Source organism: Genypterus blacodes, unplaced genomic scaffold (genome assembly GCF_046128005.1).
Source record: "Genypterus blacodes isolate CSIRO-AG114 ecotype Tasmania unplaced genomic scaffold, CSIRO-AGI_Gbla_v1 ptg000137l_1, whole genome shotgun sequence".
Taxonomy (NCBI): domain Eukaryota; kingdom Metazoa; phylum Chordata; class Actinopteri; order Ophidiiformes; family Ophidiidae; genus Genypterus; species Genypterus blacodes.
In genome coordinates this window covers 612,639-670,000 of record NW_027466939.1, presented here as the reverse complement: position 1 = coordinate 670,000, position 57,362 = coordinate 612,639, and the positions used below count along the sequence as shown (strand labels likewise).

Here is a 57,362-nt window from a genome sequence, read left to right as displayed (position 1 = left end):
AGATTACAGCTCCGGCTCCCCTCACCCCTGCCTCACTCTCACTCTTACTCTCACTCTCCCTGATTCCACTCTCCTCTCCTCTTCTCTTATCATTCCACATTTAGTCTCTGTTCAGAAGAACATCGTCTCTCTTCCTGCAGTGATCAAAGCAACATTAAGGTCTTTGGAGCAGATGTAACTCAGCATTCATCTTTCAGACTGTAGGCGTGTATAAATGTTGTTGTTCAGCTGTGTGTTCCCTGCAGCTGAGCCTGACTGCGTCCTCGGGGTGTAATCACTTCATGTAAGCAGGTGAAATAGCTTCCATTTGTTACGGGGTTAAAGCCCTGTAAAATACTCCTCGGCCTCTGTGATGAATGATGAAGATGATTGGACGCTGTCGAGTAAAATGGATTTATTTACTCTCTCCTCTCACTGGTCAGTCACTACTGTTAAATACTCCAGTCCAAGTAGCAAATGAGCCGTAACCATGTAACCCAGCCTTTAGCATACCAGCTATAACCATAGTAACCATCCCTTATGTATCGCATGTACCGCCTCGCATCCATGTCAAACACAACATCCAGGCCCCTACGATGACAACATCCCGTAACCATAGCAACTGCCTGTATCCATGGCAACCAGGCCATAACCATAGGAACCAGTCGGTACCCATGAGGTGCCCATGATATCCGTCATTTAAAAAAAAGCTTTTAGGAACATTGACTGATGAACTGGACTTAGTAAGTGTTTTGCTTCACACTGATCTCAGATTCACTCATTCAAACACACACACACACACACACTCAGGCACTGGCAGGAGCATGTATGTGTGTATGTAGGGGTTCAGTGTCTTGGCACACACACACTGGCAGGCTCCCTAGGTGAAGCCTGGAATGGAACCAGGAGCCTTCCTCTCTCCTCCTCTCTCCACTCTGCTCTCCCTCTCTGAGACATGACTTCACTCCAGCAGTCACACCTTCCCTCTCTCGGGTCAGTGTTAAGATTTAAAGCCTCTTTAAAATCACGATAGTTAAGAAACATAACCTCCTCAGCTGTTATTGAGTTTGCACAGTCTTGAGCTAGATGATCAATAAAAAATGAAATCAATAACAACATAACACAGAATACTAATAAACAACTGTAATTATTATTGGATCAGAGGAGTCGCTGCTGCTGCTCGGCCGATCAGCTCTTATGGAGGATTTGTTCTCTAACATCAAAGCCGAGGTCAGGATGAGCCACACACACTCTCTCTCTCTCTCTCTCTCTCTGTGTGATTGATGATTCTCTTTGTTCAATTTCAATATAATAAATATAATAAGAAGCTTCCCTTTTCCAGAGACGGAAACCAGTCATCCTCCCAGTCTGATCTGACCTCAAAACAGCTCACACACACACACACACACACACACACACACACACACACACACAAGGAGATTTCAATGACATGATCACATTGTGAAAACACTCTTACTACAAGTTCTTATTTTCCCTCAGCTTTTGTTTATGCTTTCATACCTTTAAAGCGAAAGTCAGCCTTCAGCATGGGTGTGTGTGTGTGTGTGTGCGTGTGTGTGTTATATTCCTACTTCAGCACTCTGACTGCAGGATTGTTAAGCTGCCTGGCTCCTACCTTCAAATGAAATATGGCATATCAATAATTGCATCGCCCCAAACCGGCTGAGCAGGCAAACCGGCAGCTCGGCTCGTCTTACTCTGACCTCGCCTTGACTCTTTCATTAAAAAGTGCTATTTGTTCAATATAATCCTCACTTTTACGCTCAGAGTTGAAGAAACAAAGAGACACACTCCTGTGACGCCGGAGAGCCGAGAGGAAACTCACTAGTTGTTCCTTAGGAGACAGAAGCCTGCAGCTAATATGAATGAAAATCTCCGTGCAGCAGTAAACGATCCTCCTGTGTCTCCATTTGGACCTTAGAGGTGATTTATTACACCACAATCCATTCTAACAAAGTCCACCACTGACTCACATATTTGAGGATGAAATATTTGAGCTCAGCAAAGAAACAAGCAGAAGAATAAAGGTTATGATCTGCTGAGGTGATGTTTCTCATGTTAGGTATCAGGATATGTGTGTAAGAATGATGAGGGTGATGTCTATAATCATCATAAATGGAACCAAATGGCACCTATTGATCATTCAGATTGATGTATTATTAGAAATTAGCAGAAAATATAGAAGAACTTGATCACAAACTTATAAATGTCATTTAATCGGGACAAAAAAAACTCCTGGCTCTGCTCCAAACTCTTTCCAACGCTTGGTCAACCCTTGCTCTCTGTGACCTCTGTGTGAGAACGAGGAGTCCTGGACAGAACACGGATCAGCGCTCGGCTCCAGGAACAGGTTTGAGAAAATGCTCCATCATGAGGCCGGAGACTGTAAGCCAATGAACAGATTCGGGTCAATCTGCCTTCTAACAGAAGTCCTGCCAGCACGCTTAAGATCTTACATCCCTGTGACACACAACACACGGGAAACACACCCTCACAGCGGAAGTGCACAGTTTTTGTTTTGATGTTATTTAATCAATCATCTTTGTCAGCCAAGTGTGCCGATGCCCTCAAGGAACTCCACTTCAAAGCCTCTAACTGTGACATTGCGACAACTTTGGAGGCTAACAAAGTACAAATGATGAAATAGCTTCAAGCACCACACACACACACACACACACAACACAAGAGACGCATAACCTGAGATATTAGAACTCAATCATCATAATGAGATGATGTTTAGAGTCAGACACTGGAATGCTTTTACATTAACATAGAAATGAAACAGAATGAAACTAAATAACTGTCAGCAAATCCACATGAAAACAAATGTGCTTGTTGACATTAAAATAAAAATGAGACGGCTAAAAGTGAAGGATTTTGCACTTCCAGACTTCAAGAAGTGAGGCTGATATAGGAAAGTGTGTGTGTGTGTGTGTGTGTGTGTGTGTGTGTGTGTTAAACAGGCTATATGTGACCCCTCTGAACTTGTGACCTGGAGTTGAGCCATCAGACGGTCTGAGCTCTAACATGGTGCAGACATGTTATGTTGTGTTACTCTGTCATGTTGAGTATCGAGGCCCAACATGAGGTTGGAAATTCTGATTCTCCTACCACCTCTGGCCTGGTGGTAGGCTGATTGTTTTCACTCAGTGTGCACAGTGGGCCTTTAGTAAGGGAGAAATGTTACATTAAAACACGAGGATTCAAATCAGCTCCCTAAAGCCCAGAGCAGACTTAAACACAGACGGCTCTCTATTTGTTTAGCCTGTGACAGGAATCCCCAGCTGGAGTCCAGGTCTCAGCACGTTCACACCACCGACACTCACACACGTGTGCACACCTGGGAGACGTGTTCCAACTCAGACACACACACCTGTCAAAGATGCTAGGAGAAACGCCCAACTCTTTTGTAAAGTGCCTGACCAGCTGTGCCAACATCTGATGAGCTGCAGCAGCTCCACTAAACCTAACGCCTCATCCAGACGCACAAATAAGCACAGATCTGTCCTCCGCGTTGTTTGCTGACAAGAATCAGCCCCAAAGTGAGTCTGTGTGTGTGACTGTGTGTGAGAACGGAGTATCGCAATCCAAGCAACAGTCTGGGAGGAAATTGGTTTTGTAATTGGTTTTGTAATTGCACTGAGTTTGCTTGTTTAAAGTGAAGTGCAAGATGTCAACAAAGTTTAGCAGTTTGTGCCGGGCCTATATAGGAAAATAGAACATGATTTAATCAATATTTGGTTGGACTGATGGTCAAACCAAATATGCAGAGGGCTGAGTGGAAGCTAAGAGGACTTTGGTGCCAAATAGTGAACCCAAAAGCTAAATGATGCGTTTTCCTATTTTTAGGAAGACGACCAAGAGTGAAACTTAAACATTTAGGTTTTCACCTTGAACACAAAGCCTGAGTTCATCATGTGAGTCCACATTGACACTACAGACTGTGGTTCAGTCCCGTCTAGACTCCCTCTCATTAGAAATGTGTGTTTGTACATCCAGAAAAGGCACTTCGGGTCTTTTTGAGCTTTTTAGGGCCGGAAAACATACCAACATACATACCACAGGTCAGACAGTGCTGTATGTGCTGCTACACAGGGCACAGAGCTGCACATCAAAGCTCTCTCTCTCTCTCTCACACACACACACACACACACACACACACACACACACACACACACATTCTGAGGTTGATGAAAGAAGACATCTGTCTATTGAAGTTGTACTCAGCAAACGTTTACACAAGCTGTAAAATGTGAAGTGGATCGTATCACACACACACACACACACACACACACACAAAGTGTCTCCTAGATAGCAGGTTTTGCGTCAAACCAACCTCTAATCTAATTAGTGGGCCTTAACCTAGGCAGACTGCTGCTATAACAATAACTGACACACTGACCTACAATATAGTAAAGGCAACTCAAACACTGTGGGTCTTTGCTGCAGGGTTCAGGTTACGCTTGTGGTTAATAATTCACCTAGAGACGGTTAAATACTGAGAAATACTGAGAAAACAGTTTGCTTCTCTTCTGATTTGAACTTTGGCATCAAACTCCTTTAGCATCTCAACAAACAGTTCAGACATAACTTCAGACTGTTTCAAACCTTAAACAAACAGACTGACTGCTGACTGAGTGTAGGTTTGATGCAGTGGAGCTCTGATGTGGATCATTACAGAGGCCAGGACCTTAATATGTCCGGCCTACAGACTGAGCCACATCCTGTCCGCCTTTACAGACACACAGGCAGACTGACAGCTGCTCTTAAAGGCTTCAGGGATCAATACACAGTATAAATCCTGTCTGGGGCCATTCTGTCTGTTTCGGATGTAGATTAAGGAAAATACACAAGACACCATCACTCCATATCTGCATGCCTACAGTCATCTGGATATGAAACCATGTGTTTACTGTCAGGACCTGGAAATCTGACACATGATGCAAATCCACCTGGTCTCCTCCTCAGTCTGTAGGCATAGGATTCAAAGGATTCAGGGTTTATTCATAACGTGCTGACAAACAAACTAACAACCAACCACCATCCAAACACAGGACCTGACAACAGATCCTACTCATAGTGTGTAAAAATAACTTAAAATGATTTAAAGGTTGTTTAATCCAGTTGAATTGATTAGTGAGGTTTGAGATTAAAAGGTTCTTCAACTCCTATATATGTTTATTTGTAAGTAAATGAATCAATAGGTTACTTTGTTCTCCCTACATGACGATCGGGTCTCATCTGATATCTTTGGGATTTTCACTACAATCAAACCAAAGTTCTGTGGATTTGAACACATGGACACACAAAGCCTAACTGGAAGATGGAGCCATAGGTGTGTTTATCATGTATATGTAGAGATCATTGGGCTGATGAACGCTGGTCTACAGCTCCTTTGACATTTTATATCTGACAATAAAAGCGTGATACTTCCTGATGGCCCGGCTGCAGCTCGGCCTCAGCCAGCAGAAGCACGTGAGCTCAGAACAAAGTCAAGGATCCAATTACCTCTAATTGACGGGACATGCGTTTAAGAGCTTAAAGTAAAGATGTGATGCCTGCTTCTGTCTTCAGTTTGGATCCAAAAATGTGATGAAAGTCGGGTTAAATACATATTTCAAGACCCAACGAATATCAACACACATTTTTAAGCGAATACTGAACCTTCATCATATCCTCATATTGGATTTCTTCATATTTACAGATGTGTGTTATTTCTTAAAGAGGATTTTAGAGTTGATCATGCAGAAATGTAATAATTCAAACTTTACTTCTATTGAATAAAGCTCAGTTTCTCCTCACATGGCTCTGAAAGGAGACAGGCAGGTCGTCTCCTCTCTGCAGGCGTGCTGAAGGTTTAAGGGGATAAACCTGTTAAAGGTTTCCACCTTGACCTCCTCCTTCTGTGGCAGGGGAATGAGTGCAGCACAGACCGGACTGACCTTTACCGACGTGACAGAGAAGAGGAGGGTGTGGGGATTAGAGGTGAAGATATAAAAGCCACGGAGAGCCGCTGTCACAAAGTCCAGACCAGGAAGGAAGCAGATCAGAGTAGAGACGGACCGCAGGTGAGACAAACCCCTTTAATTTAGTCACTTAACTTAGCTCTGAATTTAAGGATGATTGTTGAGAAAAGGCTGGATGATGAAGAACAAATGTGATCTGTGCATTTACAATTGAAACTTTGATTGTTGGGGCGATCCTGGTTAAATCAGGTGTGTGTAGCCAGGATGAGTCCTTATTAGGATTGCCAAATGATGAAGACTTGCTGAGGTTATGATGCTGACAGAAGTGTGAGAAATGAGGTTGGGATCGAAACAAAATCTGATGATCTTAAAGCCAGAGTGCAAGGAGAGAGAGAGAGAAGGCTTAGAATGCATAGAAAGTGTAGAGGAGAACAGATGGAGGTATGTTCTAATGCTGAGCGTAAAGAGGATTGACCTGAGAGGCAAAGATCACAGCAACAGATGGACGACACCTCCACCAGGCGGCTTCACAGATCTGCAGACGGGACAGCAGAGATCCACAGGTCACCAGTGGGTTTACATGAGAGCCAGAGGACACTGAGGAGACTGGCAGATGTGCCGTTGCCGTGTTGTTGCCGTGTGGCCCAGGCAATCCTGAAGAATATTTAAATAACAATTAAGTTAAGGTGAACCAGATGGATCTAAAGACAGTGTAAGGATTTGGTTTTAATAGTGAATAATTAAGTCGTACGCACACAAGTGTGTAAAGTATCTAAACTGCTGAACTCTGAGCTGGGAGGAGTCGAGGAGTCAGGGAGTCAGGGAGTCAGGGAGTCTGTGCTGATGGAAACCTTTGAGACCTCAGACAGACGGAGGTTGACTTCCGCTCACACACTTAATCCCCGTTGTTCCACAGGGATTTGAGTGGGATTACTGCTAATCTGGCTGTTAAACCTAATCTGCGTAATTTGCTCTAATTAGCCCAGGATGCATTAACTGTGGATTAACAGAGGACAGGACGGAGGAGGACACATGTGACCTGGTTTCTTCTTCTTCTCCTCTCTTTGGTACAGAGCCCCACAGCAGAGATGAACTCCGCCCCCCCTGCAGGAAGCGCTCTGGGCCCCGGTGGATCGACCGGCCCCACCACGCCCAAAAAGGGCCCGCCCAAGTTCAAGCAGAGGCAGACCCGCACCTTCAAGAGCAAGGCCCCCAAACCAGGCCAGAAGGGGTAAAGACACACACTCACACACAGGGTTCAGATCCCTTCATGCAGCAGGACTTCCCCTCTCTAACCTTTCTGTTCCTGTTTGCCCCGTTCCAGTTTTGGTGACGACATCCCCGGCATGGAGGGTCTTGGCACAGACATCACTGTGGTTTGCCCATGGGAGGCCTTTGGCGACATGGAGCTCAGCGATCTGGCCAAATACGGCATCATCTAAAGCTGCTGCTGCCTCCAGCCTTCCTCACCTGACCCCCCTCCCCCTCCTCCTCTTCCTCATCAACCCTCCCCGGCCTTCTCACCTCGGCACGACTCGATGAAGCTGCCAGCGAGCCCCTATTGCCCCCTCGTCAGTCTACCTCACGCTGCACTCCACCAAGTGGATCAAAGGCATAATAATGGTCTTATTTTTGTATTATTATTATTATGATTGTTATTATTATTATTATTATTATATAATACTGATGACAGTATCTAATATGTACATGAAGAATGACAGGACGAGAACAGTCCCACCCCTCCCTCCCCTCTCCTTCATCCATGTACAAGTCTCCTCCTCCTCTTCACTTCCCTCCTCCTCCTCCTCTTCCTCCTCCTCCTCCTCCTCCTCCCTCTGCGGCGAGCAAAGCACCAGTGTTACTACGTCGTGTTTGCTTCTAGCTGTGCGTTAAATGTAAATATGAATTTGTTTTCAGAGTTAAACCCTCTCCCCTTTTTTACTTCCTGCTCATTTTGAGTCTGACCTCCTTTACTGATCCGTCCTACGATGCACTTTGAGATCAGACCTCCTCCTCTCTTCCCTTCATCTCTCTGTCTCTCTCTTTGTGCTTGCTGCAATCCAAACGCACAACATGACATTGTGCGTTTGTCAGTCCTGATAGCTGCAGTAAACTGTGTGTTCATTTTCACTTCTCTGGTCTCTTTCTTTGTTTTGGAGTCATATAAGGTCTCTGTGCTGTAATACAGGAAAGGAAAGCTCCGATGATCTGCTTGTTCCCTTTCTCCCTTGGTGATGTTAATAAAGAAATAAGAAGCTATTAATGTCAAAATTGTCCAGAAAGAAGTGACAAGTGTGTTAAGCCAAACACTGGAGGCCACTTCCTGTCACCGGCCATCAGAATCTCCCCGCAGTCATCATGTGAGTGGAAACTTTGATTGACAAGTAAGCTGCTGACGCTCTCACATCGGGACGAAGCGTCTCCTGTCAGAAACGTCACTTCATCTGTTTGGTTACACAACTCTGTCCCCTTCTCTCCTTTATGTGTTTGGACAGGAGGAGGAGAGAACGAAACAAGCAGGTCGACTCTCATTGCACTAAGATGAGAGGACTGATGTTAGAGTTCAGCTCCTGGGCCTTTGTGTGTCTTTACAATGTGTCAACAAACGGCAAAATGGCACCAGTTCCAAATGGAGTCTTCTTTTCTCCGACAATACGCCGACGACACTCTCCTCTCTACTCCTCTCCGTCTTTGTGAAGCTGCTTTCTGAGTCACTGGTTTCACTTCAGCTAAACAAAGTGTGTGTGTGTGTGAAACATCAAGCTCTCGTGTGACATCGTGCATCAGACACAACGTCTCACTGCGATGCAGCACAGCGCCACCTGCTGCCCTTCAGAGCAAAAGAAAAGGAGCGAGGTCATTTACTTCCAGACTTCTGCAGAGAAAAGTAGGAACAAAAGAAATTGCCTTGTCGTCCTTTGACGCAAACACTTCCATCCCAATAGCCCACTTGGGTTGCTATGGTTACCAAGAGTCACACAAATGCCTCAAATAATTTCCATTTGCAGTGACCATGACTGAGACACAACTTGAGTTCCCTTGGTGTCAGATTCTTGTTCGGCTCGTGAATGCAGCACACGACGCTTAAGAACACTTGGATGTGAGAGAATTTAAGCTTAAAGAAAGTCAAAGCTGCGTCTCCGTGCTTTGTTCTAAACCCCGGCTGACAGGAAGCAGCACTCGTCGGTTCATTCAGTACCGTGACGGCATATCACACACGTATTCTGGTCCAAACCGGTTGGTGCCTTGTAGATACTGAGTAACAGTCAGGAGGCAGATTTAGGTTTCAGTCCCCACACATACACACGCACATTTTTAGAAAGTGAACACACCCTTTAAAGTGAGTACTTGTACAGACACGAGCTGTGAAGTTACGTGTGGGCTTGTACAGTGGAAACTATTCTCTTTCTGTCAGACTTCACCACATGACGCTGTGGGTCCCTGTAACTGGTGACTACTGGTTCTGTGATCTAATCCCAGTGACTCACACACATTTAGATCCACTCCCAAACTCTGCTGCTCAATCCTTCTGTATGTATGAGAGTGTGTGTGTGTGTGTGTGTGTGTGTGTGTGTGTGTGTGTGTGTGTGTGTGTTACATGAGGAACAGGATCTCAATAACGTTAGATAACGTTAGTGTTGACATTATCTGGGGATGGCATTCAAATACTAACAGGAGGAAGTGTGTGAGTGTGTGTGTGTGTGTGTGTGTGTGTTTATCCTCCTCCTCTATCATCTCCAGGTGTGTGTGAGCCCCACCTATATTCTGACACAAACACAGGAGGGGTCTGACAGGAAAGTCTGAGTGGGAGTGTAATTTTCTCTCCTGTTGCCCAACCAGTCGATGAGAGAAGAAGAGACAAACTCCATCGCTGTCCTCCCTTCCTCTTTTCACGCTCTTCCTCTAAGCTCAGGATGACAGCTATGGGCTCATCATCGGCATAGGAGGTGAACGGACTGACACATCGACATATACACACTCGCACACACACACACTCACACAAACGCACTCAGCAGCACAGAGTTTGATATGAAAATCGGAGGACGAACATCCAGCAGAGCAGGAGGTAAGAGAACTCAGCAACTCTGAACTCTAACTTCTACCTGATGTTATGTTTTGGTTTCTAGTATCAGCTTCGCTCGACTTTACACACAATCTAGAACATTTCGGCATCTTTCTTTGTTAAATCTTCATTATTCCTCCGCTGAGAGGAAGCTCTGTGCTCTGTGTTGTGTTTGCTGAGTGATAAACCCACAAAAGGTCATCGCTCAATCAAACAAAGGCTGGAGGAAGTGACAATCAGCTATCGGGAGTGAAGATCTCTCTCTCTCTCTCTCTCTATCAGTCTCTCTCTCAGTCGCTCTTTCTCTCTTTCTCTCCCCTGGATCTGTATTATGCCCTCTCTCCACCTCTGTGTGTCTGCAGAGAGCTGAAGTTTGTGTTTCTGTCCCAGCTTCACCTCCATGTTCCTGGTGTTGTTCTTCCATGGCCTCTGCCTTGTCCTGGCATGTTTACGCTCTCCCTCCTCCTCCTCCTCCCCCTCCTGCTCTCTCTCTCTCTCTCTCTCTCTCTACCCCATGCCCTCTTGTTTTGCCCCGTCAGTCATTGACACGTCTACCTGCTTGTGGAGCGTCGGCGTGCTTGCGGCTCTGCTTTAAAGCTTGTTGATGAAGAAGAAGAATACACACGCTCTTCACTTTGTATACTGACGTGTGCTGATTGTTTCAGGAGGCCAGGACGCTCTACATCAAAGGGTCCGTGTCACAGGACGCTCAACAGGAAGCATGAGCTTTGCGTTCCACAATCCCAAATCCCTCCTCCTCCTCCTCCTCTTCCTCCTGTTAGACGTCCCTCACCTCTGTCAGTGCCAGACAACAGCGATCAACAGCAGCTCCACATCCAGCCCGAGCAGGAACTCCTCAGCCCTTCCCTCTGTAGTCCCGGGCTGTGGTGCCGGGCTGGACCCAACCTATACCAACCTGTGTGACCTGCAGTCCTTATGGGGCATCGTGTTGGAGGGTCTGGCCTCTCTGGGGTTCCTGGTCAGTGCTGGTCTCCTGGTGGGTCTGCTCATCTGGACCCTGTGGGCTTGTGTGTCGTCACGGCACCAGCACAGCAGCATCGGCGGGACGGTGGCGTCCACGTCCTTGTTCTTGCTCGCCACAGCCGGGATCTTTGGCCTCACCTTCTCCTTCATCATCGGGCTCACCCCTCAGATCTGCCCCACCAGGCTCTTCCTCTTCGGCGTGCTCTTCTCCCTGGCCGTGTCCTGCCTGCTGGCTCGATGCCTGGCCCTGCTGGGCTTCGCGGCGGCCCGGGGTTGGGGGGAGCCGGCTCTGGCTCTGGGACTCTTCACCGTGCAGGTCATCATTGCTACACAGTGGCTGATCCTCGTGCTGCTGCGTGACAACAAACCCTGCCAGTACAGCCAGGAGGAGTTCGTCATGCTGCTCATCTACGTGCTTTGCCTCCTGACTATCAGCTTGATCTTCTCCCTGCACTTACTGTGTCGCTCCTGCTTGACCTACAGCTACGGCTACAGTGGGAGCTGCCACCCCCAGGGTCAGGTGCAGGCCACCCTCCTCTGCCTCACACTGCTGCTCTCTGCCTGCATATGGGTGGCGTGGATCGTTCTCCTCATCATAGGAAACCGCAAACTGGGCCGTCGGCCTCAGTGGGACGACCCGGTGCTTAGCGTCGCCCTGGTGGCCAACGGCTGGGTGTTACTGCTGGGGCACGGACTGGCCCACGTCGCCTTCCTCTGCAGGGGGGAGTCCAAGTCCAAGGACAGCCCCCTTAGCTTTGCAGGATGGACCAGTCCCAGCACTGACATCCCTGGACTGAGCAGCCCCAAGGAAGGAAGAGAAAATGGAAGCTTTGAGAACGACGGAGGGAACGGGAAAGGTAAGAACGGAGATTTAGATCAGAGACAACAAACTGAGGTTCTGTGTGAAGGTTCTCACAGCATCCAGCTAAAATAAGTCTGACATACTTCATTCAGTACCGTGACAGCAAAGCACAGATGCATTCTGGTCAAAACCGGTTGGTGCCTTGTAGATACTGAGGAAGGCAGATTTAGGTTTCAGTCCACACACACACACACACACACACAGTTTGTCTCAAGCTGAACTGAAAGTCTGAATCTGCAGTGAGTAATTACAGTGGTCAGGTAAATCTACTGCAGTAAGGAGTGTTTACCTCTGAAACACACTGAAGAGGAAGAAGAAAGCACAGAACTGTAAACACACCAGTAAGAGAATCTCAAGATAACAACATTTGACTCTGGGGTTAGAGGAGAGGAGCTACATAAATATTCAAACTAAAAACCAACCAATAGCACCAGATCCAAATCCTGATCCTGATCTGAGTCCAGACCAAACTGCACCTATTGATCATCTACCATGGGATCAATATGACTCTATTCCAATGATGATAATCCTGGCTGAGGCTGGACAGCAGAAGGACACTGAGCCAGACAGACTGAGCCTCAGGGACATTACACACACACACACACACACATATATATCTATATCATGTTTAATTATAACTGCTTCCCAACATTCCATAATGGATGGTTCCATCCGTCAGCTCCGCTCCCACTGTGGGCATTTATGATGAACACTATGTAATGAGGCAATAATTAGCTAAGTGTATCATCGTCTCCCTGCAGGCAGGAGGACGGAGGTGGCGCTGCAGTCGCCCTACCAGTCGGAATTCTCCATGACAGTGAGTAACAAAGCCAATACAGCCAAGTCACACTGTAAGGTTAATGACAACACGGCTCACTGCCTAAGTGTGTGTGTGTGTGTGTGTAAATGATGTGATGGTATGTTTATGTGTTTCAGGAAATAGACCCTGACAGAGATTACACCATCCCTCGCCCGCAGACCACCAACACTCGGGAGCCTTATGATCGTTATTATCAGCATCATTAAAACCAAATCCATTTCTCCTTCACACACACACACACACACACAGCATGACACACACACTTACACTCTCCCCCACAGACAGCCCACACACTCTACCATGTGGAAATCATTTAATATGTAAGGAATGTATTTTGGGCTCAGATGGTCCTCGTTTGGGAAATCCACAAACTCTTAGTGTGTGTGAGTGTGTGTGTGAGTGATATGATATGAAATAACCCAGAGGTGATGTAGGAGGTGTGTTTGGAAGCACTGAAGGCGCCCAACTGCTGTGCAGAGGAAGAAGAACAGAGCGGAGGAGCTTGTGAGCATCTTCATATTCAATGTTAGGAGCTTTGTTAAGCCCCAAACAAATGAATGTATATTTTGTTTTTGTACATATGTGACCCCCGTTATCAATAAAGATGTGACTGATGAATGGACGTGTATTTGGAGACATTTCCAGATCTCAACCTCTCGTGCTCTCCCACACACACACACACACACACACACAAAATTCACAGACGCCAAAACAACACAGGCCGTCACTCTCAGCAGAGCCGTGATGCCTTCAGGCCCCAAATGCAGATCAGCGCCAGTAGTACCTCACAACAAACACCAGGGGGCAATGTTGAGGCGTAGCAGGGAAGGATTGGCTGCTCACAATGGAGACGGAGGGGCGGTGACAAAGAGAAGGTGTTGCTGCAGTCCTGGACTCTGATTGGCTTGTAACCTTTGAAGCAGGTAGAATCGGTTCAACTATTGGTTGTCGGGGAAAATCTGAGTCTTTGCATGAAGACTTTGAGCCATTTTAACAAAGCTGCAGCTTCTATTCATTTCAAAAACACTTTATCACAGCCTGCAGTTAAAAATCAAACAGATTTATAGTTTGTGGTGATTCTGTGTTTGATGGTTTTGTTCCCCATTTCCCCTCCCGGCGGCCTGCAGAGCCTCCGTCACCCACAAAGGTCAACTTCACTTCAACCAGATAAAATCTTCACAAGAGTCGGCTCTCAATCTATTCCTCCAATTACAGCGATTTCCAATTAGTCAGAGAAAGCGTGGCGTCAAATAGGCAATTGGCCTCCTGTGCATTGGAGCAATTAGCAGGGATATGAGGTTTTCCCGCCACATCCAACCCATTTAGAGCCATTAACTTCAGATGCAATTAAAGATCGTTCCAGATTGTTCCCTGCGGTAACGGTGGGAGATCTGGGAGGTCGGATCAGCATCGCACGCAGTAGATTTGGAGGGAGGGGAAGAGGGTGGAAGAGGGTTGAGGGACAAAAGTGAAGAGTTGACACTGATGCGACCCAGTCGAGCAGCAATAATGGCGAGCAATTGTTGCCTCCATCAATCATCTCAAACCTCGGAGAGAAGTGGCGACGCGACTGCAGAGTGAAAAGTTTGCAGCGGTCTGAAGTTGTAAGTAGTTTTGTCTTTTCGCCGCTTTGACTGAACTCTGATGAGAGGAAGCTGAAGTTTGGGCGTCTGTGATTTTGCTTTATCAAAAAGGTCGCCAGAGGCCGAGGCGTAAAAACCAAACAGTTTATTTATTATATACATTCAATAATAATGAGGGAATAAACAGAAGTCAGACACAATGATGGCAAAATAAAACATTGGGAGAAAAATACACATCACTTCATGGAGGGGAAAAAAGAAAAAAAAAGTCACTTGGATAAATGAGTTGTTTTTTGTGTTTCTATAGCAACGATGAGCATGTGACATTTAAAAAAAAAAAAGAAAAATTCCACATGCAATTTTGAAACCTATTTAAACAAATCCCTGTACAGACGCTCCTCCCACCGCCGGGCCGGACCTGTGCACGCCGCGAGGAGACAGGGGTCAGAGGTCAGGCGAAGCACGCGAGACATCAGCTGTAGTTTCTTCCCCCTCCCCCTAAACCCTGCCTCCTCTCCTCACACCTCCTCCCCCTCCTCACTGATCTTCCTCCTCCAGCACTACGATGTGAATTCATGCGCAAATCAAAAACGCCTCGCCTCACAAAAGCATGCATAGTGTGACACTCCTGGTTATACTCCAAAGGGAATAACAACCAAAAAAAACAACAAAGAGGTAATGCTTCCTTATGTTTTCATCAAAAATATCCACTGGACGTCCAGCAGCATCGTTCTCCATCACATTCATACGACGCTGCGCCTCCCTCTCCTCTCCTCCCCCCCCTCAGACAGCGGTGGACGCCGTTCTCCCGCCTCCCGTCTAGTGATTAATGGCTCAGCTTCTCACCTTCACCACCACAACCGCCCACGCGCTCGTCTCGTTGTTCAAACCGTGGCCTCTGCCGGGCCCCCGTGGGACGTTTATGTGGACGGTTTTACTCTCGTATCCTGCCCGAGCTCTAATTTGGGGAAGGGGGAGGGAGCAACGGTTTAACATCCTCTTTGTCTTTCTCAAAGTCCCTCAACTCAGAGGCCGTATCGCCTGGTCGTCCAGACCGAATCAATGAGACTTAAGGGTTTCCCGTTCCTCGCTGCGCTTTAAACAGACGTCTTCGCTCCTTTGAGTGCTGTTGAAGCACCTCGCCGTGTTAAACTGGGAAAATAACGGCTTTAACCCCCAACAAAATACAACAAGACAAAGTAAAAGGCGACCATGAAGTACGCAACAAAAACATCTTAAACCAAATGTGCTTATATCAGAGAATCTTTGGAACCGAAAAGACATAAAAGCATTAAGAACATAATGAGGGTATATGGTTATAATACACGTGACAAGAGCTCATACAAGGTCTGCTCCTCAGTCTGTTTGGACTGCAGAGAACATTCCAGAGGGCACGTGGGGGGCGGGGGGGTACAACTGGAACACCAGGCGGAAAAGCAGATGCATGTTGGGTAAGCAGAGTGTCCCGAGCTGGATTAGAAAAATGTAAAGACGTTTCTCCTTCCTTTGGCTCCGCGCTGCCTCCCGGCTCTGCTGGGTTCTGACCGGAGGCTCAGTTGGGCCTGTGCTGTTGTGCTGAGCAGAGATCAGTCGTGACAAACGCCTCTGCTGGCCAGGAGGGACTTTGGTTCCCTATGTGGCCGTCCGGCCGGTGACTCACTTCATATACGAGCCTCTTAACTCAAGTTCATTAAAGTTCATTAGTGTTCTACGGTCCCTGGTCCGGGCGAGTCGGGGCTGAAGGCCTGGACGGAAACGTACCCGGTCCTTTTTTTGTTCAGTTTTTGTTGTTTTTGGGAAGAAGCACTACGAGCAGATAAGAAACAAAGCCAACGTCGAGCCGGGTCGACTGATTCAGCGCTCCGTCTGGGAGATGGGGTTGGATATAAATGGAATACTTACACGTGAACATAATGGCTACATCACTGAAAGGAACGGACACATTAGATGTAATGACAGCTGAAAGCTAAATTATCTTCAAAAGACAAACTGAGGTAACGCAGAAAATCGAGTCTCTTGTTTCTTTTTCCTTGTCATTTCCAAAACGTTTGCATCATTTTCTTTGCTTCTTTTGATGTTTGGAGATAATGGAGAAGAAGGAACAGCGTTTCCTGTGACATGATCTGGCGTCACATGGACGGGGGGGGCGGGGAGGTGTGTGTAGGGGGGTAGGGCGGGGGGGGGGGGCTGTCTCTGTCAGTCAGGCGTCGCCCCTCCTAGTTGAGCCTCCCTCCCCTGGCTCCACTATTCCAGCTTGGTGGGAGCATGAATGTTCCCTCTGCCTCCTCTAGGTGGAGCTATGCCAGTCTTCTATCAAACTGCGAGCTGGAAGTCTCTGTGCGGTGGAGGGGCTTTGATCAACCATCGATATCAACGTAGTGTGTACAAAGAGAAAGGTACCATGATCTTCAGGCAAGTGACGCTGTGTTGTGGCAGTCATAATAATGTGAGCAGGCCAACAGTAAAGGGAAACGTAGAGGAAGGTGTATACAGGTTTGATAAAGCGTTACAGGGCAGTGGATGGGACCACAGAGACGTGTAGAAAGAAAGGTGTGTGTGTGTGTATGTGTGTGTGTGTAGTGTGCAGGATCACAGGGGAGCAGCAGTCTCGTCTCCTTCGGGTCCCGTAGTGATTCTAAACCTAAATAGTTCCCCGTAGCTCTAAACGTCTCCTCCGCCTGTGGCAGCGTCTCCATGACGCCGCCTTTGAGTCGATGTGGCAATGAACTCTCGCCAGGAAAAACAACTGAAGAAACAAAAAACTAAAAAACACACACATGAGTTGTCACTGTAGTCCACCCGCAGGAAAATGGAGGGGAGCTCCTGCCAAACACAGAGCTCGGAAAAAAGGGGGTTGTGAAATTCCTTGGGTGTGATTTGTGGTTTTAGTACGGAGCGAAGCGGCTGTATCCCGCCCGGTATAGACTCGCCTGGAAGAGACAAGAGAAGAAGAAGGAGGGATGAAGGGACAGATGTGCAGTGTGTGTGTGTGTGTGTGTGTGTGTGTGTGTCGTTGCTTTGGGGAAATTCAAGCCTGATCCCCATGAGGCACACTGAGTGAATACACACAGTCACAGGCTGAGACACTCAATCTGCTCCACAGTCGCACGTTGGCTGACTTGGGACTAGAATAAACTTGACTATGACATCACCTGCCAATCATTACATCAACTCATTAATATGTAGATAAAACTTATTTGTTTATTCTGCCATTATGGTTAATCTCTGAAATGATTTATGATGAATTTAATAAAAAAAAAAAAGAAAACATAATATAAATATGTGGTTAGTTAAGAATAAAATAAAATAAATTTAAATAAAATAAAATAAATACATATAATATAAATATGTGGTTAGTTAAGAATAACAAATAAAATAAAATAGAATAAATGCGTATAATATGAATATGTGGTAAGTTATGAATAAAAATAGAATAGAATAAAATACAATAATATCAAATAAAATATCAAATAAAATAAATACATATAATATAAATCTGTGGTTAATCATGGGGTGATTGTTGTGTAAAGAGTTAGTCAGTGTCCTCACCATGGCTCCCACTCCGTAAGCAGCAGCAGCGGGGGTTAAAGCGTGGTAGGGGTCTGTAGTGTACACTCGGCCATAACTGCACACACACACACACAAGACAAGCACAACTGCAATTACTCCTCTGTAGCTGACAAACCTACATCTGATTCACCACAAGACCCAATCTGCCACTGTTACAGATTTTAAGGCTGGGATTTAGTAAGCAAGTCAGTAAGCAGCAGAGTGAGACGTTTACATGGACAGAACTAATAGGATTACTTCATTTTCCACCTCCTTGCATAATGGGAGGATGGGGAGGGTCCAACGGTTGAAGAAATGTAGGCGGAGGTGTCTTACTCAGAGTAAACACACACTGGATTTAGGCCCATTTCTATGTTATTACACATTAAGCTTGGGGGGGGGAAACATAATCTATTTATTGGCTTCATCTGAGTTTATATTTGTGTGGACGCACCGACTGACTGAGGCTGATTCATTAGTGCGGTTATCCGAGGACGAGCTCTGCATCTCTGCCCTCAGAAGTGTCGGTGTGCTCGTGTGTGTGCCGGCACGGAGCGGAGTTATTGCTCATAAATCAGTGTTCAGCAGCGTCTGCCTGTCCAAGCACGGAGCTCCAACAGAAACCGTTTCAACGCGGCTGGATTAACAATCGATGACTGGAGGCCTTCAACTGTCCACTCCAATCTAGACTGTAGCTGTAGACTGTAGCTGTAGACTGTAGCTTTAGACTGTAGACTGTAGACTGTAGCTGTTGTTGCCTCCATGGCTCTTGAATTTGTAATGGGGAGGGTTTTTGATTCTGGAGATGTACATTTGTGAATATTTTCTGTCAGATTGTTTACTCTGTCAATTTTGCACAAGTAAGGTTTAGTGAATGAGGTCGCCTGTAATCATGACCTGATCATGTTCTATTAAAGATGTGGGCACTGCTTTTATCTTCATTCCTACATAAGATGCACAAGTTTGTAAAACAGTCAAAGCTAGAGGTCACAAGATTGAATCTGAAACAATACAGAACATCGCCATAACATCAGCACAGTAAACTACAGACAAAGTTACTACAAGGACTAGTGTGTGTGTGTGTGTGTGTACTGACCTGTCACTATAGGCGGCGGCGGCAGCGGTCGCTCCGGTTACGGCCGTAGGCTGAGCGTAGCGATACGCGGCAGCGGCAGCAGCAGCAGCGGGGTAACCTCCCTACACACACACACACACACACACATATTACAAGGCTAGCTCCCTCACAGGGGGAAGACACCTGACCTGAGCAGCGTACATGAGAGAGGGGGACAGGTGATTACAATGATAATGACCTAAATGCTAGCAAAGACAAAAACTAATATACTATTTCTACATGTTAATATATCTTTGTTTCTGTTTTAAAATATGAATAAACAGTATAAAGTACATGTATCTCCCTGTATTCTTATTTAATGACATTTCTGTATGGATGACAGATGAGGTGGGGGAGGGGAGGGTTGTGTGTGTGTGTGTTGATGCTGTGTCAGTGAGTTTGTGTTAGATTGTGTTATCGCTGGAGGAGACAGAGGGGAAGACAAAGTCTGGACTTTAGCTGGAGACCTCAGTGTCCTCAGACACGTATGGAGTCATAAAGGGGATAAGGGAAAATACACCATCCTTATTCCTGTTCCTTCATGTGAATACAAGAGACAGACTGGAGAGAATGATGAAGGGGGGGAAGTCTCTCACACACACCCACACACACACACACACACACTCAGGCCTGTGCCGACACTAATATCGTCTCCATTTCAGACGGCATGCAGAGCCCCATTACTAAACACCTGCTAGAGAGCACAACACCGCTGCATTAGAGCCCAACCAGAACACAGCAAACCCCACAGAGCACCCAGGGGTGCTACACACTGCAGAGGAGGAGTGGGAGGGTTATTTAGGAGAGAGCAGGGGGCATCTGGGTGAGTGGCAGAATAGCAGAGGAGGGAGAGAAGGAGGAATACAGTGTGTGTGCGTGCGTATGTGTGTGTATGTGTGCGTGTGCGTGTGTGCATGCAGCAGCTGATCAGCACATGCATGTAATCATGTGGGGGGGACAGGTAAGTGAGTGGTTGGGTGGGTGGTTCATTCAGGCAGAGACCATGTTCTCCCTGGGGGGCCGTCACCCTGGGCCAGTTTTCCTCGGTGGTGTGAATCCTGCCCGAGCCGCCGCAAACCAGCCTGTCTCTTACTTCCAGACAGCAGAGGAAGAGGAGGTGGACAGTTTGGGTCTCACCAACATCTCCTGCTTTGGTTGTGAACGACCCGCTAACACTAAAAACGGGAGGAGCGCCTGGATGGCGTCTGTGCAGTGTAGAGTTAGAGCTCAGCTGTCTGTCTGACGGAGCCTCTTCTCTTCTCTTTGCCCTCCTGTCGCTTGTAATGTTGACGCGTGTGTGAGCCCTGGGTGCCAGGGTGTCATCGTTACTCTGCTAAGTGTGAACACCAACACGCTTCAGCTTTGCTCAGGTATGTTGTGTGTGTGTGTGTGTGTGTGTGTGTGAGTGACAGAAAGGGAGCCAGGCTGTGGGCTCAGTGCGGCTCGGTGAGACTCAACCCCTTTGTGAAAAAAGTGCCACTGATTTTAGAAGAATGAAAGCAGAAACCTTCAGGTCGGTGTAAAGCAGCACAGCAGAGGTGTGACGCTGCTGATAAACGCAGCTTTAACAGGATTTCAGCCAGAAAAGGAACAGAATAAGGATTGATATGATCGTAACAAGAGACCAGGTTCTCCTTTGAGAAGTATCAGATGTAGTTGTTTAGTAGAACAAACCCACACTCCAGAAGTCTACGTTCAATAAGTGAGTTAGTAAGAGAGGAAGATTCAAAGCAGGAGCTCATTTCCCAACAACTAAAAGGTTCAGATGATCCAGATCAGAAGGGTCACAGGTCAGAGGAGGTAGTACAGTCAAACAATGCACACTGTGGGTTTGGTGTTGAGTTTGACCCTACCTGAGGCAATCTGGGACTAAGGACTGAGTCCTGAAACACTAGTCTATAGAGAGAACAGAAACAACCCATGTCAACCTGGATAAACACACACACTTGTTCACACACTCGTACACTGGAGCACACTGCCACATCCGCCCACAGAGCAGCTTTGGTGACGGTGTTGGAGAGCCTCCGCGCCTTCGTCACGGGGATTTTACCGCCCCGACTTGTGACTGTCAGGGACACAAACACCTTTTAGGAGCGACGGTGTGTTACTCCCATTGTTACAGAGTGTTTTGTGCTTCTCGGGCTCGCGGCGGGCTCGTTCACCTGTGCTGTGGGCAGCTCTGTGCAGCGCATGAGCGGACACACATGCAGAATCACCCCCAGAGGAAGAGAGAGGAGGAGGAGAGAGCCGTGAGGGAGGGAGGGAGGGAGGGGACGGGGTGTGTTGGCGGGAGGTGAATTTACTTACATACAAGTCTGCGGCTCCGTAAAACCCATCCTGATACACCACACTGAGAGAAGAAGACACAAGAAACGAAGGGGGGAAGTGGAAGAAGAGGAGGAGGAGGAGGGAGGGGACCCCAAAGGTGACCGAGTGCAAACAGAGAGGTGCGCAGTCCCACATCAGAGTGAGTCAAAGTCACAACACAGCAAAACAAAAGAAGAAGAAGAGAGTGGGGAAGGAGAGAGAGAGAGAGACAGATGTTATTTCACACCCATGCAGCATGCAGAGGATACACAGCTTCCATTTAGGCTCCACGGCTTCCACCACAAATAACATGGACCCATGAAGCCCACAGGTGAAGTTCATGACTTAAGAGTTGAATTGAACTGCAGCCATTAACCGGCTTCTGATCCAAACAGAGGAAACCAAAGGAGTCTAATCCACCTCTGATCAGTCTTTACTGTCATAAGGAGAGCGTTTGACCGCTAGAGCAGATATGAAAGAGCATTTCCCAATATCAACTTGTTCATCTTAATCTTGAACGTGGTCACAGTAAGCAGCCACAGGTTTATTAACCAATCAATTCTGCTCTGAATCTCACAGCAGGCGTAACCCCATTAGCTCGGCAACAAGGCATGCACAGTACCAACAAGAACACACATCACACAGGAGTACACGTGAGTCCTCTGCAGCTCGTGTGTGTGTGTGTGCGGCATGACTGCTTACGCATAATGCCTGAACGTCATTTATGTGTGTGTGTGTGTGTTTATGCAAAGCTACCAATGCGTGTTTATTCAAATGAACGGCGCGGCCCCAGCAGTGTGTTACACTCTGCTGAACGGCCTGCGTGCCAGTTGGACGGCTGAAGAGAGTGAAGTGTGAGTCATGTTTGATCAGGAGCGGCTGGATGAGCACAGCTGTCTTTAACACACACCTGCTTCAATAACAAACTGGGAAATTTATCTCAAAGTGGCATCCGTGAAATGCTCCTGAACGCATCACGTGGGTGTTTTTCCATACGTATGGCAGAGCGCAGAGGGTGGAGCGGGGGGTCTTACCCGGGGTAGGTGGGGATGGCCGGCTGAGGCACGGCGGCCCGCACGGTGCTGTAGACGGGTCGGCCTCGGCCCCTCAAGTGGGCCCCGCGGAACGCCGCCGCCGCCGCTGTGGTGGCTGCCGCCGCTGCTGACGGGTAGGGGAACCCAGGGACTGGAGGACAGACGAGGACGTGGGCGAGGGAGAGGACCAAGACGAAGAGAGGAGAAGGAAGAGAGGAGGGGAGAATGATTGAACAGATGGAGGCAGAAAGAGGAAATGTGATTATAAACATGGATGAACAGCAAAGGGAGAAAAGAAAAGCTCTTAGTGTGTGTGCGTGCGCGTGTGAGCGTGTGTGTGTGTGTGTGTGTGTGTGTGTGTGTGTGTGTATAGAGCACACGGAGACTGGCTTTACCTGCGTAGATCTCTGGTCCGTACACAGCGCCCATCATAGGACTCAACTTCCAACCCGCTGACGGTCACACAGACAGAAGGAGACGGGCAAATGATGATTAGAAACATGAACAATATGCTAATTAGTAAATATGCAAATGAATGGAGGCAATGCGGTGAAGCCAAATGTATTATTATTCTTATTGATGGTAGTTTGCATTGGGTTGAGTAAATCCTGCCCCTGGTCTCAGAGGCCTCAGACTGGCTGATATCAGACATGCAGTCCAACCACAAATCAGTATTCCTTTCAAAAAAAAGGGGGATGTAATTCCTTCCTTCCTTCCTTCCTTCTTGTTGGAGGACACAGTACACTCGTGCTTCCTTGTTTTCATTCCTGTGCGGCTGTAACCCTGAAGCAGCAGCAGCGCCGCACACTCGGGTTCTCTACTTTGCATGTGTATTGCAATCCAAACACAGTGCCAATGAGAAAGGTCACGACAGACTAATACTTCAGATGCTGAATGCCACGAGTGCTTAAAGCTCACAGTGAGGCTGAGAGGTTTCAACAATTACTGTGAGGGTCCTGCGCTCAACAGAGAGATAAATAGACCTTGACGACTTCTAGGGATTCAACTTCTCAGAAGGTGAAAGGAAGGAATGACGAATGAACAAAGTAAACAATTATCACCTGCATCTTAAAAGCCCAGCTGATTTTAGTGCCGTCGTGTGAAGTTTAACCTAAAGAGGCTTTTTGGACCTGAAAGCTAACCTTCCCTCTCCATACTACATCTGAATCCACTGAGATTCCACTGCTATCTGCTCACAGGTTGTGTACATACAGATGTGTGTTCAGTTCTGTGCAGGAGGCCTGATAGGAAGGGAAAAATGCAGGGACACTGTGTACTTTCCCCTGCCTACCTTTGCCTCTGCCCGTGTAGTCAAACAGTCGGGATGATTATGAGCCACAGTTCATTGTTAGTGCGGGTGCGGTTGTTACCATAAGGCAGTGTGCTGAGCGCCTCTCCGTTAGGGTAAGGGCTGACCATTTTCTTGTTAGTCATCACCCTGGCGGTGGCGTTATTCACCTGGGGGACGGAGGGACAGGCGGTCAGAGGCACAGGCACAAACAAGTCAACACTGTATTGATACTGGTCAGACCTGCTGTTATGTGCTGGTGAGGTGGTGGCTGTGTGCTTTCTATGTCTCTGCTCTCTGTTGTTATTTTGTGCCGTCATCATTTAAAAACACTACCGGTGTCGTTTAGAGTTAGGGCCCATATAGCTAGTTTACGTTTTGCAAAAAAACATTCAGCAAACGTAATCTTGTCAGTGTTTATAAATGAACATGAGCAGTGTGAGGCTGTACAACAATGGATGCAGACTGTTAAGGGGAATCATAGTCAGCATGCAATTGGAGAATAGAGTTTCAAATATTTGGTGATTAACACAGGTTGTGCCATTGCTGTGACTGAGAGAGAGAGAGAAAGAGAGAGAGAGAGTCAGAGAGAGAGAGAGAGAGAGAGAGAGCGAGAGAGAGAGAGAGAAAGTCAGAGAGAGAGAGAGAGAGAGAGAGAGAGAGAGAGAGAGAGTCAGAGAGAGAGAGAGAGAAAGTCAGAGCAAGAGAGTCAGAGAGAGAGTCACAGAGATGTCACAGTTTTGTACTTTTCTAGCATGCACAGATGAAGATGGTATTTTGCGTTTGTTAGGTGTGTGTGTGTGTGTGTACGTGCTGTGCACTCTGGCCACAGTAGCTGACATTTCAGACTAATGCTTAGGCCTTCCAGTCTAAGATGGCTGATAATCTCCTCTATGTGCTTCAAAGGCTCCCGCTCCCGTCCCTTGATCTGTCCCCATCTTCCCATCTTTGATGGGCTTTGAAAGATGGAGATTGTAGCTCTAAATAGTAACTCATACTGTCCAAGAGAGCCGATGGTGGCAAGCCAAGATTAATGATCTTTTTGGCAAGATGAGAGAGAGAGCGAGAGAGAGAACGTGAGAGAGGGAGAACGTGAGAGAGGGAGAACGTGAGAGAGAGAGAGAGAGAGAGAGAGAGAGAGCTTGGTCGCACACACACACACACACACCATGAAGCCATTTAAAAGACCATTAAGGCTTAGAATGCCATTCTCGTTGCCTCTGTAAGTGAGTCACGTTCTTTATCTGTTGAGATTCATTGGAATGGAAATGAGATTTACCCCATTTTTCTCTCATTGAAAATGAGAAGGTCAGTGGCGGCTGATTCAATTAGCCTAGCTTAGTAAGTTATCGGACTTACAGCAACTCTGTGTGTGTGTGTCTGAGTGGATTTTGAAATGTAGGAACTACTATTTAACGTCTTACAGCAGAGTTGTGTGTAGAGGTTTGTGTCTTTAGTGTTAGCTGCATGTTATATTGATCTGTCTGAACCTGTTTGTGTCGTGCGATGGTATTGGGTAATTCTCTGAACACATGCAAATCAACAGAGACAAATGTGGAAGGCAAATCTGAAAGTGTTAACGATTAATAAACATTCAGCATTTCTCGTCCCACGTTTGCCCTCCGGTCCAGTCTGGACCATAGAACCGTACACAACCAGAGCACCTTTCCATATGAAACCAAACTTGTGGGGTTTACATACCTACTAAAAATATTCCAAAATAAAACACAACAAGGGAGAGGGAGAGAAGGAGGGGGTGCAAAAACATTTGTTTGGCAAAAAATTAAGAATCAGATAACACAGAAATTACACGCAGCCAAATATGGGCGCATCACATGACCAAGAGTGAGAGTAACCAAAAAAATCCAGCCAATCAGCAAGCATCGGATGCAGCATAGAGACCAATCAACACAATCGTAGCACTCCCACATCAAACACATAAGAGACAAAGATGGGACGTAAAGAGAGAGAAGGATGCAGGTGAGGAGGAGAGAGACAGAGCCAGTCCATATACAAACAAAACACAAAGATGAAGTGAGGACAAAGAGAAAAGGGGGAGGAAGTATACATAAGCAACACCAAATAAAAAAGAAAACTGATTTACAATTACTGTTTACAACAGAAATAAATAAATACCAAGGTGCATCATTCAAATAAAGCAATTAGATTTGGTGACCATTCTCCTGAAATTCTCATTATGTGTGGTGGGTTGAAAAACAGAGCACCAAAAGAATGGAGGGAGGAGAGACATCATGAGAGAGAGAGAGGAGAGAGAGAGAGGAGAGGAGAGGAGAGAGAGAGAGACTGAGAGAAACAGGAACAGAGTGAGGAAGAGAGAGAAGAGAGCAATCCTCATTCCCAAAAAAAAGGAAGAAAACAAATCAAAAACAAACATGAGACACTCTGCCAGGCATTAGACTGTGTCACACACTAAGACCAGTTCACTACAGCTACTGCTACTACTACTACAGCTACTCATACACAGACAGTCCACTACAGGAAAACCAAATCAGGAGGACAAACAAAATGGCAGCATAATAGAGAGAGACCCAAAATAAACAGCAAGGTAAACCCCATACCGGTTTAGAGATGCATATGGTTACAACACAGTGGCAGAGAGGATTCCTGGAGTCGTAGCATTTTTTGGCGTCCCTTTAACTGTCTGAAGCACAGGGGCCGCGTCTTCCCACATCCCTGACATAAGAATCAAGTCTTCCCCCAGCCTAGACGCCCCGCTATGATTAATGCCGGCAGGTTAATGGACAAAAGGAACTCAAAAACAGAGCAGCGTTATTGGCCCTGCTGCCTGGGGGGCGGGGGGGGCGGGGGTCTTGCATTCACGCAAAGCAACTGTAGGCAGCGACAGAGAGCAAAGCGCCATATCACCCCCGTTGATTGGTGTTTATTTTTGTTTTGTTCTTTTTTATTAATCAAAGAAAATGAAACGCTAAACATTGAGTCCGATGAAGAATTAATCAGATGGGTTGTGGACAGCCGTGTCACTGCACAGAGGAAGGTGATTACATTCGGTCATTCCCAGTGAGGTGTTAATGATGGGGGGGAGGAGGAGGAGGGGGAGGGGGAGGGGCTTGTGTAGAGAAGGTTACTGCTAACCTCATCCAGTCTGTCTCACAGTGTTGTGCACTGTGACGTGGCTAAATGCCTCTAAGCTGGTCAGGGCACAGAGCTGGAGTGTTGTTGTAAAAGTGTTGGGCCTGTGCTCGTGGGGTTAAAGGTCATCAGGTCAGTAAGGATACAGAGGTCACCGTCACAGTGTAGTGGATGTTATATTGTATCAAAATGGCCATTTCAGGGATAGCAGGGTGGAGGTCAGTTCAGTGATAGATGTTGGTACACAACTTACCGTTGCAGTAGAAACAGCGAGTGGTTACCGTGGAGACTGACAACAACACACAGAAGTCGTCAGGGAAACAGAAAAAATATAATAAATAAAGGAACAAATAATCCTCGAAACAAAAGAAAGCTAAATGCCCCGCCCTCTCCCCCCCCTCCCTCATGCTAAATAAAGACCTGGTAGCAGCAGTGTTACAGTTCAGAACAGAGAGAGAGGAGGAAGAGGAGAAGAGAGGAGAAGAGAGGATGGTAATTTCTTTTAATGCTAAACAGAGCCCTGAGCAACATTAGAAACAATGGGAGCGGGTGGCAGGAGCAGGTTTCTGTGCCGGTGGGGGCAGCAGACATTGCAGAGGACAGAGTGGAGACGAGGGCCACTTCCTTCTGCTTAACCCACAAATTAGCCCACAGCCATTTTTAAAAGGGACTGAGAATGTGAGCGAGCCTGGTCACCTCTGAGGAAGGCCAGGAGAGAGAATACAAAAACACACCAACGCCCCTCTTTCAAAACGAAAAAGAGCAGAAGAAGAGCAGAGACTGGTTTAACGGTGGTTGGGTCTACTTCAGTCAGAGGGACAAGCAGAGGGGTTTAGATGAGATGTTACAAGAAAGATTTCATTCTTATGTGGTGAAGTTAGTCCACAACAGAACAATGTTTCGCTCGTGGATAGAACAGCTATCGTCTCCAGAGTTTAACCAGTCACCAGAGAAGAGCATAGACCAGCTGATCAACAGAAACATCTACATGAAAAACAAACACACAAACTTCTAATAATAATATTAAAACAGAAACAAACTAAAAAAAGAGCCGGACAGAGGAAATGGAAAGTAACTATCATACTCTGAGGCTACAGGTTAATGTAAAAGAAGAACATGAACAAGACACAAGTGAGGGGCGAGGGGCTGATGAAGGGATTGGCTAAAATAAAAAAGGGGGGGGGGGGAGGGGGTAGGGGGACAAACCTGACTGGCGACAAGAGAATGAGGGGATGAGAAGAGAAGAGAGAAGAAGAGAGAAAAGAGCGGTGCAGACCACAGACAGAGAGAAGGTGGGAAAGGGCAAAGTGGTGGCACGCTTCCCCCTTTTCTTACGACCTCCTCCGCCGTTTCACTCATACTGATCACACACACACACACACACACACACACACACACACACACACACACACACGAATGTCACAAACACTTCATTTACTGGTTTAGCTTTTTCTGCGGCGACTCATGCAGCTAAACAGAAAAAGACTACAGCCAAAGTCCAAACGTGATCTGGCCTCATGGTTGTCCAGCCTCTGTCTCGGGTGGGAGATGGGAAACAAAGAGGGTGAGACAGAGACACACAGCGCATGTAAGCCTTCCACACACTCCATCTCTAAGCTCTACTGTCTATCATTCCAATCAATGTTACAATTGGATCAAATATGAGAACATGGCTGATAAAGGTTGTTTAATGGTCAGGCTGGGCTTTAATGTCTGGATGAGCTGAAGGCTTAGATTAGAGCCGAGTGTGTCCCAGTGAAGAATGTGTGTGATGCTGCTGGATGAGAGTGTACACGGTCAGTCATGCAGGACCACAGGACACACAACTACCTCCTTCTCATCACACACACCCAGTGCTGGCTGTGTGTGATGCAGTGATGGTAACACACAGGGGACTCTAGTAGCCACCCCCCCCACCCCCACCGCCACACTGATGAAGACAGACGCATGCAGAGCTGCACCACTTGTCACGCATACACACGCACACACACACACACTCCTGCTATTCTACACTATATCATTCAAATGTCTGACTAAAACTCTGCGCTGCGGAGGAGCTGTCACTTCCCATAACACTCCAACACACACCAGCCACAAACACACACACACACATACTTATAGCAGGAGTTAGTGAGCCTAATGCCCTTCCAGTTCAACCAGGCATTGGCACTTAAGAGTGTACTATGTGACTACACAGCACAGAAATGGATTGAAGGGATTTACTGTTAGTGTGTCTTAAAGTGTCAATAACACAAGGCAATGTGAGACAGAATGTTATGAGGGAGGACTGTGTAGCCATATAAACTTAGTCTACCACACACTGATTCATAGACAGCCACAGGTAGGTGGGTATGGATGGAGGTGCGGATGTTTGTGAGCGCATTCACGGACATACACAGACATATAGAGGACTATAGGACTCTACAGCCTCTATATAAGAGTCATGATGTCATGACGTGATGAGGTGGGAACACAGAAAGCAGGTAGAGACAAAGTGAATTGTAGTTGGGCCACTTACATGGATACAGTGGAAGCACACGGGAAACTGACTTCTTCAAAGCGCAGAGTTTTATCCCAGACAAAGAGAAGTACAGTACAACTTTAAGCAAATCCATTCTGTTTCCAATTCATTATCAGCTAGAAACATGCACAACACTGCTGGCTAAGCTAGGAGAGGAGGTAGCTTCTAAGAGCATGCACCAAGAAGAAGGAGTGTGAGCTCTCAGGTGAGCACGGCATACCTCTGGGAATAAGATATCAGTGTGAAAACTACAGACTATCAACTATTCATCCCCCATTTCAATGAGTGAAGCCAGACGGTGAGGCATCTAGTCACTGCTGTCATGCTGATTGAACACGTGAACATCCACTGTCCGCTCACTATTCAGAGGGAAATCCATAGAAAATAGACATGCAAGAGTAAAAACATCCAACGGTCTGCAGCACTGCCGTACTGAGGCAACAGATTACCATCATCAAATACCAACCATGCACACTTAAGACGCATTAACTCAAACCCCATGCCAGTAGCTAGCAGAAAGCAAAACTGCAGTCAACAAACAACAACAGGAACATGTTCAGATGAAACCATAGCATACGGTCGGCCTATATTTCAGAGTTTCTGAATCACGACACAGATACGTGACGTACTGCAGTTGTTTTCATCACCAGCTGCGTCGCTCTGGACTCCTATCGTTCAACAAACTCTGAAATGATGCGACCACGTGAAGCGGGGGGAGACACACTGCAGCAACATCTGCAAGGAAGGAGAACTGGCAGAGGACATTGCCTCAAAAAAAGAAATGTCCGGGCCCTTTCTCCTCAGCTCAGAGAATGTGTAAACACGACACCACACACACACACTGTCCTAACGCCAGCCTTTTGTCATCGTCAAGCCCATGCACCATAAACAAAGAGAGAGAGAGACGCACTTTACACACTCCGCTGCCGGGCGCTACCATGCGGCCGCTACGTGACTCGCTGACAGCCCGTCACCACTACCGCAGTACGACAGAGTACATGCAAAAGTCACGACTAAAAAAAAAAAAGGAAAGACACACTGCCCGTCAATTAATTAAAGGTGACTTGGATCATGCAGAACTTGGGGAGGAAACACAAAGAGGTCAGAGGTCATTGTAATGCCAAGGGGGGGGGACGTCACGGAACAAGAGGCAAGACTGATGCAGGTGACAGAGGCCCCATCAGTATCCATTCAGCTTGCTGATTGACTGAAGGGGGTGAGGGGTAGAGAGGGGGAGGGGGTGATGTACCAGTGGATGCAGGTGGCTGTCATTCATTCCCCATCACATTGTGGCAGAATTAACATAAGTACAGAATCAAAACATGGGTCCAGCCAGTCTCGTTCATCATGCAGGGACAGAGTCACGCTCAGACAGACACACACACACACACACACACACACACACACACACACACTCACACACACACACACACACACACTCACACTCACACTCACACATGACAAGGAGATCACCAAAGTAAGCCCATGCAGAGATCCTGGCTTACAGTGGCTCGGCTCAAAGAGATCCAACACGGGTGACTAGCAGACTGAAGCCCCACTTGAAATAAACGAAGACACTTTGCTTTACAATTCAAATCAAATCAAACAACTCACAATCATAAAAAGCTCACATCATGCCCCCCCCATACACAACCTTAACAACTCAACACATGCTTCACGGTAAAGAATAGCATTAAGTACATGGAAACAAAACGGTAAAGTCCTTTGGGAAGGATCCAGGCTTCCGTAAAAGAGAACATGCGTGTTGCTGTGATTCCCAGCATGCTGTTACACCAGGAGCCATAAGCTTGTCACAACTACTTAGCCACAGCACTGTAAGAGGGGAGGGGGGGGGGGGCACAGAGGGATGTTCTGGGGGCTAGGGAGGGAAATAAAGAGCATCTGACAGCAATCTGCCATGCATCATCCTTGCACCGCGGCCCCTCCGATTGCCCTCCAGTGCCGTCGACACACACACACACATTACAATCGGTGCGGAAGAAAGTTGGGATCAGTGTGGCTACAATTTGCAAAAAAAAAACAAAAAAAGGAGTGAAGAGAGAACAGCTAAGTGTCAAAATGTGATGCACAGAGGAGAAGTAACCCGGCATGCCTTATGTAGTGTTCTTGCACCCCAACCATTCCTACCACAGAAACAATAAAGAGATGGTTTAGAACTTAAAAAACAAAGACTAGAGAGTGGGATATCAGCGGGCTGCATCAGAGCATATCACTGAAAGGAGGAGGATGGGAGGCTGGCTTGCAGAGTTGGCGAACAAGCAGAATTACGATGGGGAGCAGAGAGAGAGGAGATAGAAGAAGAGAACAGAGGAGGGAGCTAGGAGGAGATAAGGAGATATACCTCAATTTTACGACCTTCCACCAACGTGCCGTGGAGCTTTTCCCTGGCTTTCTCTGCATCTGCGCTAGTCTCAAATGTGACAAAGCCAAAGCCCTGTGGTACAAGACATTAAGAACATGTTAGACAGAGCGAGTGTGTGAGAGAGCGGCCACAGAGTAACACACACTTTTACACATACTGACATCCTCAATACAATCAAAGCCTTCATGTTCTCCTTTTAAAATGGAAGATTTATGATGCCTGTGTGAGTTTAAAGAGGAGCACGGTGAACAGTGGACGTTCCATTCAGTAGCCTACTCAGGTTTTCGAGCAAAAGGGATGAAGAAAGAAGCGGCCCTCACCTTTGAACCCCTCTCATTGAAAATAATCTCTACATCCAGAATCTTCCCAAATTGCTGCAAAATGAATAAAAGCAGAAATTAGTGAGCAGACAGAAGCAGATGAGGTCACACGATCATGTAGACATGCTTAGTGCCACTATCGCCAGGTTGGCGTGAGCGAGTTGCACCTGCTCTGCACTAGGGGTCACTGTGAGACAAATGGAACCTTCCCAGAATTCCTCCCCATCCGTCGGCTCTGAACTTTACTCTGGCCTATTTTCTCTGACATATAGCCAAAAGCCCCCCTCGGGCACTAAAGAGCACCCATGGGTGGATCTTCCCTTTGTGTCATCTCCCCCCCCCCCAACTCCAGACCATGGGTGTCCAGCCTGATTTATGGATCAGAAGCAGTATCCTGTCCCCTTACCCCAAACATCTGCCTGAGGTCGGGGTCCCGGAAGCGGAAGGGGATGTTTGAGACGTGGAGGCGTTTGGGGGTCCCTTTGGCCTCTATAGAGTCTCCCACAGATCCTGGTCCCGCTGTGCCGACCGCGACGCACTGTACACCCACCTCACCCTGGGATGTCTCGTCTACTTTCCCCTGCGAGGACAGGAAGAGAAGAGGGTAGAGACGAAGGTGAGTGGACGGACTGAGAGACAGCAAGTCACCGCCATTTCTGCTCACGAGCTGAATAAATGAAAGCCCTGCTGCACGCCTCTCTCCTTCAGCTGGAGGTAACCAATACATGACATCATGATTAATGTAGGAGAGTTTAATCGTCTGGATGCAGAGAACAAGGAAACATCGATCACCTTAACAACACTTTAACTGCGATGTATAAGAGTTATACCTTTAGGAAACGAGTGCATCAAGGACTCCAGAGACGACAATTTGATTTAGCAAAGGGCTTCACAAAGACGCTGTGCTTACGTTGTTGTTGTTGGTGGCGATGATGGCGGCGGCGGTGGGGGATCCGTTCGGACCGGGCCCTACCTCTGCTGTACCTTGGCCCCCGGCGCCAAACATGGCCCCGGGGACAAACTCTGTCCCGGGCATTCCGTTCTGAGGGGGAGGCGGCGGACGGAAAGCTGTAAAGGGCGGGGCCACCAAGCCCTCCTGTCCTCCTGTCGAATCTTGAGAGCCCTGCAGGAAGGGGAGCAGAGGTGGGGAATGTGGGGAAGGGGGGGGGGGAAGAAGGAGAGGGTTTAGCATATAGATTGTGTAGGCATCTTTCAGGCTGTGTGGTGTCCAGGCAGAATGAGGGGGTTCAAACCCTGCCTGCCTATTAGATTTCACTCTCTCTCTCTCTCACTCTCTCTCTCTCTCTCCACACTCAGTCACTCCCTCATGCTCTCCCCTCCCTCTCTCTCTCCCTCCACCTCTCTCACAGGCATGTGTTTTCAGTCAGCCAACTATGAAATATTTACAGCAAACACATCTATTATTAAGAGTCAGAAAATTTGATACAAGGTTAGAAAGATACTTATTGGATCAGACAGACAGGAGGAGAGATTCTGTAACGTATTCATACTTATGGGATTTTGTATTGGAGAGCAGACACAAACATAAAACCGACTTCAACCAAGTTTAACACATCAGTCGGGACGTACGGGGCCCTTAGTAAAGTCCGGCCGCTGCATCAGGAGCAGAACGCACACGAACACGCACACACACACACACACACACACACACACACACACACACACACGCTCTTAACAGGCGTGCTACTGCGCTGTGCACACACACACACCACGCTCTGTTTGTGTGGTGACGTTGCAATATCCAACACTTCAATCACTTCACACACACTCAAGGGCACGATGTACTAACTTCCACCTTTACAGCGAATGGATGAAAGGGAAAGAAAACAATGGATGGCCGAGGAGAAGCCAGAGAGAAATGAAAGCCTTGTGTAAACCAGGAGCGTTAAAGCTGCGCTAAGGAAAAAGCTGTTTGGTTTGAGGTCAGTGCTTCTCCTTCTACAGGACCACACACACACACACAACATGCAGGCGAGATGACAAAGCATCCGACAGCATTAAGCGTTGGTCTGCTCTCGTCTGTAGGCTGGATCTGGTCTGGTTGAAGCCTGGAGACGCTCTGTCTCCAGACAGCCTTTTTAATTAGACAGAATAACTAAGATGCGTTGCCACAAAGCAAATGAGCTCTCTTCCTCTCTTTCTCTAATCCTACAGCTCTCACTACTACGCTTCTGCAGTACCAATCACACCGACAGCACACAGCCAGCTGAGGCTAAGGCCTGTCTGTGAGCTGGCAGAGACAGACAGCTTCTGGGGTCTGGGACCGAGAGATAGTGAAAGCATGAGAGGAGGCTGCGTAATCCAGAGACAGGACGGAAAAATCTGGGGAACTCATCCTCTGCTGCGCTCTCATTGTGGCCGGGCTCCATGTATGTTAGGAAAGAATGTGTGAGGGCTGATTGTGCGTTGCAAACCCGCCACGGTTTGTGTCGCCTGGTGATAAAAGTGGGACCATCAGAGAGGAGAACACATTAGAACACACTGGTTGGGCCGCAGCAGAACCCAGGCTAGCTTAAATCTATGCATACCTGTTCAGGCATGCGAGCCCGTAAACATGCAGTAGCCTGTATCCAGCCACTAAAGGGTGTGTCCTATAGCCAGATCTCAACCCAAGGCTGAATCATACACACACTAAAATTGCTTAAAGGCAGAGGGAAAGAATGAAACGGGGGAGAGAGTGACACAAGAAGGAGATCAAGGGTTGTGATTAGACCGTGTGCTTATAGGACCCAATCATGTCAATCTAACAGGAGTGCTCACCTACGCTCCCTGAGGTGTGTGTGTGTGTGTGTGTGTGTGTGTGTGTGTGTGTGTGTGTGTGTGTGTGTGTGTGTGTGTGTGTGTGTGTGTGTGTGTGTGTGTGTGTATCCTTTAAAACTCAGCTGAACGGGACATTATAATTCTGCTGAGTCATACAGTCGCTTTAAATGCTCTTTTCCGGCACTTTCCATCATGGCAGCAGTTAGAAATGTTGTATGAATCAAATTGTTTACCGGCTCCTCCTGGGTGCAGGCAGGAGCGTGTAGCCTTTAGTCCACACAGGCATACCTGACACACTGACTGAGGAGCAGCACTGCCCTACATGGTAGCACTATATGGTCTAAAAGGAGAGGAGGAGAAGGGAAAAAGAACTCATGGAAAAAGAAAAGGGGGTCTTAAGGGGACGGGAGAGAGCTGATTATGGGACGTAATGACACGTTCTAGAGTTCTGGCTGCTCTCGGTGCGGTTTCTCTCTCTCTCTCTCTCGGCTTTGACATTTGAGTCTGAGTTGGTGGCACGGTTAAGAAGCTGCGGCGTGGCCTTAAACTGATCTGAGGAGAGATCAGCAGAGCGGGTGAAGGATCTGCATCGGTGTTGCCGGACAAATGTACCATATGGGGGAACAAACTACTCATCCGTCTTGTTTCCCTCTCACTTTATGCGTAAACACACACACACACACACACACACACTTCTGTTACCTGAGACACCATATGTTTTGCCGTACACCAAGAGAATGCGGGGGAGGGACTGGAGCAGCCCTTTTCATGGCAAACCATTTCCAGCATATGTGGCTGGCACGCATCAGCCTCATCAACCAGTTAAGGCACAGACACACATACACACACGCCTCAGAAATCTGAAAATGGATTGCCAGGTTGGCGATACAGCGAAACCACAACGTGCAGAGTGTGTTTACTCATCAATCATACATAATTGTGACAATCGGCCCACTTGATAGACTCCCTACAGTCTGGACAGTTGCTTAGCATTAGATAGAAAAGGAATACTGTCTTCAGCTTCATCTCCAACTGCAATCTGTCCTTTCCATTTCTGTGCTTGGAGAAGTAAATATGGCTCAGATTCCCCCCCCCCCTCCTTCTTGGTACCGGCCTGCCACGCTTGATGAAAGCCAGAAGGAGGTTTTTTTTCCCCTTGTAAACCACAAACACCGCCTCTCAAGTCACTCCGAGCCTCTGCTGCCCTGTGGCCATCATCAAAGCACAGGACACGACCCATGCCCTTATAAGGCAGCCTCCCTACATAAACTCCCGTCTCTCCTTCCTGACTGTCAGCCAATCACATTAAACAAGGGCCGTCCCTTAAAAGGAACATCAGGATTACTCACTGATATCTATTTGAAGACAAAGGATGGTTTACACAGCAGGAAGCCAATAAGAGGAATAACCAATAAATAGGTTCAGAGTTTAATTACAATGCCTCAAACATAGCCGTGAATAAATGCACTTCAATAAGCCAGCAAACGCTCCTGCTGTGGCTGAAAGGTCTCATCATAGTCAGCACCATTTTAGTGTCAGCATTAGGAGCTCAATCACCCACACAGTCACAGCCCTGCATCAGACTCAGCATGGGAGAAACGGCTTCTAAACTCAGCCTGACTCTTTTCTTTTGCAATTATTTTTAAATCTATCATATTCTTTTAAAGTCATGGACATTTCGTACCTGTATTTCGGAGCCTTATTTAATATTTTAGAATAGAAAATGGTGTTGTTTACATACATCAGCGTTTTTGCATCTACAACATAAATACTTAAAATGTCCCTTTGCCATTGAGAAAAAGCATGAGGAGGGAGTAAAGACTACACAAGTGACAAGCTGAGAGATTTAGAGGCGCAGTAGCATCTATGTCACTAGCATCCCAGCATCAGCATTAGCTCCCATCTTACTGAAGCATTGTTTGGGAGACGCAACTCGTTTTAAAATTCACCCTACAGAAAAAACACAGAGAATCCAGAAGTCTTTAGAACACAGCAGGGGCAGCAGACATCACCAGGGGCATAAACTCTGTCCTTCCAATACAAATAAAGATTTACAAAGAGATAATAGAACCTTGGTTTCCACTCTCTACACTCTATTGCCATTGAAGGCCTGATGTCTGTTCTGTGAAAGGCAGATAAACACCAGCACCATCACCCCTGTGTACATGCCAAGTATTCCAGTCAGAGTGGGAGAGGAAGAGGAAGATACAGGCCGGCCTATTTGATGAAGAACCGAAAAGGAACTCGGGGAGTTTCCTGGCTGCTAACAGAAAACCCCCTCAGCACAAAGATGGTAATACGTCTGCAATGTTTCTACTAAATAATGCAGGAGGAAAAACTCAAGCCCAAGTTGTTCTCCCCTCTGCGTTCATCCACAGGCACATCGCTTCTTTTCGTTGCAGCTTCCTCTGCAGCACCGCCGTGCTCACTGGAATCACCCAGGATTGGTTTGTTTCACCGTAACCTCACTCTGAACATTAACTGACATTTACACTTAAGTGGTCTCTATTATGCAGACTGGATTACGGGGCAGGAGGCAGAAGAAGAACGATCTCATAATCCTGCCGCAGCCAGAATTCATACAACCGCTGATGAGACGGCGAGGATCAATGTGAATCTATTGACGTTTCTACTGAATAATTTTCTCGCAGGCACAACAGAATGCATGATGCAATACTGCTCCCCTGGGCGCTCGCCGAGGAATCGCTCAGAAACGGTTGCTCGACTAATGAGTTCATGCAGCAGCAGCAGCAGAAGGGGGAGGGGGAGGAGGAGGAGGAGGGGGGAGGGGAGGAGGGGAGGAGGGGACGCTGGTCACCAATACATCATCATTTCAGAAGAATGAGTTAAAATTTCAAACCCAGCAGTAATTTGATCCCATTGACATCCTGCTGCAGAATAAGAGGATTGGAGTGTGCAGATGTACACACACACACACACACACACACACAGACACACACACATCCTCCTTACAATGCAGAAGTGTTGAGCTTCGGGGAGACGCTGTATACAATTCATCAACCCACTGCACCAACGCTCCGCATGCACGTCACTGAGCACGTGCACCTCTGTGTGTTTGGAGTGTATACCTGTATGTTTGTGTGTGTGTGTGTGTGTACGGTGTCATTCTGGTTTGTTTTCACACCTTAACCCAGTGCGTACAGCGTGGGGGCGGTGGTGGCGGTGACTGTTACAGCAGCGTTACGTTCATGCAGGGCTCTATCATGGTGGCCCACAGGCAGAGGACACTTAATCCTGAGGCAGAGTGGTGTTGTGTGTGTGTGTGTTGTTGTGTAGTGCATTAGGGCCCACCAATACTGCTGCCTCTGCACTTTGGGTCACCTCTTAGTGTGCAGCTGCAGGTAAGATGGTGTATTTTTGTGTTATTCAATATCCTGACAGAGGGGGGGAGGGGTAGTGTGTGTGTGTGTTTACATGCAAACAAAGAAACTAGCCCATTACTGACCAATCCTACGCAGTAACGCGTCTACAATCCTGACACGCAAACAGACCCTGAGGGAGGGAGAGACATAGGTGGGGGTCCTTTGCAAAATTCCTGCTCCGACTCTCTGGTTAACCAAGCACAGTTGTGTGAAGACAAAATGGGAGGTGGAACGCTAGGTTGTCTCAATTCTCTGTAATGCTCAATCACAGTATTCAGTGGGATACGTCTCTGCCGTGGCTCGATACCACTGAGTGAGGTGAAGAACACTCAGGGGCTTCACACCCAGAGGCTGAGCACCAAGCAGACAGTTAGAGTGATGAACCCTCACTCAAACTCTATAAATACATACAGACATAATGATGATCATAATAATAGAGAGCAGTAACTTCAGCGGTTCATTTTTACAAAAGGACAGGCTGATGGACCGGTGGTGTGACACCTTTAAAGTGGAGCTAACCCCCTCCGCCTGTCTGTCAGCGCCCGCCTAGGTGATACTACCAGTACCTGCTTTTGGTGTCGTCTCTTTGAAGCGGAATAATGGGCAGGGAGAGGGAGAGAGGGAGAGGGAGAGAGAGAGAGAGAGGTAGGGAGAGAGAGACAGAGAGACAGAGAGGGGGAGAGAGAGAGACAGAGAGAGAGACTCGTATTTCATTGAAGCTCAAAACCTTTATCAGTGTGTGTGTGTGTGTGTGTGTGTGTGTGTGTGTGTGTGTGTCAGTGTGTCAGTGTGTATTTACGCGACATTCCAGTCCTGCAGACAGACATGATATTGCAGTTATACATTTTTGATTGCAGACAGGATATGTATTCCTTTTTCAGATAGGATTACAGAAATAGAATTAAACACCAGTTTGGGAAACCAAAACTTTTAACAATAGAGCAATGGAGAAGTCCTTCAGGAAGGACATCAGGCCTACATCACTTAGCATGCTGCCTCTACAAGCTGGACAAAGGGAAATTGGCTTAAGGGGCAGAGGTGTCGGTCAATAAGGGCTTGTGTAGCATCGTTTCATGCATATTGGCTAACTGCAGTTTAATAGAAGCTAAGCTAAGCTGCACCTAGCCTCCATGCAGTCTGAGAACAGCCTGCATGATGACAACAAGTCAAGTGAAGTCACACGACTGAAACGGCCTTCTTGCCTTTAGTGGAAACGCTGTGATCATCAAGAGCTGCTGGTCAATCATCACTTCTATTGCTGCTTGACCTACTGGCTGCCTTTGACACAGTGAACCATCAGAGCCTCCTCTCCACTCTCTGAGCTCAGCCTCTCAGCTCGCTCCCTGCTGGCTCCACTCCCACCTCTCAAGGAGATCTTTAAGAGTGTCACGGAGAGAAGAGGTGTCTAAATAGGAACCCTTCTCTTTTCACTATTCACCATCACAACAGGACGCAATCATCGCCCCCCCCCTCCCGCCACGTGGCTTCATTCCCCCGCTGATGACACCTCGCTCTTCCTGTCATTAACATATCAAAGACCCGACCCCTTATCATTCCAGCTAATCCCTTCATACAACCACCAATCAGCATTCAGCTAGACTCATCACAAGTCCTTCTCACACAGTCTATGAGTCTGATGACTGATGGCCAACCAACCCTCATAGAACACATGGCTTCAGTCTCTTGGCCGAGCAGTTTCACCTGGCACAACATCAGGAACGTCGTCTACCCGTCCTCACCTGTACAGCTGGTACGCCGTCTCTTGTTATCCTGCACAGTTTACCGGAATGCACGCACATTCAAACCTCAGCAAATGATCCAGAACGTTGGCGCCCGTCTGGTCTTCAACCAGCCCAAAAGAGCACACATCACTACGCTGTTCATATCCCTTTATTGGCTCCCATTGGCTGCCTGCATCAAGGTCAAATCTTTGATGCTCGCCTACAAAGAAGCGTCCAATACGGCTCCCACTTATCTGAACTCCTTCATGCAGGTTTATGCTCAGGCACAGTCACGCCGCCCGGAGCCCCAGGTGATGGAATCTGATCTGCTGAGATCTTGAAACAACGGTTGAAGACCCAACTCTTTCATGAACACCTTCACACCTGATGACTGCCGGAACAATTGTCTAAAAACAAAAACAAATCTGTCCGTGTGTGTGTGCGTCTCCATGCGCTGGTGTCTCGGCCCACTGGATCCTTGCTTGTGTTGCATTCAAAGGTGAAGTTCATCAATTATCTTACTGTGTTTCGCCACGATACTCGTTTTTTAATTTAGCCGTTCATGGTTCATTATAGAAGTCCTACATGCCTCCAGACGTAAAGGTCTAACCTGTGAGGCCGCAGCCTTCTGCTTCAGTCAGCAGCACGTATAGATCTACGTGTCTCTGCAGCCGGATTGTTCAATAATCGTTTGCCTCAAGAATTCAGATGTGTGTGCATTTGTTGTGTTTTCTTGGCAGCAGTCTGAGTTTTTTGCTGTGTGCTCATTTAGAGTAACTTTGTGTTTTTAAGCTCAGAATGACACAGAGAGGCAGAGAAGGGGGGGAGCAAGTGTGTGTGTGTGTGTGTGTGTGTGTGTGTGTGTGTGTGTGTGTGTGTGTGTGTGTGTGTGTGTGTGTGTGTGTATGTGTGTGTGTACAGAAACAACAACTGTGCCTTGGCACCTGTCCCTTTCAATCCGGTGAGCGAGGAGCTCTGAACGGCACGGACAGCCAGAGCGATGATTCACTTGACTAAATCTCAGCCTCTGCCCTCTGTTGCCAGCGCATCACATGACAAGAGAGGCACACATGTGAGATGTAACATGACACTCTGTGCAGTCAGCATGGCGGAAGCATGGAGCACCTGCCATACATGCAGTCTTATACTCAGAGGCGCTCACACACACACACACACGTCAACACGCCTCACTTCAATGATGTGTCCGGCGCCGGCTACCGGGCGCCTGCACAGCGTTATTCCCAATCCCACCACAGTTCCTGGCAAAGACCCGCCCTGCGTAGCCTTCAAGCGCTAGGATTGGCCCGGCGCCCGTGTTTGAGAGTGTTGATTTTGAAAGCCACAAATCCTTTTCTGCCTTCATCCTAACTCAGGAACACGCGTCCTAACCTTAGCTTACTGAGGTTGGGGTTAGGGTTAGGCACGAAGGGCGGGTCTCACCCAACAAACTCAGTGGGATTTGGAATAGCGCGTGTGCACATACCTCCCACCACCACACACACACACACACACACACACACACACACACACACACACACTCAGTGGTCCCCTGAGGCCCTGAGGAACCAGTACCATGGAGCAGGACAAGCTAGAACACAGCCACAGCACAGCGCTCATCCTCCGGCTGTCTCACACTTACAGCAGCACAGACACGCCCACTGTATGGCACACAGCACACACACACACACACACACTCAGATCATAAAACCCTACACAAATCATCCGCCAGTGTCAAGTCACAGCCGTAGCAAACGTTTGAAATGTTTGTGTTGTTCCGTTATCCTGGCACCGACACGCCGTGACGTCTCCGTGTTGTCTCCAGGTCATAGTGCGACACACACACACACACACACACACAATGTATGTATTTACCAAGACTCCTTGACTCCTTGGCTTCGATGAGTTAAAGGCTAAATGAGCCGAGCTGTTCGACCCGATGCCCTGCCAACTATCTGACAAAGGCCTCACCTGGGCCAAGACGCAGCAAAGCAACACAAAAACACAACAACTACAATAAATCGAGCGCTGATGAGGATAATAATGATTCCCAACAACAACCGGAGAGAGATCCTGTAGCATTTCAACTTCCGACCTCGCAAATCTCAGCGTGTGCAGAGGGTCGCTCGCTCGCCTGCAGAAAGAGAGGGAACTTACCGGCAGCACTGCTGGGTAATACAGCCCCATCATTGTCTGATCTAGAGGAACAACTGCTGACCAGCTCTCCCCTTCCCCGCTTCTTCTTCTTCTTCTCCTCTCTCCGTACGCCCGTGTCTATGTTCCTCCTCCTCCTCCTCCTCCTCCTCCTCCTCCTCTGACTGCTCCTCTCCTGCGTCTGTGCTCTAGGACCATGAGCCGTCGATGCCTTCAGTCCACGTCTCGCACATGCATTCAAATTCTCCCTCGTTCACTCCCTCCTCTTCCTCCTCCTTCCCTTCACCGGTGTTCCGTCCTCCACTTCTCCACCATGCGAGCCTTGTCTGTCTGTCACTCTCTGCCTCCTCCTTTTGGTGTTTGTCTCCCTATCCCTGCTCCTCCTCCCCCTCGGGCCTTTCTGTCTTTCTCTCCCTGACAGACTGAGTCTCCTCTCCTCCTCTCTCTCTCTCTCTCTTCTCTTCGCTCTGCGTCTGTCACTCACACGCTGGCGTTACACGTCCTGCTGCTCCCACTGCTTCCTCATGTTCCCGCCCCTATTTCAAACTTTCCCTCCCTCCCAGCTTCAGTCCCTCCTATCTATCAAAGCATCCATCCTTCCATTTCGCCGTCTACAAGAATCCACGCATCCAATCCTAGTTTGAGCGGAATCAGAGAGCCGCCGCCGCCGCCACCACCGCCGCTGCCGTCGACGTCTCCTCAAAGCCCGGAACGGGGGAAGGAACAGGAAGGAGGAAGATGCCGTCTTCTCTCCACGCACTGGCTGCTTGAGAGTACAGAACACTAATGCGACCCCCACTGCATTGCAGCTCTTTTTGATGATTTATTTATTGCGTGGCAGCCTGTCAGCTCCAAAAAGCAGGCCGGTTGGTCGACGGCGAGGTAGCTAGCTGCGTGAAGGCTCCTGGATCATCTTCATCTCCTTGGTGCGAGCTGCCTTCATCGCAGGGGAAGACTCACAATGCTGCAGGAGTGCCACCCCTGACTCCACTATCTCAACCTCAACCTGAAAATGAATCTGTATTACGCTGCATTGCGCCTTTCTGTTCCTCTGGCTCAGGCTCAGTTCCCCCACTTCCCACCGCCGTACTGTTGGGGGTGTTTAATTGGCCGAGATGAGAGTGCAGTTCCTTGCACTGCATTTTCATATGGGAGGGACTGAACTCTGCGGAAAAAAGCCCTGATGCAAAGCTTTCAGACATCTGCTGAGTCTGGCTAGAAGTGGGTCTGGAGGGATAGAAGAGGAGGAGGAGGGGGGAGGGGGGAGGAGGGGGGGTACGATAAGTGATAGCAGGGGGTAGTGGGAAGAGGGGTAAATGAAGGGAGCTCTGCTGGAGGAAGAGGAGGGGAGGGGAGGGGGATGCCAGCGAGAGATAACGGGATAGAGATAAAAGGATAAAGGGAGGGATGAAGAGGAGAGCGAGGGATGACAGGATTAGGGTGTAAGTGAGGAGGATGAGAGGATGAATGCAGGATGATCTGAGGATTAAGCGCACCGGCTGAATGTGGCGATAAACACACACACACACACACACACACACACACACACACACACACACACGAGCGCTCAGAGGCAGAAACAACACGGTCACATAATGTACACACAGATGCGCTCGTGATGCTGCTGCACCTTGGCTGGCAGACAGACAGACATGGACGGGAACAAAGGGCCCCGTCCATCACACAGACACACACACACACACACTCATGAGCTCATTCAAACAAAGGCGTTCTCAGTCAAACACGAGTAAAGATAATTGAAGATAATCCATGACTGAGCCCTGGGCCGTAATCCAGGAGCAGTTTGTAGAGAGCTTGCGTTGTTCCTGTGTGAAGCTCACGGCTCCTCGTCAGATCGACGTGGAGCTCTGCTAAATAAGAACCGTCTGCAGATACATCAGATCCAGCGGAGCCTGGAATTCCCATCAGAAGCCAAGATTCAGCCAAGATTCCTGAGGTCAAGCCGGCCCGACGCACACACCTTCATGTTTCCACTCTGAGCCCGAGCCCGGGGAGAGCAGAGAGTTTGAGATCTGAGCCGGTGAGCTCCAACAATACAGGAGAGCTCTGCAGTCTAACACCAGCGTCTGTTTCATCATAATCAATCCACTAAATCAATGATCTCACTTCCATCAACCATCTAACATCCCAGAAGCTTCAGTCAGAGCTCCAACTCTGCCTGCCTTTCTCTTACTGTGAATGGAGTGAAGGTCTCAGCGCCGACCTTCCATCCTGCGGCCCTGGAGAGCTTCTTTCTTATAACTCCGTCTTGATGTACGAACAATACCTCAATACACACGACTCATAACTGCAGGCCAGGCACTGACGCACACACACACACACACTCTGGCTGGCTGGCTGAATGAATAACAGGTTTAGCTACACTGATAAAGGCGTGGGAATGAAATCACACTGCTGAGCCCGAGCGTGCAACCGAGCAATGATGTCCGAATCCACCGCCGCGTGACGTGAACACACACACTAACACACTCTCCGCCCCCCGCGTCGTGTGCACATGTGTGTTTTGCTCACCCTGATGATCTGTGTGTTCTTACAACAACAGTAGGCCGACATGTACAGCTCGCGGTTCAGAGTTGCATTTGTCACACACACACACACGTACGCACACTCACACACAGGGAGGGAGGGATGGGTGTGTGTATGTGTGTGTGTGTGTGGCGGCAGGCAGGCACCCAAATGAGTCTCTCTTCTATGTAACATTGCTCATATTGACACAGGCGGACCTCCAGGCAGTTCAAACACGCACACACAACCTAAGACAGGAACATTACCGAGGCAAACGTGCTGCGGCAGCCAGCGAGCCAACGCGGCTACCGGCGGCCCGGCTGGCTCATCTGCATACTCGCCGGCAGCTAGCGTGCCGGAGACTCCTAATGTGCGCTCACGGGCTGAATACGTGAAGTCATTTAGGGAGTCAATTCAGCCGTGTGCGATTGTGCGGAATTTGTAGACACAACAAGGGAGGATGAAAGGAAGTGAGGAACCAAGGAACCATGACTGAGATATACAGCAGGTCTTCACTAAGCGAGCCACTTCTGAACGACTCTGTGCCCCGCAGGCCATCTTAAATAACTTCACCTCCGCTCTCCTTCAGTGTCTCTCTCTCTCTCTCCTTCAGTGTCTCTCTCTCTCTCCCCGTCTCTTCCTGCGTCGCAACATTTCTTGTATTCAGGTGAGACAAACTTGAAGCGAAGGTCGGGAAACTAATATACCATGGATAAAAAATAAATAAATAAAGCTGATAAGGCCTCCATAATAAACCCACACCTCTGTGGATCTCTACGCGACTCTACGCTCAGCTGAATTCCCAGGAGAGCCGGCGCCAGGAGCCGAGCCGAATCAGGCGGGGGATCAGGCGGAGGAGAGGAGAGGAGAACCCACAACCAGGGGATGAGGCCTGGGAGAGTGTTTAATGTTGTGATGCGGGAGGCTGGGGGCGAAGAAGGAGAGCGTGCAGAGCAACACTCCCCTCCTGTGGCACTGCCAGAGAGCTGCACATCCCCGACACACACACACGCACGAGCACAGGCAAACACTGAGACAATGATGCAAGCACGCAGTTATTACACACACACACACACACACACACACACACACACACACACACACACACACACACACACACACACACACACACACACACACACACACACACACACACACACACACACACACACACACACACACACACACACACACACACACACACACACACACACACACACACACGACGTGCTACGCTGCTTGAAGGTAGATAACACAACAATCTGCTCGCCCGCCGTGGCGCCGCACACATGAGGCTCTCATTACTGGGAGCATTACGCGTGGAGAGACACTCGAGGACGGGGACGAGAGAACGAGAGAGAGAAATGGAGAGAGCGACACCAAAATGGAGAGCGTGAGAGGATTGGAATAGCGTCACGAAGCCCCCGAGGCGCCGATCTGCTAGGAGAGGAGGGCAGGGGGGGGGGAAGCATCATCTCTCTGCCGCTTTCTGAGGGTCAGGACTCAATCACCGCCGGCTCCTTTTCTAACGGACATGATTTGGCGGCAGGAGAGGAATAAGTGAGCCATTGCACAACGTGAGCCGGCAGAGTTTGACACTCCTGAAAGAATATGCCCTTAAGTTAAGAAGCTGGCTTGACAGCAGGTGATTACAGTTTCTCCTATACGCTAGAAAAATGCATTTTCCTCTCAGCACAAAACTCACAGCGGCGGCGGCGGCGCTCCGTGGCTCCGAGCCGCCCGTCTGCATACACACACGCCTCGCAAGTGACTCCAGCATTCTGTACCACATCACATTATAGTTTCTTTCTTTTCTTTTCTTCTGACAGAGGTATGAAAGCAGTCACTAATCTCTTACCTGACTGTGAGGTGGGTATCCATGGAAACCTGGGTTTAAAGGCTCATTGTTCTGCAAGAGACAAATGGGGGAGGAAGAGAGAGCGATGTCAGTGGCTGCACAGAATGATGGGATGCAGCAGGGGAGTCCAGAAACTTTCACATTCCGGGCGGAAACGCACTCTGGTTCGTTTTCAATATCTGCTAATGGCGTTACACACAAAGTCACAGCACGCTCCCCTGATCATGCTTCACGTTGAATAAACTTAACACTCGGGCTATTTTAACACCTTTAAAAAGGGACTGATGGGCGGTTGTGAGGTTGTTGTGTAAAGAAAAGGAGGCGAACAAGGGAGAAGCAGAGCCTGGACTGAAGGGAGTGAGGAGCTAACATGTGACGCAAAACCTTTCCCTTTAAGCCACCACTCAGAGCGACTGTTCCTAAAGCAAGAGAGCAAATGTCCCCGCCGCTCGCAGCACATTATCTCCCCCCCCCCCCCCGCCAGCAGAGGGTGAATCCCTCCCTCCCTCCTCCCCTCCCTCCCTCCCTCCTGCCCCAGAACCCAGTGATGTGGTTAATTGTTCCATAATTACTTAATTAGATTATTCCAGCCTCTCTCCCTCTCTTTCCTCCAAAACTATTATTTTGCCCTCTGCGTCAATTTACCCCGGCGAGAGGAGCCCTTTGTTTGGAGCCGGAGTTAGGTGGTGAGGAGGAGGAGGAGGAGGAGGAGAGAGAGGGCTCCAGAGGCAAAGGGGAGGAGGGCAGGAGAGAAGGGGAACAATGGAGAAAGTTAACCAGAGATGATATTTTGACGGCGGTAAGAGAGAAAGAGAAAGAGAGAGAGAGAGAGAGAGAGAAAGAGAGAGAGACGTTGAGCCTGCCGGCGCGCCTCGCCGAGAAAACATGACTCTCCTGCAGGAGAAGGGAGAGGGGGAGGGGAGGGAGAGGATGAGAGGAGGTGGAAGGAGGGAAAAGAGATGTGTGTGTGTGTCTGCGTGAGCGTGTGTGTATTCATTTTGGGGGATGGGGGAGAGGCTGTCATCTGCACAACTGCTGGCGTGTTTTCATTCCATCTAATCTGCGGGGCTGGAGAGCTGACAGAATGTTTCAGATTCATGCGCTGCCCCTCGGCCCGAACACACACACACACACACACACACACACACACACACACGCCTCCATTCAGCAGACGGGCCCGACTGATCGCGGGCCGCGCGGAAACCAGGAGGGCGGTGGCGCGGCTTCTGAAGAGTGTCAACAGAGTTAACCTCCTGGCCCTGACCCCCAGACGCCTGCCGCGCAAATCACTTCCTCATATCGTTCACGCGGCCAATCAAAGGCGAGCGCGAGCGTCGGAGAGCGCCGGTGTGTCGTCGAGCAGAAGCAGAAACGCAGCGCCGCTCTTCATAAGACGAGGAGAGGAGACTGTTGGACTCAAGAGTTGATACCAAAAGCAGATGTGGTCATGATGTATGGATGGATAAAGGGGGAGGGGGGAGGAGTGGCGAGACGGTGGAGGAGGGCGGGGGGAGGAGCGGGGGTGAGGTTACTAACGAGGAGACTATGAGGGAAAACGGGCACGACATAAAGAACGGGGAAAAAGTGAGGGGAGGGAAACATTTTCCTTCTGAAAACACAGCTTGCGTCTGACTTTTGAAGCGTGACTTTGTGTGCGTGTGTGTGTGTGTGTGTGTGTGTGTGTGTGTGTGTGTGTGTGTGTGTGTGTGTGTGTGTGTGTGTGTGTGTGTGTGTGTGTGTGTTGCTGTCCAGACTCGGGGCCCGTCCTCCCATTCCCCTTTCTCAAACAGCCTTCTCTTTGTCTCCCCCCTCGCCACTTCCTGTTTCATCTGGAACCGATTTCCCCCCTCGTGCCTCGTCCCCAGGGGGAACACTCTCCTTGGTTGCGGCGCGTTTACAGGAGAAAGGACGGGCTTATGCTGCTCGCCGCCGCCGCCGCAGATGGAAATGCAGCAGGCTAGGAGTTTAGAGCGCCGTCTCAGATCTGCACTGCCTTTGGCGATGTCAGAAGGAATGAGAAAACACGTCTTGTTTTTAAAAACAGATGAACGTTTGGAGTAAGAGGCGCTGAAGACATAGAAGGGAAAGTGTGTGGCGATGTTAAGAACCAGAGCTTTGATCGTATTAAGAGAATGAAAGTTAGGACAGTCTTCCTGCTGGACTCTACGCTGGCAACTGTAGGGAAGCTGGAATGCTGACGAAACCTAAACCTAAATTATCTCCAACCATCAAATTATAGAGTGAAACACTGATGGTTCTACAGGCGAGGGTGGAGAGAGAGAGAATAGAGAGAGAAGAGGAGAAAGAGGAGGAGGAGTTTAGACGAGGGGGGGAGGGGGGCAAAGTTTAGCAACATCTGGAATCAATCTGGACAGGGAAAGGGAGGGAGAGAAAGAAAGAGAGCGAGAGAGAGAGAGAGGGACTGGAGGAGGAATGTGGGAAATGGCCAAAAAAGAGGAGAGAATCATAAAACAGTAAAACAGTCTAGAAATGGAGACAATGAGTCATACGTGAAGAATGTCATGTGACTTATGTTGTCTTAAGGGGCGGGGGGGCTGAGGGTCTGAACTTGATACCCAGTCTACAGACTCTGACACGAAAGCACATATGTACGGCACTGCAGGCACAGAGATGACTTCACTTCACTACATCTATACCCACAATGTATACATATTTTATATACACACACGCATACGTGTGTGTGTGTGTGTGTATGTGTGTGTGTGTGTGTGTGTGTGTGTGTGTGTGTGTGTGTGTGTGTGTGTGTTGTTTTTACAATAAGCTCGTCCGGCCTGAGCGTCGGATTTCCAGACTGCTCTTTTGCAAAGTTTCCATTAAGTGTCTGGGCAGCCTTTGAAGGCGCCGACTCACTGGCTTGACTGTGGGGGCTTCAGGCTGCACACACACACACACACATAAACACACTCAGCCTCTGTCCCCCGCTCTGCCTCAGCTGAGGGTAAAAGTAAAGGGCGTCTCACTTGTTTATTTTTTCTCTCTCCAACTTGCTATTTTAGGAGGACAGAAGTTGAGGAGTTGCCGGAGCAGAGGGGGAGAAAAAGGAGCAGCAGCGGTGAGGGACGGCAAAATGACATGAGGTCAACAGATGGTGAGAGAGGAGGGAGATGGGGGGGACAGGGGGGGAGGGGCTACATGCATCCAGCAGTCCCTTATAGATCAGTCTGCGGGCCGACGCTGCCTGAGTTTGTGTCACGTTAGCACCAAAGGCAGTAAAAGTCCCGTCGCCTGAGAACATCAGGAGGTAAACAACAACAAGGACACGAAAGGAAAACGACTCCAAACCTCCGCCACAAAAACAAAACCTCCTGTGGGTTTTGAGGAGGTTGAGCGCTGCAGCTGTCGTGAGCGTGTGATGAGACGGCACAAATGGAGGCCGGAGAGCGACATCACCAGCTGCATGCCTACATCTGGGAACGCAAACCTTCTCAGCTCAAGACAACAAGACACCACTTTAGCTTTCCACATGCCAGCCTCGTCCACGTCGCCACGAGGAATAAGCTCCTCCCACAAACATCTACAGAGGACCAACAACTTCAGCAAAGCTCCAGACTCTAAGATGGGAGAAGGCAGACGCTCACGCAATTCATTAAGTCTTCAACTGGAGCTCAGCGTCAAGACGACTCTAACAAAACTACACACTGCATAGTTTTCAAATATTATGCAACCGCCTCACAAAACTGCTGTATTACATGGAGCTTGAATCACAGCGGGTCAAAGAGATCAACCATCAAATGCCGCTTTTATAAAAATCAAGGCCGGTTTCATAACCCACTCTTCTGATTCTGTAACGGCCGCAACAACAGCGAGGCAGCGCCGCCGTCACTGCTGAGGCTCTGCCACCGAGACTAGAACTCATCTCTGTGTGGGTGGAGGAGATGAGAGCATGTATGATAGTTCTGGGCCAGCCATGGGGGTCAGGAGGGGGGAGGGGGGTGTGTGTGACATGCTGAGCGTACAGGGAGTTAACATGAGTGTGTCACGTTAAGGAGCTGAGACCCACGTGAGAGGAGACGGACACAGACACGCTGCGTCAAGCTGCAGGGTTGCTTTGTTTTGGTTCTATCCCAATATTCCATTTCTTTCTCTACTCGGGTAATACTGTTGTTGGACTGGGGTTGAGCAACTCTGTCCTGGGGGGGGGGGGGGGGGGGGGGGGGCCTTATCACCGCCGGGTTCAAAAGTCAAGGGTGACTTCTCAGTGCAGCGGCTCAAAGTTCAACTGCAATCATTAAAAACAGAGGAGAGAGAGAGAGAGAGGACAGGACGTGACGTGAGAGCGGCGGGGAGGAGCGGGATCCTCTGCCACACACATTGACACACACACGCAAGCTGCACCGCCTCCTCCTCTGCTCCTCTCTGCTCCTCCTCTCCCTCTCTACACATGTTTACTCTTATTCTGTGAATAATTCAGACGCTGGACTGCTTAAGGATCTTTCCCTGCTTCGGTTACAGACGGAGCCTCGGCCGACGCCGTTTACGTTGAAAAGGACGGAGAGTTTAATCTGAAGCTTCTTACATATTGGATCCACTTCACTTATTTCTTTTAAGAGAATGAAATAATAAAGCTATCTTCACTGAGACTGAACACAGAGCCGACCGTCTGCAGCCGTACGTTCTCATTAGCAGAGCAAACTGTGGAAGATTAGAACTGTCTGTAGGTTTCTGGGCTGCAGAGAAAGTTTGAGTGTCCTTAAACAGAAACAAGCATCACTCCATGCTAACCAACACTGCTCCTGTGATTGACCATTCACAAACCAAAGCGCTTCTCCACTGGTAATGACATATCTCCACAATCTGTCCATTCACATCACCCCTCTACTTGTCTGCACCCCTCCCCTCCCTCCCTCCCTCCCTTCCCTCCCTCCCCTCCCACTCTGGCCTGTTAAAGCGATCAGCCTGGTTAATGCCCTCTCCTAAATGAGCTTTGATCTCATTAGTGCGAAACAAAGCCTCTTTACTGCCAACGATAGGACAAATCGCCTCTCCAAAAAAAAAAAAAAAACGCAGGGTAGAGACGGACAGACGGAGGGAAAAGAGAAAGAGAGAGAAAGAGAGAAGTGCACTCCCGCTGCATGGGAGTGGACGGCGCTGCGCTGCACTGCCCCCAGGGGGAATCAGAGGGGGAAAGAGAAGAGAGGTGAGAAACGAGGGGGGTGTCAAGAAAAATAAACAGAGGTAAATACGAGACAAGACAAATGTGGAGCTGGGAGAGAGGGGGGGAGAGGGTGGGAGGGAGAGAGAGAGAGAGAGATAATGAAAGATGGCAGGGAGAGATGGGACGGCAGAGATAGAGACTGGAGGGGGGGGGCGGGGCAGGAGGGGAGGGGGGGAGGTTTTCCTCACTGGCACATTGAAACACGCTGCGAACCAAGAGTCAATTAGCAATCTGGAAATATGCCTGGGGGGAGAGAGAGAGGGGAGGGGAGTCAGAGGACAGATAGAGGGGAGTGTGGGTGAGGGGGGGGGGACAGGGAGTGCAGTTTGCATGAGGATGAGGGGGGGGGGGGGGGGGGGAACAACAATGGAGAGCAGAGGTGATCCTCTGCACTCTCATTTATTATTACAGTCTTGATTTACAGTCGGCCTGGAAGGTCGGCGCTCTCCTGCCTCCGGCTCTCAGTGGGAACGCTGTGGTAACGTTGGGACGTCAGCTGAGCTCGGCCCCAGAGCGTCCCCACTCCCGTTCGCACACCCTGAGCCACAAGCCGGCGAGTCGTTTCCTTATTTACCTTCCTCATAAAGCTGGCTGCTCTAACCCAGTTCACTCATCTTCATTCAGAGCAGATCCTCTTCCTCACCCCACCACGTCTTCGCTGCCATCCATCACTTTCCTCTTATCCTCTATCGTGATGGATTCAGACTGAGGCCTCTTATTTCCCTTCTCTCCCTTTCCCCATCATCCCCACTTCTATCCATGCAACTAACCTTCCTCTCCATACTTCACCTTCCTCATATCTCCCCTCACCTGTCTCTCTCCCTCCATGCACACACCTCAAACTAATCCCCACCTCACCTTAAGACCGTCCGTAGTCTTTCTATGTTCATCCCTACTTCACTCTATCCCATGAATACACTCCCAGCGTGACACTCAGTACCCAACAATCAATAAAGCTGATGGACAGGGAGAATGCGACGCCGCACAGCTGCTCGTTGTCACATCATGTGCGCCGGCGGGCTGTAACCTTTCCCCCCGTCATCAACATCCATCCTCAGTGAAGCCGGGCGAGCATTGTGAGCCTGTTTGTCAATACAACGGGTCAACTGCACCGCCGATGGAAGAACTATATCAGTTACCCAGAATTCAATTATGGCTAGATGACCTGGAACTACGGCTGCCTGCCCTACAAAGACTGTTAGAGCCATTACAACCGAGTCAAACACCAGGCGTCAGCAACATTCTCCCCGTGTACCGTTTGGTTGTGAATACTTCAGAACGTGTGTGTGTGCGTGTGTGTTAAAATGATGTGTGTATACAGTATAAAGACACAGACTCAGAGCAAAAATAAGAGGAGTGAAGCCCGAGCCTGTACGGTGGCTTCTAAACTGTAAATCACACAGATTAGCCCAGCGGAGACAAAGCGGCAGTCGACGCTTCTGCCGTCTGAGCAGTCCAGTCGAGAAAGTGGGGGAGACCCGTATAAGGAGGGCCCCCCTGAGCCCCCTCTCTCTCCTTCACCCTACACCAAAAGGCTCTGTTCTTTGTCTTTCAGTGTGGTGACCCCTCCCCCAATCCATGTCTGTCTCTCTCCCCTCTTTTAACACCTAGCGACAATCAGGGGGGGTCATGGAGAGATAAATGGCACATGCAGCGTCAACCAGGACTTTAATACGGTGACTCACCGCAAATTAACATCTCAGTTCAGAGTAAATTCATCCACACAGGAAGGAAAATTACAGCCTGGTGAAGCCCTGGTTTACTTTCCATAGGACGGACGGGCGTGCAGACTGGATGTGTGCTGCTGTCTGTCATAGCAATGGAGCCTGGATCATATTACCTTTGTCTGCCTTGGTATGGTCAGGCTGCCTCCCTCAGCAGCTCCAGGACCTCACTCTGTCTCTAAGTGCTCAACATCTTCACTCATCGGCACACTTTTAATGTGATGAATCATTTGGAGGGGGTTTTAATCTAACTCAGGGGTTTTATGGATATGCTGCAATGAAGCATGATTCTGTTGTTGATGAGAGAGAGGCGCCTGTCACAACATTATCATTCCCTGATGCTCTGGAACAAAAGCTCCAGTAAGAGAGGAGGCAAGATGGGAGACTACAAGGAACAGCTGCACGCCACAAGAAAGCTCACATCATATATGCACACTTACACTTAGACAAAAGAGAGAATACATCCTACATGTGTTTACTAAAATTCTCCTTACCTGCCCGACGTCACCGATCACGCTCCCGGTTCCGTCTATCCTCGGTCGCTTGCATTCCGCCCCGGGTAGGTCGGGGAGAGCAGCGGCCGCCTGAGCGTCGGGCTCCGGGTCACCTCGCTTCATCCCCCGGACAGCTGCCGGTCCTCCGGTCGCGCTTCCGTGGGGTCCGGCTGTCGCCTCAATGTCTATTTCTCGCTCCATTATTCCCCGAGTAACGGGTAGCATTAGGGATGCAATGTCGGTCGACATTAGCATTGGACGGCAGAGTCACCTTTAGAAAGTCTCCTTCTCCCTTTGCCTTTCTCCTTTTTTTAATCTACACGAGCCTCGGAATTCACAATGAATCGCTTTTCCCAAAACAAAAAAAAACCCAAAACGCGTAGACGGACAATGCCGGAGTGCTCTTTAGCAATGCATCAATACACGCAGCTCCAAGTGTTTATTGTCTAACTTGGTGTTCGCTATTGGAAACAGGACATTGTGACCATGCCAGTCTTGTGCACAAAGCCCTTTTTCCTAAAGCAGGCCGGCGCTCAAGTGTAACGTAAAGAGCACACACACACACACTCTCTCATACACACACACACGTCCAAGTCCTTAATGTCTGACAAGCTAATTAGCTAGCTAACACGGGATAGCATTACATTCCGCTAGCTCTCGTTGTAAATGAGCATACTCGCTTCCAGTAATAGAAAATGTTGGAATTAGCAGCGGGGACTCCTCCTTCTGCGTGGCCGCTCGTCCCTTCTGCTCTCCCCGCTAAAAGGTGCTTCGCATTAAAACACCTCTCCGCTCTTCTTACCGGGCTTCCTTCTCGGTTTCAGCCCCGTCTTGGTCTCTCCAGCTCCGTTCTTCCTGCGCCGTGCTCCGCCGTTTGGATGTGTCCGTCTTGGCGTGCGGATCACTCGGCTGCTGTGCTGACGAACGCTACACACACGGCTTCCTCTGGTGTTTGAGTCCCAGTTTGGTGTGTGTGTGTGTGTGTGTGTGTCTGTAGCGGTTGGTTGTGGAGAGGAAGGAGCCCGCCGCTGAGCTGATCCACGGTCAGATTGGATCAAGGCGCGTATAAGGAGCGAGGTGAAGAGGAGCCGTCCCCAGGTCTGCTCTTCCTCCTCTCCCACCCAGCCCTCCTCCTCCTCCTCCTCCTCCTCGATGCCCCCTTTCTTATCTACACTCACTTATTTTCATGTTTCGCAGAATAAAGATAGCACAACACCGCTGCGTAGGACGCTTCTTACGTAAGAGAAACAGAAGGCATTAATTATTTATAATTATTTGGCTTGTCTGCACATATATACTCTTTAGTTGTATTGCAAGTTAAATAAAAACATTATAAAGACTTCAAAGTACGCTTAAAGTTACAACGAAAACATACTGCTGATTATAAACAGCTGTTAATCACACACCTACTGTGTGTCGTCTAAAGTCGTGTATCTGTTTATGTTGCACTAACCTCTCATAAAAAAAACTAGTGAAGATATCTGTATGAGTTATATCAACCAGATTGCCCCCAAAACTACCTTCTGTTAAATCAAACAAATGCCAGCCATAGGTTTGCAGAACACAGATTAATGACTTCATATACAGTAGCTTGCTTTCTCTAAAAAATGTCGAGTCATTCCCTTTACAGTGATATGAAATATGAAAAATAAATATGATCTGACTGCAGCACCACTCTAATAAATATATCACATTTATTAATCATAACAGATCCTTCAGTGTTTTGATCAAGAGAAGTCGAAGTATTAAGAGGTGAAGCATGGATTCATAAGATGTCTTCAAAATAACGTCATACCTTCATGTGTCAAATTATTGTTTTGCATGCATGTAAGTAAAATAGTTTGGGGGAATTTGATTATATTGTCACAGCAGAAGAGCCTCATTCTGTCCGGATCTAAAGTGGGATTACTGAAATAGTGAAATAGTGTTTCTACCCGCATTTGTAATGACGTGGCGCCCCCTAGCAGACTTTAAATCACATTGCCGCTACGCTTTCTATCAATATTTTTAATGACATTACGCCCTCTATTGGACTCTAAACAACATAGCATTTTAAATTAAAGAAACAACAATTACCCAAACACCCAGGTTAACATGGACAACTCTATCTCTCCTGATGGTACCTCACACAACAGTAATACTAATCAAATATTGCTGCTATTGTGAAAGGTTTATAATGACAACCTTGCATAGCTCACAAGACACACACACACACACACACACACACCAATTTGATGCCGCAGAACAGATGTTTGCTGTCACTTTACGCTGTCTGCCAAAATGTGTTTGTGTGTGTGTGTGTGTACGTGCAGGCTTACAAACAAACAAGACCAGAATGTTGCAGTTGTGCAATGTGTGTGCGTGTGTGTGTGTGTGTGTCTGTCTCCCTCTATGTAACTCTCTCTGTTTGCCTCTCGGGGCTTCTTTTGTCACACATTGTCTCGTTTTCACTCTGCTAACAAACCTCACCTCTAACAGCACCAGAATACATTTAGTTGTCTAATGTTAGTCCCTTTGAATGAATGAAGCGGTCTATTGTACCCAAATTGCATGCACATTTACATTCGCTTCCTATACAGAAAATAAATAAATAAATCAGCTGCCTCTCTGACGAGACACTGACATTTAACTTTATAATTTTAAACTGAAAGTCAAAGATTCTGCATTCCTTGGGTCTCTCAGCATCCATTCATTTTGGTCATGCCCATTAACACCAAACTACATAAACATTTAAACACATCTATTTATAGTTTGCTGATTAATATGATACATATACTGATGTGGCTGAATGGATTGGTTCTGGGGTCAGGAGTGGTGGTTCAGAGTTATAGGGCCACACAGGTCAGGTGACCTCAACAGACAGCTCAAACTCGGGAACGAGCGAGGAGCAACATTTCAAGGGGATGACCTGGACAACAAGAATTAGGCAGGATCTGTGTTGCAGATGGCCCAAGCTCCAGAAACCAAGCTGCTCAGAAAAAGCAAGAGTTTTCAGTAGAGGCCAAACTCGAGTCCAACTCGGTAGTTTTTGGAATCATGGGAGATCTTCCTCAGATAACATATTTTAAGACTGCTATGACCACTGTAGAAACTGATGGTAAGGCAACTGCTGCTTGCTCCGGGACAACAACAGTGGCAGGTGACAAGACAGCTGCTGCTTGGAGCCAGGACAGAAACATTGGAATACGATGAGGCAGCTGCTGCTGGATCCAGGACAGTAACTGTGGCGGGCAACAAAGTGGCTGCAGGAGGCGGGACAGGAACTGAGCCTGTTTGCTGCAGGAGACAGAACAGGAACTGAGGTTGGCTCTGGGGCAGCAGCTGGTGGACAGGAAGAGAGGACATAGGCAGATGATGAGGCAGCAGCTGCCTGATCCGGAACGGTGACTGAGGTTGGCAGTTGCAGCTGATGAGCTACTGCTCAAGCTGAACCAGACAACTTGGTGATGCAGCTGAAGCTGAATCAGATGACTTGGGTACTGTAAGTCGAGCTGAATCAGACGGCTTGAGTGTTGCAGCAGGAGAAACAGGGGCTATTTCTCCTCCAAATAGCCACCAGAACTTTGAAATACTCTTGCTTCTCATAAAAAATATCGTTAGCCCAAAGTCCATACAAGTCCTGAAATAGAGCCTTAGAAAGCTA

The 57,362-nt window shown here is 48.3% G+C and overlaps 3 protein-coding genes across 5 annotated transcripts; 2 read left to right on the top strand and 1 right to left on the bottom strand.

The window, feature by feature from the left end:
• The first annotated feature begins 7,054 nt into the window (after positions 1 to 7,054).
• Positions 7,055 to 7,408, top strand: pde6hb (phosphodiesterase 6H, cGMP-specific, cone, gamma, paralog b). Its single transcript, XM_076164589.1, has 2 exons — positions 7,055 to 7,197; positions 7,291 to 7,408. Exons 1-2 carry the CDS (start codon positions 7,055 to 7,057, stop codon positions 7,406 to 7,408), a joined length of 261 nt encoding a protein of 86 aa, XP_076020704.1.
• A 2,252-nt stretch (positions 7,409 to 9,660) lies between these two features.
• LOC143011670 (retinoic acid-induced protein 3) lies at positions 9,661 to 13,313 on the top strand. Its single transcript, XM_076164635.1, has 4 exons — positions 9,661 to 10,032; positions 10,695 to 11,870; positions 12,637 to 12,692; positions 12,812 to 13,313. The coding sequence occupies exons 1-4, from the start codon at positions 9,996 to 9,998 to the stop codon at positions 12,899 to 12,901; spliced, it is 1,359 nt and encodes a 452-aa protein (XP_076020750.1). The 5' UTR covers positions 9,661 to 9,995; the 3' UTR covers positions 12,902 to 13,313.
• A 1,095-nt stretch (positions 13,314 to 14,408) lies between these two features.
• On the bottom strand, positions 14,409 to 54,826 carry LOC143011587 (RNA binding protein fox-1 homolog 2-like). Of its 3 annotated transcripts, none has more exons than XM_076164504.1 (13): positions 53,720 to 54,826; positions 46,326 to 46,376; positions 32,816 to 33,028; positions 32,312 to 32,485; positions 31,906 to 31,959; positions 31,565 to 31,657; positions 23,653 to 23,740; positions 22,678 to 22,734; positions 22,283 to 22,433; positions 20,795 to 20,837; positions 18,924 to 19,024; positions 17,828 to 17,903; positions 14,409 to 17,208 (listed from the first exon to the last, which is right to left on the bottom strand). In XM_076164504.1, exons 1-13 carry the CDS (start codon positions 53,972 to 53,974, stop codon positions 17,164 to 17,166), a joined length of 1,401 nt encoding a protein of 466 aa, XP_076020619.1. In that variant the 5' UTR covers positions 53,975 to 54,826; the 3' UTR covers positions 14,409 to 17,163. The 3 variants fall into 3 exon arrangements, with proteins under 3 accessions (XP_076020619.1, XP_076020618.1, XP_076020620.1); XM_076164503.1 differs by lacking the exon at positions 20,795 to 20,837 and adding an exon at positions 21,249 to 21,291 and having other exon boundaries at positions 53,720 to 54,825; XM_076164505.1 differs by lacking the exons at positions 20,795 to 20,837; positions 46,326 to 46,376; positions 53,720 to 54,826 and adding exons at positions 21,249 to 21,291; positions 41,945 to 42,316.
• Between the last annotated feature and the right edge of the window lie 2,536 nt (positions 54,827 to 57,362).

Excerpts from the sequence above, each read along its gene's own strand:
- pde6hb (XM_076164589.1), top strand. The coding sequence starts at position 7,055 with ATGAACTCCGCCCCCCCTGCAGGAAGCGCTCTGGGCCCCGGTGGATCG. Across the intron at positions 7,198-7,290 it reads CCCAAACCAGGCCAGAAGGG|TTTTGGTGACGACATCCCCG; the intron begins GTAAAGACACAC and ends GCCCCGTTCCAG.
- LOC143011670 (XM_076164635.1), top strand. The coding sequence starts at position 9,996 with ATGAAAATCGGAGGACGAACATCCAGCAGAGCAGGAG. Across the intron at positions 10,033-10,694 it reads AACATCCAGCAGAGCAGGAG|GAGGCCAGGACGCTCTACAT; the intron begins GTAAGAGAACTC and ends TGATTGTTTCAG. Across the intron at positions 12,693-12,811 it reads AGTCGGAATTCTCCATGACA|GAAATAGACCCTGACAGAGA; the intron begins GTGAGTAACAAA and ends TATGTGTTTCAG.
- LOC143011587 (XM_076164504.1), bottom strand. The coding sequence starts at position 53,974 with ATGCTAATGTCGACCGACATTGCATCCCTAATGCTACCCGTTACTCGG. Across the intron at positions 46,377-53,719 it reads TGATCGGTGACGTCGGGCAG|AACAATGAGCCTTTAAACCC; the intron begins GTAAGGAGAATT and ends TGTCTCTTGCAG. Across the intron at positions 20,838-22,282 it reads GCCATCCCCACCTACCCCGG|ACTAGTGTTTCAGGACTCAG; the intron begins GTAAGACCCCCC and ends TTCTCTCTATAG.